This window comes from Humulus lupulus, chromosome 3 (assembly GCF_963169125.1).
Source record: "Humulus lupulus chromosome 3, drHumLupu1.1, whole genome shotgun sequence".
Taxonomy (NCBI): Eukaryota; Viridiplantae; Streptophyta; class Magnoliopsida; order Rosales; family Cannabaceae; genus Humulus; species Humulus lupulus.
Genome location: NC_084795.1, coordinates 3,741,627 through 3,813,715, shown reverse-complemented (window position 1 = coordinate 3,813,715; position 72,089 = coordinate 3,741,627). Strand labels below are relative to the sequence as shown.

General features: G+C 34.3%; 1 long non-coding RNA gene and 1 other non-coding gene across 2 annotated transcripts; one reads left to right on the top strand and one right to left on the bottom strand.

Moving 5' to 3' along the window:
* The first annotated feature begins 35,175 nt into the window (after positions 1–35,175).
* Positions 35,176–36,210, top strand: LOC133820889 (uncharacterized). The gene is made up of 3 exons (XR_009887214.1): positions 35,176–35,313; positions 35,490–35,630; positions 35,897–36,210. It is a non-coding gene; the product is annotated as an uncharacterized LOC133820889 (long non-coding RNA).
* Positions 36,211–67,378: 31,168 nt separating this feature from the next.
* Positions 67,379–67,460, bottom strand: TRNAS-CGA (transfer RNA serine (anticodon CGA)). Its single transcript has one exon. It is a non-coding gene; the product is annotated as a tRNA-Ser (tRNA).
* Between the last annotated feature and the right edge of the window lie 4,629 nt (positions 67,461–72,089).

Below are 72,089 nucleotides of genomic sequence, written 5' to 3'. Positions count from 1 at the left end.
TAATTTAAATTGATTATTTTAATAATCTCATTTTGGCTATAAATATGATATTTCAAGACCATTTAGTGTGGCATATTTTAGAGAGGTTACTATACCAAATTCTACACATTTCAAAACCTCTCTATTATCTTCTTCTTCTTCTTCTTTTTGGTTATTTTCTATGTATTTTTAGAGAAAATTTTGGGGGTTTCTCCTCCAAATTTTCCTATTTATGTTTGTAATTTTTAGTTTGTATTTGCTATTCTAGTTATGTGTTTCTAATCTTTTTAAGATTATTAAGGTGATGATGAAACAATTTGTAACTAGATAGTGTTTATTTTGTATCTTGATTTCCCATTTTGTGTAACAAAGTTTATGGAATTTTCTTCTTCAAATATCTTCTTTCATCTTAAATATCATGTATTTTGGATTGTTAGCACATATTTACACTTTGTTCTTCATTAGTGCATAAACATAATATTCTTTGTGTAAGATGTGTCATTAAATTGTACATATCCATGCTTAGAACAAAAATATTATGTTTTGCCTTATAAATAATGTTCATTGATTTATTTGTAATTTCATTAGATTGATTTACACTAAATGCTTTGAAATTATAACTTTGAAAAGTGAAGAAAAATCCTATTTTTTTAGAATTAATTTGTGCTTAAAATTATAAATCTATTTTGAAAATGATAGTTTGATTTATTTTAACTATCACTAAAACTTGGGAATCAATGTATTTATAAATATTATTGAACTTATATTTTGTGGATTCTATTATCTTAATAATCTTATTTTACTATCTTGATTTTTACTTTTAATTTATATTTATATATATTGTTTTTAATTTCTATATTATTGTCTTTTATTTTATTTTTATTATACAAAAATCCCATCAATCTTTGGAACTAGGTTAGAATTTATTAATTTTGATTTAAAATAGTTTTCTTTTTTATTTTAGACAACTCCTTTGGGTTCGATCTCGTGCTTACACGAACACTATTCTATAAATACGATTCGTGCGCTTGCGAGTATAAATATTTAAAACATACCAGTTTTGGGTCCATCAAGTTTTTGGCTAACACAAAGAACGAGTGTGGGCTCGCTATACAAATAATAGGCAATAAACTATTTATCAAATGTTCTCAACAAATGAGATCTGATAAAGTTTTGGACCTAGGTTTTGTGAAGAACAATGACTTTTGTTTTTGTCACTGTTCTCTTTCTCTGAGAGAGATTTCTAGATATTTTTCTATCCCTGAAAAATTACTTTTCGTAAAAAAACTGATATCCAATATTTAATAATATCCAATATATTAAAATATTTGTTATTTTAAACAAATTCAAAATAACTTATCAGTTATCAGATTTTTGTTTAAATAATAATATTTTAATCAAATTAAAATATCTCATTATTTATTTAATATTTAAATAACTAAAATTGTGGAATCAAGAGACTGAGTAAACTCTCTTATGCGTGTAGCACAGTGCATGTGCAGTGTGCCGCACGTGTACCACATGCCTGTGATGGCATATGATTTTTCCCAATTTTTATTATTATTTAAATACCAAAAATCCCAAAAATAAATTAATTCAAAATTAATTATATTTTTGTTAAATCAAATAATTAATTAATTAATTACACATAATTAAACAATAATTATGTTTGATACATAGACAAATATTTTACTTATCACATAAGTCCTTTTTGCCCATTTTTTGTATTTGCCTTTGACAGTGATTGTTTGAGCCATTTTGGGGATCATGGACCTATAACATTAAGCTCCAATAAATTGAAACTAAATAATTAAACTCTTTAATTATAATAGTTAATTTATTAATTCTGATATTACTCCACTATAAATTCAGAATTGCACTCTTTATGTTATAGATATACTTTTACAGAAATCTTTTTCTTAAGTCGTCCATTGATATAACCATCTTACAATAGTTCAACCCTCTAATTAATTAGTTCATAGATTAGAATGGAAGAATTACCATTTAACCTTTCTAATTTACTTCTTATTCCTTAAGTACCATTAATTCACTAGTGAATAATTAATCTATAATCTAATTATAGATTTGAGCTCAAAATCATTCAGTTCCAGAATTAACCCTTAAGGGAACTAATATACGATCCGTTAGGAAAGATTAGATTCCGTATTGTTGATACATGTTCCCAGCCATCCATGATATTAAATCTCCAAAACAAAAGTCATTAGCCTCATTCTTTGAAGAGACCTTAACGAATAAATCAAAAGATTTAATAAACATGAACAGGAGTTCATGAACACTCAGGATTTAGGTTGATCTATAAATGATCATCAGTTATGATATGAATTACAAGTCTTTATTGTTAAATGGTTTTTGGATAAAGACTTTAATTCATATCGGTCCATGTCATATATAATCATATTATACAAAGCACCTTTACCGAGATGTCTTTCCACATCAATAATCTGAATCTAGATTATTTGTATCATTATGATACTCAGTAAACCGTACTTACAATTCCAATTAAAGAATTCCATAACTTTAATTTGTTGTTGTTGACTATTTTTTATTCATTCATGTGATCTTAATTCTCTCGTACTAATACAAGATCACATCATCAATAATGAATATGGAATTTTTCTGATATTTACAAAATTATTCAAACAATAATTTAACAATCTAAATATGACAATAATAATAAATCATTGTATTTATTTATTCATAGAAAAAACAAATGTCTTTACATGCTTTTAGGACACACTCCTAACAATCTCCCACTTGTACTTAAAGCAAGTGAGGCATTTCTCTTAATCCCATATTACATACATAACCCTCGAATTGCTTTGCAGGAAGCGTCTTCGTAAACAGGTCTGCAAGGTTGTGTTCTGATACGACTTCAGAATGGACACATCTCCTCTATGTACGATTTCTCTGAGTTAGTGGTATTTGCACTCTATATGCTTTCCCCTCTTGTGGCTTCTTGGTTCTTTTAGAATTGGCCACTGCTCCACTGTTGTCACAGTAAAGAACAAGTGGTCTCTCCACTTCTGGAACAACTTTCAGATCGGAGTAGAACCTTTTGAGCCACTCATCCTCCTTAGCTGCTTCACAAGCCGCTACATACTCACCTTCTATGGTGGAGTCTGCAATGCTGGTTTGCTTAATGCTTTTCCAGACTAATGCTCCTCCTCCAAGAATAAACACTGATCCAGAAGTCAATTTCTGACTATCTCTTTCTGATTGAAAATCAGAATCAGTGTAACTAGTGGGATTCAGGTCTCCACCTGAATATACTAGCATATAGTTTCTCTAGTATTTCTAAGATACTTAAGAATATTCTTCACTGCAATCCAATGACTCAATCCAGGATTGGATTGATAATGGCTGACTATCCCTACTACATAACAAATGTCAGGTCTTGTACACAACATGGTGTACATCAGACTGCCTTCTGCTGAGGCATAGGGATACTGTCTCATGTCTTCCTTTTCCTGAGGTGTTTTGGGACGCTGCTCCTTGGAAAGGAATACTCCAGAACGGGTTGGCATATCACCCTTTTTGAAGTTTTGCTTATTAAAGCGTTCTAGCATCTTATCAATATAAGTTGCTTGAGACAGTGCCAAAGTTTTGTTCTGTCTATCTCTAAGAATCTTAATGCCCAGAACATACTTGGCTTCTCCCAAATCTTTCATTTGGAATTGTTCAGCTAACCAGTTCTTTACATTTGATAATTTCTCTACATCATACCCAATGAGTAGGATATCATCAACATAAAGAACGAGGAATATTACTATACCATCTTTGATTTGTTTATTGAATCAAGGATCATCAACATTTTGTTCAACAACCAAATGTTTTTCTTGTGTCATCAAATCTAAGATTCCAAGATCTAGAAGTTTGTTTGAGTCCATAAATGGACCTAAGAAGCTTTGCAAACCTTTTGCTCTTAACCTTTTAATTCGAACCCTTCTAGTCGAGACATGTAAATGGTTTCGTCAAGGTAGCTATTCAGAAAAGCTGTTTTGACATCCATTTGCCAAATCTCATAATCCATGCACGCAGCTATGGACAAAAGTATACGAATGGATTTTAGCATGGCTAATGGAGAAAATTTTTCTTCATACTCAACCCCTTCTTACAGGAGAAAAGGTTTCTTCATAGTCAACCCCTTCTTTCTGTGTATAACCTTTGGCTACTGGCCTTGCTTTGAAAGTCTCTACTTTCCCATCCGCTCCTCTTTTCTTCTTGAATATCCACTTGCAACCAATGGGTTTGATATTGTAGAGTCCAAGAACTTTACTTAGCTAATTATTTAGTAGTATTATAGTATGTTTAGTATTATCTTTGTAATTGTGGATTTTTGGTTCAGACCGGGAATTATTTGGACACTCATAGTAGTACTTATAGATTTTCTAAGTTTAATCTATAGTTTAAGAATATTAAGTTAACGTAAGGTTTGATTAATGTGACTGATATTAAGGATTATATTTATTATACTATAAGGTTTAGATATCAACCAATAGGATTTTGAGCACATGTTATGAATGGTGATTAAGGATTAAGTATTTTTGAGGATTAAATTTAATAAGGAGTAAAGTTTGAATGTTATAGGGTCAGTCAGCAGCTTTGAATACGTTGAGGGCTTAGTCAAGGCTGTTTAATCCATTCAAACTTAGCTAAAAATGTGTAATTTCGTGTTTAATTATTCAGCGTGTGCCGATATATCGCAGCTATAGGGGGCGATATATCGCAGCACGTAGATACGGAAAACACGAGACGATGCACGGCAGCCTCGGGCATACTGGCCCAGGCGATATATCGCCTACAGGGGGCGATATATCGCCTCCTTCAGTGTAATTTCAAATGTTTTTGAATTCATTTCCTTTCAGCCATTCAAACTCCTTCGTAAGTCCAGCATCTTTTGAACGAGTCTTCAGCCTCTGCTGAACGATTATTCAAATTATTTTCACCTAAAAAGCCATTATTTTTATTCAAGTAAAATCAAGATACTTTCATTCCCAAACTCTATAAATAGGACCTAGTACCCAGCCATTATTCACCTTTTACTCTAAGTTCAGAAGCTGCAAGTGCTAGGAGAGTGTGAGAGTTAAACACTTGGGTGGGAAAGTCATAAGCTTAATCATCTTTAGCTTATCAAACACTTTGGGAAGTAAGGTTCTTTAGTATTTCGGTTGTGGTTAGATTGGTCTTGCAAGTCTTTGAGGTAAACCCGAAACTCTATTTCATTTGTTTCATGTTATTTTCTTTCTCAAAGCCTTCTACTCAGTCCCCTAACCTCATTCTTATTTTGGTTAGGGAATCCAAGTTCTTAAGCACATAAGTGGTGGTAAGCATATTTCTCAATGGTTTAGTCTTCCTATTCATTTTCATTTCTTCTTCTTCATAAGACTCACTCTTTCTCATATGGTTTTAGGAGTGTTCCAAAAGTCCCAACTCAGTCCATCATATCCCGGTAACTTTGGTAAGGAAAATAGGATAGAATCTATATGTGTATTGCTTATGTTATCTTATGTGTTATGTTATGAAATATAATATGTTATGAATATGTTATGAATGTGTATGTTTGTAGGCTTGGGCTTATGCCCTATTTGACTAACAAGACCCCAAAAAGATTATGGGCATATGCCTACTTAGCTAGTAGGACCCCACTAATCTCATGGGCATAAGCTTGTTTAGTCTATGGGACCCCAAGTAATAATGACCATTATAATAAGTGTATGTATTAAGTGTTATGATATGTCTTTATGTTTCTTATGAAATTATGTTTATAACTATGTGTTAGATTTTCCTTGCTGGGCATTAGGCTCATTCCTTTCTGTTTTATGTGCAGGAAAATAAGCTTTAGAGGCAGTAAGATTCGTGACGCTTAGAGGATGTGTATCGATGGTGAATGGAGTCAAGGGGCCGAGCGTTATTCGATTCGAGGATGTAGTTTCATTTTACTTTTTTATGGTTTTATATGTATTTTCCGCATTCCTTATGCAATTCTTTTCATTTAAATCATGTTTTGTTTTTAAAGACAATGGGATCCCATATCCTTCTTAGTATTTATTTGTAAGTAACTCTTATTTTACAAGTTACTCAATAAAATTATGGCATTTTCGTAAAAATGTAAGTTTATGTATAGTTTCGTTAATGGTCCAAAAAGTCTAGATTAGTGGGTCATTACAGATATTCTCAGGTGGATCTTCAAGAACCCAGACAGAATTGGAATACATCGATTCCATTTCTTGGTTCATGGTTTCTTGCCATTTTTCTTCGTCAGAATGATTCATTGCATCTTCCAATGTCAATGGATCGTCATTGTTTGTGTCGGATACAAGCATTTGACCTTCGTGTTCATAGCATGTGGGTTACTTACTAACCCTCCCACTACGATGAAGTTCTCTACTATTCTGACTAAAACTAGCAGTTTCCTCTTGCCGTTTTTCATTGGTTATTGCTGGTGACTTTGCAACTTCATTCGAGACCATCTCCTCCAGTACAACCTTACTGCGAGGTTTGTGGTTATTAACATAGTCATATTCAAGAAAAGTTGCATTTGTCAATACACATGTTTTATTTTCTTTTGGACTATAGAAAACTCCACCTCTAGTCTCTTTGGAATATCCCACAAACATACACACTTCAGAGCGCGTTTTCAACTTCCCGGTCTTCCCTTTTAAGCACTTATGCAGGACACCCCCAAATTCGAAAATGGTGTAGACTAGGTTTACAACCATTCTATAATTCTATGGATGTCTTTTGGATAGACTTAGGTGGAACATCATTCAATGTGTATAGAACACATTGAATCGTATAGCCCCAGAATGATAGTGGTAATGATGAGACACTCATCATTAATCTAACTGTATCTAATAACGTTCTATTTCGACTTTCTGAAACATCATTTTACTGTGTTGTTTCAGGTGTAGTGAGTTGGAATTGAATGCCATGCTCATGTAAATGGTTCTTGAATTCACAATCCAAGTACTCTCTTCCTCGATCAGATCGAAGTTCTTTTTAGTGAATTACCTAATTGCTTTTTAGCCTCTACTTGAAATTCTTTGAACTCTCCAAAAGTCTCAGATTTTCTTTGCATTAAGTATAGGTAACCATATCTTGAATAATCGTCAATGAAAGTGACGAAATATTCATAACCTCCTCTTGCTTGTACATTAAGTGGACCGCAAACATCCGTATGTACTAGCTGAAGTGGTTCTGTGGCTCTTGAACCTTTAGCAGAGAAAGGTCTCTTGGTCATTTTGTCTTCTAGACAAGATTTACAAATAGGGAGAGATCCAATAAATGGTTCTCTTAAAGGATTATCCTTTACAAGCCTATTTATTCTGTCTAGACCAATATGGCCAATCTCAAGTGTCACATATATGTTTCACTATCGGAATCAGTTTAATAGATCTAGGATTAGTTGTTTTTAAATAATTAAAAAATTATAAAAATTTGTCATTCCTTATAAGTATGTAAACTTTGTTTATCCCAAAGCATTTACATAACAAGTAAATAGATAAATTCTTTAAATAATAACTACTTTATTAATAAAAGAAATAGATGTTATGCAAAAATAGAAATAAGTTTCCAATCATTGATAATCAAGATTACTAACAATAAACTAAATTTCTAGACTGTAGTTTTCTTTGTTTAAAGAAATCTAAAATTTCTAAAACAAAATAAAGAAATTTAAATTGTTCAACTAACAATAAAATTACTAAATAAAAACTACTGCTCTCCAACTTCTCCAGCTCCTTACTTGCTACCAAAATCCTCATCAGTCTCTTCCTCCTTTTCAGGGTTCTGATTCTGCAAAAGGAAAGACAAAAGAAAAATAGTTTAGTGGCATATATTTTTGAATCTACTATCCAAAAATTTGAATATGATATTCATTGTATTTGAATCTATTATTCAAAGTTGAAAAAATATATGTGAATCTTATTCACCTTTTTCGTTTGATATAAACGATGACACTCAGCATAGACTTCCTCAGTCATTGCTCGCCACATCTCATGTCCTGAGTCATAGTGTATATATTTTTCCTTTGTTTCGTCGGGCATGGTTGAAAGCATGCAATAACGTGCCAACCGATCGGATTTCATCCAATCTGCATATTTTTCTTCTGCTTTATAGCTAGTAGCCAGAGGTGGTTCTGTTGGAGGTTTTTCACAGACAGTTGACATCAATTTCTTATAAGAAAAAATAGTCAACATGCCTCGAAACCAGTATTTCATATTTCCAGGTTCAAAAACCAAGGATTTGAGAAAGGCATCAGTGTGTGATTCACCAATAGACATTTTGCTGGTAATAAATAAGTACAAATAAATATTATTATTACATTTAGAAAAATAAATATCAAAGTTTCGGAAATTAAACGTGATGCATGAGCACAATTAAAACACATAAAATAAAGATTAATTTCCACGATAAAATTTTCTAACAATTAAAGTGCCGCCTTAGGGTCGGTCAAATTAATTTTAGAGAATTTATAAGACATTCTTATCTTTATTGTTTAATACTTAAAATAACTCTTTATTTTCTCTTTTAAACATTAAAGTACCGCTTAGTTTGGTCAAGTTATGATTATCCACTGCACGAGCTTAATCATAACTTTGTGAGTGTAACCCATTATTTCGGAGTTCATGACTTAACTTAGGACATGCCGCCTTAGGGTCGGTCAAGCCTAAAATACATCATTAGTTCCTATCTATGTAAGAAATACAACCTTGCTATTGATATGTCCAGACACCTTCCTTAGGGGGACGAAAACAAAATCGTCGCGAGGCGCTATTCATATCTCACGGTGTTATATTAATAATGGAGACCATAGGTTATGTTTGAGATATCAACCCTCTCACACTCACTATTTTGAAATAAGTGTTTTTAACCTAATTAATTCCAAATTAATTACAGTTTCTTTAAACTTTATGAACATAATTAAAATTGGAAAGAAAACGAGTTTCTAGGTACATATCCAATTTTAAATTACCAAGCATGTTCATCTAAACTTTACTAAAAAAACAATTTTTAAAATAAAGTTGGTTTAAAGAAATTAAGTCATAAAGACTTAAAAATTGGTGTGATATTTTACCAAGTTTTCAAAATAAAACTAAGTAATTTACATGCAATTGATTTCATAAAACAATTCATATAAACATATAGGACAATCCTAATAATCATGTTTCTACTAATGAGATGCATGATTATGACTGTGTGGGTTTTCATGTATGGCATACAATGCATGAACATGTTATCAATCACATTAATCACATGAAAATAATTATTTAAATAAATAAACAATAAATGTTGAACCGGGTGCTTTTGGGTATTTCTAATTTTACAACCACTTTATAAAATTAAAATAAATAAAATAAAACTGCCTTGATCTCCATCGGGCTTCTTTACTTTATTGTCAGTAGGATATGTGGCATTATTGGTCCAGAACAATAATAAGAAAACAATTTTCAAATTATTTTTGATTAATTAAAACAAAGTTTTAAATAATCATTATTTTTATTTTTCTTTTAATTTAAAACAAATTTTAATTAAAACTGAAATGAATTTAAATTAAAATCTGTTATTTTGAAAAAATAAATTTTAAATAAGATATTCAAAAAAGTTTGTTAAGACAACAAAAATATCTCATTATTTAAATATCAAATTTCAAAAATAGGATATTTAAACATTTTAAAAAATAACAGATTAATTTCAGAAAAAAATAAAAAAAATTATGGACCAGTCAGGCGGGGACACGTGGCGTTAAACGGGGTCGCCGGGCTGGACTGTACGGACCCGTCCGTACGATGTCCGGCAGTGACTCGGAGGTTGGCCTCGGAGGTGCGGTGGCTGAGTTCTGAATTCCGGGCTCCGTTCTGACTTTTGTGTGATCGGAATTACAATTTTATGGTGTCGAAAACTAAATAAAATTACATAAATCCTATGCCCTTTAATGGCTTACACAATGATCTAATCATAAACAAATTCTAACCCAAAAACACCATACAATTAACGATTCAACATTCTCACACATTCAATCACATTAAGCCATTCATTCATTCATCAAAATAAATAAATGCATAACATTAAACCCACACAGATTCAATACATATATATGTGAAGATGGCTCTGGTACCATTTGTTGGTCTTAATCAGAGATTATGCGCAGCGGAACAACAATCAAATTGTTAGGTTAATCCCATAAGATTTCTAGATTTACTTCTTCACATGCATATATATATTGAATCAATGACATGAATAGAAAAATTACCTCAGGTCCTTCCTTGCTGCTATCTTTTCATATGGCTAAATCCTCGAGATCTCACACCAAGATCTTCCAAAATGTTCTCAGGCACACAAAGAACGAGTGTGGGCTCGATATACAAATAATAGGCAATAAACTATTTATCAGATGTTCCCAACACATGAGATCTGATAAAGTTTTGGACCTAGGTTTTGTGAAGAACAATGACTTTTGTTTTTGTCACTGTTCTCTTTCTCTGAGAGAGATTCCTAGATATTTTTCTATCCCTGAAAAATTACGTTTTGTGAAAAAACTGATATCTAATATATTAAAATATTTGTTATTTTAAACAAATTCAAAATAACTTATCAGTTATCAGATTTTTGTTTAAATAATAATATTTTTGTTGACGCGGTTCTTCGCCAACAGGTAATTAAGAGAAGAAGAGAAAGGGATTAGTGCTAAAGGTGAACCAAAATAGATATATGATCTTAGAGGATGAAAGGGGTGACTCAAGACACGTTTTTTAAGTGGTTCAAAGGTTAAAATCCTTCTACTCCACTAGTCAATATTATTGATCTATACTGAGTATTTGATTACAGAGTACTTCTTACAAGAGATTATTTTTTCCAACCCTTATCAACTCCCAGGGTCTCCATATTTATAGGAGAAGGCACCTGGAAGTTGGTAAGAAGGTCATCCCGTGACCTTCTTACTTGTCGTATCAATTCTGTGACATTCATGATTAATTCCTAAACCTGACACATAAGTGTGGTCAAATCAATAGGTAAAGAGGTAATGGGCCGCACGGCCCAACCCAGTCGTGGGTGTCTGAACACGCATGTTCCTGCTGCGTGTCCGAGAAGTCAGGGGGATATCAGACACGTGATGTCTGATATATGCATGTTTACCTTGCGTGTGTTGACTTCACAAAGGGTCACGGCCTCCATATCAAGCTCGTACCATGAGCTTCATACTTAGCTCGGTCTTCGGCCTTCGGAATCCCTGCTCCGGCCTTGGGCGGTGAAGGCGAGCTCTTGGGGCTTCCTCGAGCTAAGAAGGCACGCTATAACAACAGAAGCTCCAGCCCTGGGGATGATCATGAGGTAATCATGGTTAGGCCGCAGCTCGTCTTGCTAATCAGCCCGTGGGAAAATCAGGGCGTACATCTGCCCCCCAAGCTCCTGCTCGTGGTCTATTACGTCGTATAAAAGACCACAGTAGGGGCTTTTAGACTTCCCCATGAACTCTTCGTATTCCACTTTTTACGCAGGCGCCTGATACGTGGAACATCGTGGGTGGTGACGGTACGTCTTACGAGAACCGCATTTAATGGCCTAGCCTATGCCCAGCCGTCGTTTCGTATTTCGAGTGGAGGGCCTCGGATCCCTCATCAGGGCCATCCAACAGCCCTCTACACGTGATCTTTTACGCATACAAAAAGGGGTGGCCACCCTACGCATGGGCCACCCTTTCATTCGAAAATTTTCAAACTTTTCTTCTTCTTCTCTCTTCATTTCAGAAGAACAAACCCTCTACCCTGTTACTGCTACTTTCAGCGTTCAAGAAGCTTAGGCGCACGGACTTCTTCAAAGTTTTGGAAGCCAATACATCGACGAAGCTTTTACCAAGGCGACACCTCCATCCACTCCCCAGCCACACACTGTAAGTTTCCTGACCATGTGCGTTTTGAAAATGTATGCCACTGTAGCATAGGTAAAAATTTTACTGTAGCCGCATGCAAGGGTTTACTGGGTTTTGTGGATACGGAGGGGGAAAGCCCTTTTAGGTTAGGGTATCTTTGCTGTAGGAAATCATTTAAGAGTATGGGTTTCAGGATGCTTTCTCTGGGGAAAATTTTCTGGGTAGGAGTTTTGGGAACTTTTGGTGCAAAACCGGGTAGCTTAGGGAACACGCCTCACAGGCGGTTTTGCAATTTTCTGCCTACCGAAACTTTCCCCCCAAGGCAAATTCTATCCTGACCCTCCTGACACACGAATCCCGAGTGATCGGGGATCTATTGGGAGCACAGGCGCGTGTTCATCGAACCGCGTGGTCCCACTCTCCACGGGCTGGGCTTACCTCAGCTCGTGCAAATAATAATTGCTTTTTCCTCACGCTTGGGTCACCTTTTCTAAAATGTTTTCTTTTGTTCGTTAGGTGACCAGATGGCTCCAAAGAGGAATCTCCCCCAGAAGAACGCCAGCAGCTCGGCCTCCCAGCAGGACAGAGGAAAGGCGGTGATGCCTAGCTCCCCGATCCCCCGTTTCGGGCCGGCCGTGGAGAAAGAGGTCGAGGTGGCTCCTGATGCATTCTTTGAGGCGGAGAGGATCGTATCAAAGATCACCGACCAGGTGAAGATTAACAAAATCTTCCTTTCCCACAACATCGCCCTGGGGAAAGCATCCGTAGTGGCCCGACTTGCTTTAGATGGCGAGCGGAGCTGTGCGCCGCTCGACGAGTCGTTCGCGGCCTGGAGCGGTTTAAGGCAGGGGCCTTCCTTCCACTGGATCAGTATTTTGCTGATTTCCTCAACTACGTGGGGTTGGCCCCATTTCAGCTCCCCCCCAACTCCTACCGTCTGCTGGCAGGGTTGAGGTATCTATTCCAGAAGCACGAGTGGGAGGTCCCCACTCCTGCAGACATTTTATATTTCTTCTGCCTCAAAGCCAGCCCGGACCAGCGGGGGCGAGGTGACGGGTTTTACTATCTAACCCGGTTTCCCAATACGGCGGCGGTCATCGAGCTGCCCAGCCACCCTAATGACTTTAAGGACCAGTTCTTCATGTCAACTGGGTTCCGGAATTGCGAGCACCACTTCTTCAATCGTCCTCGTAAGTCTTTTCCGACCTTAGCTCATATTTTAAGTGTCATTTTAGCTCCTCCCGTACCCCGTTCTGACTCAGACTAATCTTGCAGCCATCTTCGCGAGGACAGAGAAATCTGTGACCCTCGGGGCCCAATATGAAACGCTGGCGGGCTTGTCCCCCAGTGAGAAGGATTATCGCGTGCTCGTGACGGACGAGACGATGGTGGCCTGCAAGCTGATTTTTCCAAATCAGACCTTGAACCTAAAGAGGCCCCGGGGGCTGCCCCCAGCTCGTGACACCAGACCTATCAACGTGGAGGAGGTCGCAGGAGATGAAGGTGAGGAGGACGAGGGCGAAGAAGTTCCACTCGTGAGGAACAGGAAGAGGACCTTGGAAGTCGCCCAGAGGATGGGCGAGGAGAGGACCCAATCCGGAGCAGCCGTGGGTCCTTCTGGCCATGGTAACCCTTACATGTTTAGGAATCTAGATAGGGCCACTGCAGACCCCCGGCTGGCTAGGTTCAATCCTAGGCAGCTCGTCCATCGTCACCGAAGCGATCCGAACCTGAACACAACCCTGCTCCATTGCGTCGACCGGCTTGTGCTGGACCACCAGGATAGCCAACCTAGGGGTACCGTAGTAGTAAATAACACCCTAGCCTTTAGGTCGATCCTATTCGAGGAGTATGGGACCAACCTTCGCACATGGCCTTCACTTCGGAGGGGTATCTTAGCTCCGGGGCTTAGGCAGTATGTAGGAGAATCTAGCCCTGAGTCAGACCCGGACCCAGAACTTGCGCCAGTTCAGGAAGTAATCATCTTAGGTTCTTCCAGCTCGGGGGGTAGGGCTCCCTTAGTATTCGCATACTTTTTACCTTTAACCCTTTGTCTTTGTCTCTGTATGGTTGCTAACTTGTACTAACCATGTTTTTGTTTTGACAGAAGAGATGTCTCAGCCCGAGGAGAGCTTGCGAGGCGCAGTCTTCGGGGGGAACCCCCCAGCCGGGCCAAGACTGAAAAGGCTCCGGGCGTCCAAGAGCGCCGCTGGGGTCTCCACCAAGTCTCCGACAAAGAAGAAGAAGAAAACCCCGGCAGCCTAGGTCGTGGGAGCGATTCTTCCTGCTGCAGGAGCAGGCCAAATGCCTCCACCACCTCCGCGAGCTCCAGCCGCCACCCAGGACAGAGGAACGGAGCTCGGGACTCCGGCCGTGGCGGCCTCTGATGTACGCATCCCAGTCAATCCCCAGGACCTGGAGAAGATCCCAGAGGCCTTCCGGGGAACGGTGTACGAGTCGGCGAACTACGCCGTCAGCCATATATACAAGTTCACAGAGAAGGAACTCCGGGCCATTGAGACAATGAGCCCGGTTGGCGTAATGGAGTCTTCAATGGGCATGACCCTAACGGTAAGCTGCCCTGTTCTTTTAAAGCTTTTACCATTACACTTTGCCCTATTTTTCCTCTAAGGCAATTTATCTTTCATTTCTCGCAGGGCGTCGTCGCTCTTCACCGGAGCATCGTCAGGGCCAAAACTCAGCTCGAGGATATGAGGACCGAGCACCAGGCCTCTCTTTAGGCGGCTAAGGCGACCGAAGATGCCTTGGCGACCTCGAGGGCCGAGTTGGAGAAGACCCTCTCGAAGGTGAAAGAGCTCGAGACCTCCCTTGCCACCTCGCGGACAGACCTCGATGCCGCGAAGACTGAGATCTAGGCCGCCCAGGCTGCCCTGGAGGCCGAACGGACCACTTCGGAGCAGTCCATGGAAGATCTGTTCTATCACTGTTGGGTCTACAATCCGGAGGCTGACTTTTCCTTCATGTCACCGAGTCTCTGGGCGCGCTTGCTGGTGAAGTTCCAAGCTTGCCTTGACAAAGAGGCGCCGCCCTCGGAGACTGGGGAAGGCTCTGGCGCGGCGGAGCAGGGTGAGACAGCGACCTCCAAGGGGCCATCTGATGGAGCTTAGGGAATTTTTTCTCTTTTGCCCTTGAATATTTTTAAGTATTTTTGATGTAACCTTTGCATGAGGTGTTTTCACCTCGAGACAATTTGCTTTGACGTTTTTAACTTACGCTTTTTCATGCCTTTTCACGCTTTGGTTACAATAATTTTTTTTTTGAAACTTAGTTCGCGTTAACTTTTACCTATATCTCGGGCTCTTTAGGAAGAACATCGATCCATAGATTTAAATTAACTTCTAAGTTCTATGACCCGGTTAAAACCAGGAACTTAATTTGAAAACTTAGTTCGCGTTAACTTTTACCTATATCTCGAGCTCTTTAGGAAGAACATCGATCAATATATTTAAATTAACCTGTAAGTTTTATGACCCGGTTAAAACCAGGTAATTTGAAAACTTAGTTCATGTTGACTTTTATCCATATCTCGAGTTCTTTAAGAAGAACAACAATCAATAGATTTAAATCAACTTCTAAGTTTTATGACCCGGTTAAAACCAGGAACTTAATTTGAAAACTTAGTTCGTGTTAACTTTTATCCATATCTCGAGCTCTTTAAGAAGAACAACGATCAATAGACTTAAATTAACTTCTAAGTTTTATGACCCGGTTAAAACCAGGAACTTAATTTGAAAACTTAGTTTGTGTTAACTTTTATCCATATCTCGAGCTCTTTAAGAAGAACAACGATCAATAGACTTAAATTAACTTCTAAGTTCTATGACCCGGTTAAAACCAGGAACTTAATTTGAAAACTTAGTTCGCGTTAACTTTTACCTATATCTCGAGCTCTTTAGGAAGAACATCGATCAATAGATTTAAATTAACTTCTAAGTTTTATGACCCGGTTAAAACCAGGAACTTAATTTGAAAACTTAGTTCGTGTTGACTTTTATCCATATCTCGAGTTCTTTAAGAAGAACAACGATCAATAGATTTAAATCAACTTCTAAGTTTTATGACCCGGTTAAAACCAGGATAGGACTTAGTTAGCGTTAACCCTTATCAATATCTCGCGTTTTTAAGAAAACAACGGTCAATCGATAAGAATCAACATTTAAGTCGTTAAGGAGACCTGGTTATATCCAGGTACCATATGCCCCCCAAGTAACTGGGAAAGGGTCTTTCGTGGTTACTTTAAGATTACACTTGCAAATATGTGTAAAAAGCTGATTTTCATTAATACATAAAAAGTGGCCTTCCAGGCCTTACAAGTGGATCATTGATAATATCTCTTTAAGTGGATGGCGTTCCAAGTTCGCGGGACCGCCCCTCCATCAAGTCGAGCTAACTTATAAGTTCCCTCCTTGATGACTTCGATGACCTGGTATGGTCCTTCCCAGTTCGGTCCCAAAAATCCATCTTTGGGATCTTTACCGGCGAGGAAAACTCTCCTCAGGACCAAGTCGCCCATGCTAAAGGTGCGTTTTTTGACCTTGGTGTTGAAGTAGCGGGTGATTTTCTGTTGATAATGGGCGAGCTGGAGTTGCGAATCCTCTCGCCTTTCCTCAACCAGATCGAGGGAATGGCACAGGAGCTCATGGTTTCGATCTTGGTCGTAAGACTGGACTCTATGCGAAAGAACCTTTATCTCCACGGGGAGGACTGCCTCACTCCCAAAGGTTAGGGAAAAGGGAGTATGACCCGTAGGAGTCCGATGTGAGGTCCGGTATGCCCATAGGACCTGGGGGAGCTGTTCTGGCCAGACCCCCTTCGCTTCATCTAATCTTTTCTTGAGGCTCGCCTTTAGGGTCTTGTTGACAGCTTCGACCTGGCCATTAGCCTGAGGATAGGCCACGGAGGAGAAACTTTTTACAATCCCATGTCTTTCACAGAACTCAGTGAACAGGTCGCTATCAAACTGAGTGCCGTTATCGGAGACGATCTTCTTGGGCAGGCCGAAGCAACAGATGATGCTTTTAACCACGAAGTCAAGCACCTTTTTGGACGTTATCGTTGCCAACGGCTCTGCCTCCGCCCACTTAGTAAAGTAGTCGACGGCTACCACGGCGTAATGGACCCCGCCTTTTCCAGTGGGGAGGGCGCCAACCAAGTCTATCCCCCAAACGGCAAACGGCCATGGGGACGAGATCATCTTCAGTTCGACTGGAGGAGCTCGAGCAACTGCAGCGAATCGCTGGCACTTGTCGCACTTCTTCACATACGAGATCGAGTCTTTGGACAGAGTTGGCCAGTAATACCCTTGCCTGAGAACCTTTAAGGCCAAGCTCTGCCCCCCGGTGTGGTCTCCGCAGAATCCTTCGTGAACTTCCTGCAGGATGGCCTTCGCTTCACTTGGAAGAACGCACCGGAGGAGAGGTAGGGAGTGCCCATGTCGGTACAACACCCCATTGACCATCGTATATCTCGGGACCTGATACAGGACTCGCCGTGCATCGTTACGTCCTTGAGGTAGCTTGCCCTCGACGAGATATTCAAGAATGGGGGTCATCCAGGTCGGCCTGGCGTCGACCATCTCGACCTCAGCCTGTTCTCCTTCTATACTTGGTTTTTCCAAGAATTCTATTGGCACCAACCCCAAGGTCTCCGTCTCTCCCGAGGTGGCGAGCTTGGCAAGAGCATCTGCATTAACGTTTTGTTCCCGAGGTATCTGTTCGATCGATCCTCGCTCAAATGCGGACAGCTCAGCTTTTACCTTTGCCAGATAGGCGGCCATCTTAGGTCCCCGCGCCTGATATTCGCCCAGAACCTAGTTTACCACGAGTTGGGAGTCACTGAAGCACTGGACGGAGCTCACCTTTAACTCCTTGGCTATCCTCAGCCCGGCCAACAAAGCTTCGTACTCTGCCTCGTTGTTGGAGGCCTTGAATCCGAACCTTAGCGCCGAGTGGAATCTATGTCCCTTGGGGGATATCAGAATGATTCCGGCCCCGGAGACGTTCTCGTTGGATGAACCATCCACAAAGATCCTCCACAACGATTGGGGCGAGGTGACCTGGGGTGAGATCTCTGCTGGATTCTCCTAGAATCCCGTGCATTCTGCCACAAAATCGGCGAGGGCCTGACTTTTTATAGCAGTTCGTGGAGTGTAGAAAATCTCGAACTGACTGAGTTCGACCGCCCATTTTAACAAACGTCCTGATGCTTCAGGTTTTTGCAAAACCTGCCTTAGAGGCTGATCGGTCATGACGTGTACTGAGTGAGATTGGAAGTATGGCCTGAGCTTTCGCGAGGCCGTGATTAGGCAGAACGCCAGTTTTTCCATCAGTGGGTATCGTGATTCTGCCCCGAGAAGTCTCTTGCTGATGTAGTAGACTGGCTTCTGAACTTGGTCCTCTTCTCGTACCAGTACGACACTAGCTGCATCCTCAGTGACAGCCAGGTAGAGAAAAAGAGGCTCTCCTACCTTGGGTTTGGATAGCACGGGTGGTTCAGCTAGATGTGCCTTCAGGTCGAGGAATGCGCTTTCGCATTCTACTGTCCATTCAAACTTCTTGTTTCCTCGGAGCAGGTTGTAGAAGGGCAAACACTTATCAGTTGACTTGGAAATAAACCGGTTGAGTGCTGCCACTCTTCCTGTTAAGCCTTGGACATCTTTCCGCGACCTGGGCGAAGGAAGCTCGAGCAGTGACCGGATCTTACCGGGGTTTGCCTCGATTCCTCGGGTATTGACTATGAACCCCAGGAATTTCCCTGACGCGACTCCAAAAGTGCATTTCTGGGGATTGAGCCTCATGCCATATTCGCGTAGTATTTTAAAACATTCTTCCAGGTCGGAAACATGGTTATCGGCAGTCTTTGACTTGACCAACATGTCGTCAACGTACACTTCCATGTTATTTCCGATCTAGTCCGCGAACATTCTATTTACTAGTCTTTGGTAGGTAGCTCCGGCGTTCTTCAGACCGAACGGCATGACCTTATAGCAATAGACGTTAGTTGGGGTCATGAAGCTGGTATGTTCCTGGTCCGCCGGATTCATCGCGATCTGATTGTAGCCTGAGTACGTGTCCATAAAGGACATGAGCTCGTGCCCCTCCGTGGCATCCACCAGCTGGTCAATCCGCGGCAACGGAAAACAATCCTTGGGGCAGGCTTTATTCAGGTTGGAGAAGTCGATGCAGGTTCGCCATTTCCCGTTGGGCTTTGGAACTAGCACGGGGTTGGCGACCCAAATTGGAAACTTGGCTTCACGGATGAAGCCACATTTTTTTAGCCGGGCTACTTCTTCTTCTAGGGCTTCAGCCCGGGTTGTTCCTAAACGTCTTTGCTTCTGAGACTTGGCAGGAATGCTTTTATCCAGATGAAGAGTGTGCACGATGACACTCGGGCTAATCCCCACCATGTCCTCGTGGGACCAGGCAAATACGTCTAAGTTAGCTCGCAGAAACGTAGTCAGCTCCGCCTTCCTCTTGCCGCAGAGGTTTTTTCCGAGCCTGACCGTCCGTGACGGATTCTGTGGATCAAGGTTCACCTTCTCGAGCTCCTCAATAGCCTGGAGCTCGGATCTGTCTTCGCCTATTCGAGGGTCAATATCCTCGCTTAAGGCGACATTTCCCCCTTTGGCGCTTTGAGGTTTTTCAATCTCAGGATCCGCTGAGGGTTCTTGAGATTCCTCTTCACTCAGAATGGCTATAGCCAGCTGCCCGGGTTTAGATTTTCCCTTCATGGAAATGCTGTAGCATTCCCTGGCAGCGAGCTGATCGCGCTGGATAGTGCAGATTCCTGTTGAAGTAGGGTACTTCATGGCGAGGTGTCGAATGGAAGTGATAGCCTCGAAAGCTATGAGAGTGGGCTGTCCCAAAATGGCATTGTAAGCAGCGAAGCAGTCTATGACCACGAACTCGAGTAGTTTGGATACTGTCCGAGATTCTTCTCCTAGGGTGATCACCAGCTCGATCGTCCCTATCGCTGCTGATCCTTCTCCCGGAAAACCATACAGCGTCATGGAGGTTGCCTTTAGATCGGTGACTGTCAAACCCATCTTCTCTAAGGTGGATCGGAATAGGAGGTTCACCGAACTCCCGTTGTCTATTAGTACCCTCCTCACTCTCCGGTTAGCGAGCTGGACTGCTACAACCAAGGGGTCATTGTGAGGGAACTGGACATGGCCTGCATCTTCCTCCGTAAAAATGATTGGTTGCCTCTCCAATTGCTGCTGCTTTGACTGACGTTGCTCCGGGACGAACTTCACTCCGTTATGAGCCTTTAGTTCATTCACGTATCTCTTCTGGGCACCTCTGCTTGTACCAGCCATGTGCGGTCCTCCAGAGATGGTGGATATTTCTCCTCCGACCACGGGAGGAGGGACATCATGATCTACCTGAGACCCGGGCTGACTGGCTGGGGCTTCTGGAGCAGGTCGACTCGCTGGAACCCTGTTCCGCGAGTATTGAGCCAAGGGGCCGACTCGGATGAGAGTCTCGATCTCATCTTTTAAATGCCTACAGTCGTCGGTATTGTGGCCCACATCGTTATGAAAATGGAAAAATTTGGAAGTGTCTCTCTTTCCCTTGTGGTGCTTCAATGGCTCCGGCCTCTTCCAGGGGACCCGAGTAGAGTTGGCCAAGAAGATACTCTCTCTGGACTGGGTGAGCTCGGTATACGTCGTGAAAACGGGCTTAAACTTATCTACGGACTTATTCTTCTTTTGGCCGTGCTGACTGTTTTCGCCATTGCCCTTTCTTTTGCCTCCACCGGGCTGGTTCTTCTGTGTGACGTTTGGGGTTGCTGCCACGACCTCCGTCCCTACTCCCGCGGGCTGATCGGGAACCTGGCTGGTTCCCACAGCTGAGGCTTCGACTTCTTCCAAGTTTACCGATTCTTGGGCCCTGTTAAGGAATTCGTTGACCGAGCTGACTCCCTTCCTCTGTATATCCTTCCATAGGTCTCCTCCGACAAGGATTCCGGTTCTCATGGCCATGAGCTTGGAACTATCATCTGCATCTCTAGCCCGAGCGGCGACGTTCGCGAATCTGCTCAGGTAGGCCTTCAGAGTCTCACCACGCTGCTGTCTGACGTTAGCCAGGGAGTCGGCCTGAACACGGGCGGCCTGGGAGGCTCGGAATGCCCTTTTGAAGTCGGCTGAGAAGGTCTTCCAGGAACTGATTGACTGTCTTTTACTTTGCTTGAACCACTGCCTGGCAGGTCCGGTCAGTGTGGAGGGGAAGATACAGCATCTCAGCTCGGGGCCAATGTTATGGGCCATCATTAGGGTGTTGAACATCCCTAAATGGTCCGACGGGTCCCCGTCCCCGTTGAATTTTGACAAGTGAGGCATACGGAAACCAGATGGGTATGCCGTCGCTGCTATATTGGGGGTGAAGAGTTCCATCTCGTCCCCTGAATCATATTCGTCTTTTTCTTTTTCAGATAGGAGCTTCTTCATCAGCTCCTCCATCTGAGTCAGGTGCTCGAGGGTTTGGCCCTAACGTCCTTGGTTATTCCGGGGCTGTTCAACAGCTCCGGATCCATTGTACACATTTGGTGGGTTATTGCCCCTTCTATCTTGAGATAGGTTATTTGGGGCATTCCCTCCGTTGCGTACTTCGGATAGGGCCCCCCCTGAACGAGCCTGGCCATCTCCTCCTGCTCTGTCCCCTCTATGAGAGTTGAGGCGATCTCGCAGGTCACCTCCCTGGGTGGTCTGGTGACTTTGTGCCGAACTTAAACGCTGATGAAGGTCTCCCCCAGAGAGAGCACTCCGACGACTACCGGTCCAGCGGCTCCTACTGGATAGGCTGGGAGTCCGCCTTTGGTGGTGACGACCTGAGCTTTCCCCTGGCGCCCTGCTATGCCGGGAAGGTCCAGCTGATGGCGGGTTTCTCCTACTACTCCCATAGGCTGGGATGTCCCAGACGGGCCGAGGAGGAGACTGATATCTGATCGGAGATGGAGGATGCCTGATTGGGGAGGCGATCCTAGTTCCGTCTGGACGGATCAAGTTTGGTGGGGGCCTTTCGGCCCTGCCAACCTGCTGGTCCCGCGCCGAGCGATCTGGACGAGGCGCAGGATGGTCGTCGGGGACGGGCTGACGTCGCGAGCCCTTCCCGGGTCTCCTTCGGGAATTTCCTCGAGCTCCCCTGGGCGTTCTCGAGGATGGTTGGGAGCTAGGAGTCGACGTCCTGACCGAACGGCTGTATTGCTGTTGTCCGGTCCTAGGCATTTCCTAGAAGTTTGCCTCTCGATGGTGTGATGAAGGGGTGGAGTTGGCTGCCGGAAGTCTATCCGAACGGCTATGCCTGGACTGGTTACCTCGGTGAGACTTAGGAGCCTCGCCTTGCCTCTCTCCGACGTTAACGCCGGTTGTGAGAGGGGGTAATCGGGCCAGGATATCCTAGATTTTCTGGCTAGCTGTTGCTAACTGGCTCCTCAGTTGAGCGTTCTCCATCTCCACCGCAGTATAATAACATGGGTTCAGATTAGGTGGCCGAGGCGCCGAACTACCGGTATCATCTTGGCCCACTGGCTGTTTTCCTGGCCGCTGCTGGACTTCAGGAACTTGTTCATCAGGGATGGTAGCATGATGAGCCTCCTGCCCATCATGTTGTTCTGTCTCGTTACCATGCCTGGACCGAGTAGTCACCATAGTTGGATGTTTGCAGCAGCACTAATCGAACTTGCTCTCAATGAAAAGCACCAAACTGTTGACGCGGTTCTTCACCAACAGGTAATTAAGAGAAGAAGAGAAAGGGATTAGTGCTAAAGGTGAACCGAAATAGATATATGATCTTAGAGGATGAAAGGGGTGACTCAAGACACGTTTTTTAAGTGGTTCAAAGGTTAAAATCCTTCTACTCCACTAGTCAATATTATTGATCTATACTGAGTATTTGATTACAGAGTACTTCTTACAAGGGATTATTTTTTCCAACCCCTATCAACTCCCAGGGTCTCCATATTTATAGGAGAAGGCACCTGGAAGTTGGTAAGAAGGTCATCCCGTGACCTTCTTACTTGTCGTATCAATTCTGTGACATTCATGATTAATTCCTAAACCTGACACATAAGTGTGGTCAAATCAATAGGTAAAGAGGTAATGGGCCGCACGGCCCAACCCAGTCGTGGGTGTCTGAACACGCACGTTCCTGCTGCGTGTCCGAGAAGTCAGGGGGATATCAGACACGTGATGTCTGATATATGCACGTTTACCTTGCGTGTGTTGACTTCACAAAGGGTCACGGCCTCCATATCAAGCTCGTACCACGAGCTTCATACTTAGCTCGGTCTTCGGCCTTCGGAATCCCTGCTCCAGCCTTGGGTGGTGAAGGCGAGCTCTTGGGGCTTCCTCGAGCTAAGAAGGCACGCTATAACGACAGAAGCTCCAGCCCTGGGGATGATCATGAGGTAATCATGGTTAGGCCGCAGCTCGTCTTGCTAATCAGCCCGTGGGAAAATCAGGGCGTACAATTTTAATCAAATTAAAATATCTCATTATTTATTTAATATTTAAATAACTAAAATTGTGGAATCAAGAGACTTAGTAAACTCTCTTATGCGTGTAGCACAGTGCCTGTGCACTGTGTCACACGTGTACCACATGCCTGTGATGGCATATGATTTTTCCCAATTTTATTATTATTTAAATACCAAAAATCCCAAAAATAAATTAATTCAAAATTAATTATATTTTTGTTAAATCAAATAATTAATTAATTAATTACACATAATTAAACAATAATTATGTTTGATACATAGAAAAATATTTTACTTATCACATAAGTCCTTTTTGCCCATTTTTTGTATTTGTCTTTGACAGTGATTGTTTGAGCCATTTCGGGGACCATGGACCTATAACATTAAGCTCCAATAAATTGAAACTAAATAATTAAAATCTTTAATTATAATAGTTAATTTATTAATTCTGATATTACTCCACTATAAATTCAGAATTGCACTCTTTATGTTATAGATATACTTTTACATAAATCTTTTTCTTAAGTCGTCCATTGATATAACCATCTTACAATAGTTCAACCCTCTAATTAATTAGTTCATAGACTAGAATGGAAGAATTACCATTTAACCTTTCTAATTTACTTCTTATTCCTTAAGTACCATTAATTCACTAGTGAATAATTAATCTATAATCTAATTATAGATTTGAGCTCAAAATCATTCAGTTCCAGAATTAACCCTTAAAGGAACTAATGTAATAACCCGGAAATTTTTTATTTATTTATTTGTTTATTGTGTTTTATGTAAACATTGTTCTGTGAATTTTTTTTAAGAGTAGGATTAATAATTAAAATAATATATGGGGAATATTATTTTAATTAATGAAGTGTGAGTTGATCGCTTTAGACCATAATGTGGGAACTTAGATGTGAAATAAATCTAAGATGGACATTTTGTTCAAAGAGTTTAAGTATAAACACATAAAATCTTATAATTATTTTAGACTATGATTTTGTGATGTATTCACTAAGAGTCTATGAATAATTCAAGAGGAATTTTATGGGATTAAAATTATGATTTTATGTTGAAAGAACTCACATAAAATCATAGACATAAGTTTATACCAAAGTTGCATTATTTAGTGCTTAGACCATAGTTGATTTTAATTATTTTAAGCTATGGTTTAATGCATTATTTTGGATAAATATATGTAACTTTCAGCATATATGCATTGTGCTTCTTCATTAAGTCTCGGCCAAGCACTCTAAATGGGAGGGAAATTTTTGAATATCTAAGGGTGGTTATTAAAGGTTGAGAGGAAGTTAGAGACATTATCCCTCATTTGCATCAGCCATTGGCGATATTGGAAAGGACCGAGAGAGAGGAAGAAGAAGAAGTGCACAGTGCTTGTGGTGTTGTACGTTCGGGTCCAAGGGGATAAGAACAAGGTGAGTTATTTTCTTTGGGTTTTTCATTGAAGTTACAGACCCTCAACACGTTCATAGAACCTCTTAATCCATTGTAGAAGAAAGCAATGGAAAGGAGAGTATTCTTGAAGGTTTCAGTACAAGAACAGTTCGAAGGAAAAACTGTTTTGGACTAAGTTGAGGAGAAGAAAGAACACACCAAGAACCGGCCATAGTAAGAGGTATATATTCATAAATTTCCTTCGAAGTTTTAAGTTTCCGATTTTTCATTTTCGTTTCTTAGGATGGTGATGAATTTATGGGCTGTTATGTATGGTTTTAATCAACATTTTAGGACTAGAGAACATCCTTAAGGTGCTAGGGATAGTTTAATATATGTGTTCTTGAAGTTTGAGATGATTTGGTGGTGGTTGAAGATGGGTGGTGATGGCTGGCCGTGCGTAGGGGATACCACTTTGGGTGGCCACGCATGGAGGCCGGTGGTGGTGATGGTGGTGGCCGAAGTGATGAGCATGGTGGTCTAGGGAGTGAGATCGTGGCTGCCATGGTGAGAAACCTTGGTTCGGATGGCAATGGCTGAATATGTGATGAGGTTGATGAGAATGGGGTCACGTGCATGCATGTGTGCATATGACCCATCTGGTTACAAATAGTTATGTAACCAAAAGGACAAAAAGCGGTATTTGGTCCCGAAACTTTAGGAAGTTACTGCAAGGCTTGGCATTAGGTATTCTAAGATCAAAATCTGATTATTGAGAATTAAGGATAAAAATTCTCTAGGTAATTGTCCAAGTATAATAATTTACAAGCTAGGCTCGGAATTATTATGTAAGCTTCAATAAAAATTCTAAGTTTGGGAGTTAGTTTCAAAGTTTAGATTTGATGACTTAGAACCTATGAAATATTTTCAAGGACTTAGAGAATATTTTAGGAAGTACAATATTACCAATTTTAAGTCTCAAGATCAAGAAGTGGGCTCGAGGCTTGTGAATTGGATTTGAGCATCAGAAAATGGAATTTTAAGAAATAATTGGAGTTTTGACTTGAAATTTTGGACATAGTTTATGATAAAATTATTATCGGAAATAATAATTTTCTAATTTGAGTTCAGGATATTGGGAGGGGTATTATGGTCATTTTACCCCAAGGGCTCGGGTTGGGCCAGGGTCGAGAATTTCAGTTTTGATTTTAAATTCCCTTATTTATATTTTAGAATCTTAGTAAGCATAAACTAAGACATATTGTCCCAATATTATTATAGGGTCTAAACACGATCGGAAATACTCACAAAGACATAATTCACGAAAGCTAAGGACAAGAGGTAAGGAAGTATACACCAAGAGTAACTTAGCTTGTTGTGATTCTAGTGAATTGCTTGCATGTTTGTTTACTGCTGGTTAAATTCTAGTTGCTATATATATGTGTGATTATATGGCTGGATGCGCATCATAGTACCATCTATCGGGTTTGAATGTGCTTAGTATATCATGAATGCATGTGCAATGTTTGTGACTGTCAAGGGAAACCTTGTGAGGGTGGACCCCATGCAGCCGTGTAGTGGGGTTAGCCGTCCAGTCCGTAAAGTCATCGGGTTTTAGCGGAGTATACCCCTTTGGCACGGGAGGTGAGTATTCTCTGGGCCGCGGAGGCCACCCGGGGATCATGACCCCACAGATAACTCGATGGCTCAGTACAAGGCCTTGTGAAGGCGGATTCCCCATGCAGCCGTACAGTGGGGTTATCCGCCAAGTCAGTAAAGTCATCGTGTTTTAGCGGAGTGTACCCCTTTGGTACGGGAGGTGAGTATTCTCTGGGCCGTGGAGGCCACATTGGGATTAAAACCCCACAGATAACACGATGGCTCAGTTATATGTTTTCAGTATGTTACGCAACACTTTGACTTATGTGAATATGCTAGACATGTTGCTCAGTTTGCAGTTTCTAGATATGAATTTCTGTTGTGCAAAGTTTGTTTTGGATAGTAGAGTCATAAGTTGTAGCTAGCTTCCTTACTGAGCGTTATAGCTCATCAGTTACTCTGTGTGTGTAGGTAAGGGCAAAACTTAAGGAGCAGTGCAATAAGCTGGAGGGGATTCTGTCTGAAGTATGCATACTGTGAAACAACCGACCTGCAGGGTCGTTAGGGTTCTCTTAAGTTTTCCGCTGAGTCCAGTAATAGTTTTATCAATTTCATGTGTACTAGTTTATCTAAAGAAAGCCATGTGGCTACAGACTATTTCTTAAGTTACGTTTAACTACATTTTGTTTTTAAAACTATGGGATCCCATCCAAATACTATTTTATTTCAAAGTACTCCAATGTAAAATCTTCCAAAGTTTACTTTAAAGTTTATTTAGTTTCTAACGTCCGATTTTTACCATAGATTTGACCGTAAGGGTCCAGTTGACCTCGGATAGTCATAGTCGTGTTCGGTGGGTCTAGTTAAGAAAAGTCGGGTCGTTACAACTAATATACGATCCGTTAGGAAAAAATAGATTCCGTATTGTTGATACATGTTCCCAGCCATCCATGATATTAAATCTCCAAAACAAAAGTCAGTAGCCTCATTCTTTGAAGAGACCTTAACGAATGAATCAAAAGATTTAATAAACATGAACAGGAGTTCATGAACACTCAGGATTTAGGTTGATCTATAAATGATCATCAGTTATGATATGAATTACAAGTCTTTATTGTTAAATGGTTTTTAGATAAAGACTTTAATTCATATCGATCCATGTCATATATAATCATATTATACAAAGCACCTTTACCGAGATGTCTTTCTACATCAATAATCTGAATCTATATTATTTGTATCATTATGATACTCAGTAAACCGTACTTACAACTCCAATTAAAGAATTCCATAACTTTAATTTGTTGTTGTTGACTATTTTTTATTCATTCATGTGATCTTAATTCTCTCGTACTAATACAAGATTACATCCTCAATAATGAGTATGGAATTTTTCTGATATTTACAAAATTATTCAAACAATAATTTAACAATCTAAATATGACAATAATAATAAACCATTGTATTTATTTATTCATAGAAAAAACAAATGTCTTTACATGCTTTTAGGACACACTTCTAACATAGTACCCGGTGAATAGTAAAAAAAATGAAAATTTCCCAATCTTCTTATATTACTTAGTCCAGCATTTTTGACTCACAAACTTTTCTGAAAAAGTTTCTCTAACACCCATAAATTAATTATTCCCACTTATTGGTTACTTCAACAACTTAGAATTGTTAAAATCCCATAATAGAATACAACTATATCCCCAACGGTCAGGTTATTATTTCTAACGGTCGGATCACTATTCACCAACGGTCATAACGGCTAGTTTTTGTCCTATAAATACTTGTTCCTTCAACCATTTACTTCCACAACTTCTTCATCTCTTAACCTTCTAGATAAAATTCATCATCAAATCATGAATTTCTCTTTATTGTTCATAACTTTAGTGATTGTTTGCTTGTATTTAGCATCATTCTATGGGTATTATACTAATGAAATGCCCATGAATGTTATAGTTGCATATTCATTAGTTATTCTTCCACTTTTACTTAATAGCTCTAGCATTCGATTAATATTGTAATGCACTCAAAAGTATGAATACAAATATCTTCTCTTATTTTTCATAATTGTAATAATGCATTTGTAGAAAGAAGTGGGAGTTACATTCCTGGTCTGGAGGTAGCGCTATAGTGTCCACCTTAGGGTGCTACAGCGCTACTCAGGGGGCATTTGGGCGTGTTGGAGGTTCTGAGAATAGCGCTGGGGCGCTAGGGATCAGCGCTGTAGCGCTACTCTGTTCCTTCAAAGTCCCGTTTTGAGTGTTTTTAAGGGTTTTTGACTTGGGGTTTCAATCCTTAAGGCCCGGGATCGAATCTACTCACCGTGTGGGCATGTTTCGAGGTCCCGAGAGTGGTGCTTAGGTTAAGACCCTATGCATGTTGATTCTCATTAATGGAGGTTATAATTGGTTGTGATTAGGTAACCGCTAAGGAACCAAAAGATCGATCGTTCTCATGAGTCGTTCTAATAATATTTCTCGCTCGAACCTGAGGTAAGAAAACTGCACCCTGTGTATATATGACATGCATATTTGTTATTGAGGCATGTTGATTGATAAATGTGGACATGGATTGCATATTAAATGCTAGTGAATATCGTTTATTGTATGCGACACTGACTAGTCAGGGGCACTGACCTAAGAGTCAGAAACGGCATAAGTGTCCTGAACGCAGGGACGAATGATGATTAGATCTAATCGATATCAGTGTTGAATGGCTCTAAGGCATTAACACTGGACCGACCCTAAGGTCGATGAACTTATAAGCGCTTGGCTAGTCTAAGACTAGTTACTGAGAGCCAGGGCATAAGGCCCAGGTGACTGCTTGTCACATGGCTAGGGAACGATGTTCCAGGGTTATGACTCTACGGTCATGAGGAAGGTTATGTTGGTGACCAGTCACCATGCACCTAACTTTAAGCTAATGAAAGGTCCACTTACTTGTTAAGCCCTGGTGACTCTATCGACACAAGGCTGAAGGGAGTTATTCCCAATTTAGTGACTTTTGCAACTGTCACCTATCTGTTTTGGACTGATAGTCCTGAATGATTATTATGATCATTGTTGATATTATATCATGCTATATTGTGTTTTCTTGCCGGGCCTTGGCTCATGGGTGCTATGTGGTGCAGGTAAAGGGAAAGAAAAGCTCACCTAGCCTTGAGTGGAGAGCTTAGGTGGTGATGTGTACATATGCGGCCGCTTGACCACCACGGCCAAGAAGTTCTCAGAGGGACTAGGAGGTTTACCCTATTTTTGCCGCTTAGGCCGGCGGGGTTGTAAATTTGAAACAGTAGTGGCCATTTTGGAGTTGTAAATAACTTGTAAATGTTTTAAATAGCTCATGAGCGGTTTGTATACTTAATGAAAAATATCCTTTCCTCTTTATTGTTTTTTCCACCTTAAATTGTTAATAACACTTAGAACACATTTTTAACCAAAGGACTCGGGTAGCGGGTCAAATTTCCGGTTCACCGATCACCATAACTGTTCTGGGGTAACCAGGGCGTTACAACTTGGTATCAGAGCATGCCAAGGTTAGGGTTCCTGTAGACTGGCTTGGCATGTACACACATCACTGAAGTCAAGCTCGACTCATGGTTTGGTAACTATTTATGTAGTTATATGTATAACTGCTTAAATGTGGTATATATGCTTTACCTATATGCATGAGACACCATGTTAAACCTGTGCCCTGAAATATTAGATCCTCAGCAACTGTGTGCTTATTAGTACTGAGATTTTTGGAACATACTTATAAGTATGATTGATTGTGAACTATTATGTGATACATGCTAAGTGCTAAATGCTATAAACATGTATATGCCTGTGTATATTGTAAGAAATAAAAAGAACGTTCATTACATTCTCTCTCCCTCAAAGTTCCATTTTCGACACCCAATCACATTTTCGAAGGAAACATGAGTTCTAGGACTCGGATTCAAGCGAGGATCGAGGCATAACGATTCTAGGGAAGATTAGAAGCTTATTAGCTGGAGGATTTAGCTAGGAAACAACTCAATCAGAGGTAATCCAAGTTTTAAGTTCTGAGTTTTTAAAGTTTTTAAGCTTGAATTGGATTCTGTGTTTTGATGAGTTTTTGAAAGAATTGAAGCTTGGGTTTTAGTGGTTTTGGTTAATTAGGATGTTTGGGAACTTTGATTTTGGAATTTGGGGATGTTTGGATATGTTTTTGGAAGGTTTTTAAATGGAGAAAATGAGGTTTTTGGGCTGGTTCGTGGTTGGGTCGCATCCCTGTTCTAGGGCCCCGCGGCCTAGGCTTGAAAAAGGAGGCTGCTGGCTCTGTCTGGAGGCGGGCCGCGGCATGGTGTTTGGAGGGTCGCGATGCTTAAGGGAAAATTTTGTCATATTTGGAGGCTTGGGTTGGGTCTAGAAGTATTTATTTACTCATTTTGATGATGTTTTATATTATGGTTGTGACTAGGTTATCGCTAGGGGTTTAGAAACAGGATCGTGCTTATGGAGTTACAAGTGTATGCCATATTAATTAAAAAATATTATTCAATTTAATAATAAAAAAATAGATTTTTTCGTTAGAAACACTATAGATTGATTGTAAAGGAGCAAGTAGAAGACCTAGAAATTCGATTCATAATCCCTTTTATTGATTGTAAAAATTAATTTTCATATCAAATAAAAGTTAAATTTATTTTCTTGGATACTAAACATAAATTTCAATAAAAATATTCAAACTTACAATAGAAAGAGGGAATATGAGAAAAAAAAACTTAAATATAAAATTCTAGATATTCAAACATGTGAATGTGAATCTTACCTTAACAAAATCATAAATGAGGGATTGAGCATTCAAACCTCTAGAATCTTGGACTGGAGATGGATATGGAGTATAGAGATAATGTTTTTCGTTATCTCCATAAGCAAAAAGCAACATAGATTTGACTTTTTTTTCTTCTATAGAAGATCATCTCCATAAGCAAAAAGAAGATTTTTATGGACTATAGAGTAATGTTTTTCATTATCTCCATAAGCAAAAGACAAAAGTTTGTCTTTCTTTTTCTATAGAAGAGAGAGAAAATCAAATTTAATAAAGTAATCAGAGTAAAAAAATCAAATGAATAAGTGCCACGTGAATATTTTTATAGCATACATATTGTCCGTGATTTATTTCAATCGGGATCGGGATGTGCAGCATCTCTCAATGTATATTGATACCGGTTTGTAGAAAAAAATGTAAAATTTTCAATTTAATATAATTCTTCAATAAACCATTAAATATTTGACCAGTATTTAATTCCCTCACAAAATATATATAAGAAGCTTGGTCTTTATTTTTTTCTTTTAAAAAAAATTAAACATATTCTAGCTTAGTATTGCTACTGGTTTTTCAACACTGAAGCTCTCTTTTTATATCAAAATAGAAAAGACTTATACTCAGTGAGAGGAAGAAAGAACCCACTGTTCAATAACAGGAAAGAAAAGAAACATAAAAGAAAGAAAGTGATTTTTTTTTTTATATATAATAATAATAATAATAATTGTAATAATAAATAGCAACTTGTTTCCTTCCTTTATGTTAAAATGGAGAAAGAATATTTTCCATCTGAATCTAACACAAATGGACATCCTACGTAAATAAATCACTTTTCAAGGGCCCAGCTAATGACTAGTTCTTTTCAAAAAAAAAACAAAAATCACTTTTCAAGGGCCCAGCTAATGACTAGTTGGTGCCTAGGCTTGTATTATTGGGATTCACTCACTCATCAATTATGTATGTGTAATTATATAAAAAGATAATGATCTTAAAAAAATTGTGGTAGAAGTCAATCACTTGTAGGTATGTATATGTAATTATATAAAAATAAAATTGTTTCTCTAGATTTATTTGATATTTTTATCAATATAAATGTGTATTTATGAATACAAATTATGTAAAAAAATGTATGTGTGATTGTTCATAAAAAAATTGTTCTATAATTATTTGCTATTTTCATCAATATAAATGTGTAATTTATAAATACAAATTATATAAAAAAAATTATTCTATATTTACTTGATAATTTTATTGATATAAATGTGTAATTATAAGAATACAAATTATATATAAAAATTTGTGCTATATTTATTTGATATTTTTAATTAATATAAATGTGTACTTGCATATATATATATATCTCTTCTATATAATAAGCGTGTAGATAACGGAAATTCTTGGTTTTAACAGTTTTTTTTTAATGTTAACTTTAACAGAATATTCTTATATTTAGCAAAATATTCTTATACTTAACGGTAGTTTGTAAACACTTAAACTTAAATAAAATAAAATAAATAATTAGAAAAATTAAAATAAGATATTTTTGAGATATTTTACAATGATAATTATTTAAAAATAATAAATAATTACACAAATTAAAATTTGACATTTTTCAAATATTTTATAATGATAATTATTTTAAAATAATAAATAATTAAATAAATTAAAATATGATATTTTTTAGATATTTTACAATAATAATTATTTAAAAATAATAAAATCATACGTTTTATAATTTAAATAAAATTTAATTAAACTTAAAATCACTTAATAAACTAATATCATAGTAAAGGTGTAATATAATCTGCTATCAATTAGCAACAAATTACTTTTTAAAAAAAACTAGCAAAAAACTTAAATTTAAAATACACGTATAATATTTAATATTACATTAAACATATAATATATAATTTTTTGTTGTCACTCCTAAATTCAAAAACTAGAACAAATATAAATTTAAACAAAAATAAATAAATTATTTAATTAAAATAAGATATTTATTTAAAATTTATATGACATTAATATAAATTTAATAAAAATAATTAATAAATTCTATAAATAAAACTAATTAAACTTACCTTGCAAATTAATTATATGTAGTATATATATATATAGCATACGCATGCATACATACAAATTATATAAACGTGATATTTTATAGATATAATTGATACAGATAAGGAAAAATATAAATAAAATACATATTTCAACAGGGGACAGAAGACTCTTTGGGGACATCAGATTATTTTTTCTTGGGCTGATGTGGAAGAGTCTGATTTAGAAGAAAACTAGCAATGTTTGTCACTGCTGGATAACGTGATAACGTTGCTTTCTTTTTTTTTTCTTTTTTTTCTTTATTTTATTAGTTAAACTTAATAAAAAAATATTGATTTGACCATTACACCTGGGATCCATACACGGCATTTACATCCTACGTGGCCAAGGAAGTTTCCTTGAAGTTGAAGGTCCTCCTAAAATCTTTAAATTCAAAAGACTACAACACACGACTCATTCTGTTCTACTAGCATTCATCTCTAAAAACACAAGCATTTCTCTAGTCTTCCGACTGTACCTCATTCATTCATTCATTCATATATATATATATATATATAAATGACATCGAAGGGGTCAACTTCTTCATCTGCCAAGCCCGGCGCTGCTCCGCTGGACCTGGAGGCAGGCCTGAATAATGCCCCTCCAGAAGCTGCTCCTGCTGCTGCTGCTGCAGATCGACCAGGGCGACCCGTTGAGTTGATGTGGACAGAGCTTATTATGGGGTTCTGCTTTGCATCGGCAATACAGATAGCAGCACTGTGGTGCCAGATTCAATCCAAGTTGGTTCCAAACATGGAAGTGGTATCAATGGCTATCGTACTCTCCTTCTCTTCAATCTTTGTTAGCAGAAACATTGCCACCAAGTTCCCTCAAACAGCTTTAGTGCTTCGACAATTTGGAGTGTTGTTTACGGTGACTGCCTTCTTCGCCGCCATTACTGTTCCGCTTAACAAGCCTCTTCTCATACTCGCTTGGCTTCTCTATGCTGTTTCCTTCATCACCATCGCAGTTTGCAGATGCTTCTTCTAGCTTTATATATATAAATATATAGGGGAAGCCAGTAGGACTCTCAATGTGTAGTTTTGGATACCATTTTTTTTTTTTTTTTTTTTTTTGATGATTGTGTATATTGTAGCTATTTAGAGCACTATGCAAATTTTTAGAAAATTTTGAATAGTTTATAGTATCGAAAACTAGGTTTAAACTAATTTTTTTTTATGTGCGTGGAAAACAATATGTTTAAACCTAGTTTTCGGTACCGTAAACTATTCGGAATTTTTTGAAAATTTGCAAATACTTTAAATAGCTACAATATACACGGTCATAAAAAAAATTGCGTCAAAAATAGTCGAGAAACACTAAAAACCCTACTAATAGGGTTTAAAATGAAACTCCTATAAAAAAATTCTCATATATATTTTATGTTGCTTGTTGTCTTTATTTGTGAAAGTTTTTTGTGAAAGTTTTTTTTCCTTAAAAAAAAGTCTGTTTTTTGTGGATCTAGTGGGATTCGAACTTGAACTTCCTACTTGGAGTCTTTTGTAAGTTCGAACAAATAAACATAGTGAACCCTTTGTCCTAGCGGATCTCAATTTCACTTTTGCGGTCCAATTTATTTTCAGAAAATTAAGAATTGAGAATTTTGGCTTCATATTAAAGAGAACAAGGAGATTCCTTCAACATACGTGCCTCTATAATTTAATGTCTTAAAGAATGTTATGAATAAATTATTAATTAAGAAAGTTATTAGCTGCTATTTTTTTTTCCAAAGTGTAGCAATTAACACTACAACAATTATTAGTTTCCATAATGCATGATTATAATCCAATTAAAAATGTATTATAATAACACACAATAATTATAATGTATATACGTACTATGTACTGAAGATTTTGGTTTTTACAAAATGGGCCTAAAATTATAAAGTCAATAAAAGCCCAATCAAAAATTTCACTCTTCACCGATGGCCCAATCACAAATTCACCTATATTGTTTCTTCACTCTTTGACAAAATCAGGAGCAATGGTGACCTGCTCCAGTGACTTGCTCCGGTGTAAACGTGCTCAGGTGACTTGCTCCAGTGATCTGATCATTGATCTGCTCAGGTACTTGGTTTGACGGTCACTCCTCACTCCTCAATCCTCACTCCTTAATCCCAAACCACCACCATTAGCTCCATTGTTTCCGATGATTGTTTTTTTTTTTCTGTTTATATATTCTTTTATTTCAGATTAGTTTTCAAATTTGTTCTTACTTCAGTAATCTTACTCGTTATTTTCAGTACTTGATCGAAAATTGAGGTGTTTGCTTTGAGCAAAAAAAGCAGTATTGGTTGTGCCCTTTCAAAATCGATTTCGGCGAAGTCAATCTCATTGGTGAACGGAAATCAACGTTACCAATTCCGGTGACGTCAAGCCTCCAGGTATTTTGCTCCTCGGTTTAGGAATAGAAATCGACAATTATTTTCATTTTACTTTGTCAATATAAAACCATCAATTTGGGACATTATCTATTACATTTTTGAAAATTTAATTATATGTCTCTCTGTTTAGGTGTTTTCTAATGTGAATCTTGTGACTGTGAGTGTTGTTCTTATAAAAATGATGAAAAATAGTTTAAAGTTCAACTTCTCCAACCACCTTCATTGTAAATTTGATTAGTTTTCTTACCATTTTAATGTTGCTGCAGAGCTATCATATATAATCTATGCTGAAAGTGGAGATGTAAACTTTATGCATAATTGTTTGGATACCTTGGAGATGTAAACTTTATGAAGTTGAATTTATCTGTAATTTGGATACCTTGGTTCTTATTCTGGTAACTGTTTGATAAATTGTTATTTAAGATATATTTTATTTGGAATCATATACATACACATTTATGTATATGTATATATAATTAATATAATTCAAGATCAGATGATATAATATGTGTATGTACCTAGCCGTTTGTTTTTGTTGGTTTGGACCTTGTTTTGCCAGTAACATTCCCAGTTTGTAACTTTTGTTATAGCTTAAATTAAGTATTGCTATACGATTTTTGTGTTAGGTGATAGTTAGAGAGACATGTGACTAACTTTCTGTAAGTGGTTGATGGTTCTTTCCAAATCTGAAGGACTAAAGATCATCATGATCATGATCTTCTGTCAACACTAAATGTATATATATATATATATATATGACTATACGTACTTTATTAACTAGTTAACAAGTGATCATTATTCTAAATAAAACCATATATGTGTAATCCAAGCATTTAGGTATATATTTATTACACCAAAAGTAAGTCACAAATAATAAAGATGTTGATTGTGATATTTAATGCTTCTATTTTTATAAAGGAAATAAATAAAATTATTAAAGCTGGTGGAATAATTAATAATTAATAATTAATGTTTGTTGAGACACTGCAGAAACCCAATGCTTGTTCTTGTTCAAATAGCCATATACTGCCTTTCACAGCCTAAGGACATGTGGAGTGAATCCAAAAGTGAATTGTAATTTGTAAGAAAGCAGAACTTCTAGATTCATATAAATACATTTATAATTACTTTTAAGCCTTCGGAATTAGAATTTCTATGCTCCATTGCCAGGGCTATCTCTTTACTTGAAATTTCGAAATTACCCGAGGTTTCACTCAAGCGGATAAGCAGTTTATGAATTATAGTTTCTCCTTTTTAAGCCAATAGAGCTAAGAGAGAAATAGTATTAGGCTAGTTCAGTCACTCAGAGGATATGTATGAATCAATCAAGCAGCAGCAGTTACAGTAGTACAAAAAAAAAATCACCAAACAAAGTTTCAGAAAAGATAAAGTTTCAGAAATGTATTATTGTAGAGTATTCAATAATACTCTTAATATAAGTGTAATAAAGACTTATGAAAACTATTAAGGATAATGATAATTTAAGCATATTAAAACAATACCAAAAAAGTCTTATGATAGAGTTTTCAATAATACTTTAGTATAAGTGGAAAAATGTATTATGAAAAGTGTCATAACTTGCGATAACACAGTTTTCCTTAATGCTTCAAAAAGTATCATGATAACTGTTTTATAATACTTTTTTGGTATTATAATAAGTATTTTTCTTGTAGTGTAAGTATCCTATCTTTTTTTTTAGTTAAATAATTAAGACAAAATAATTTTATTTAACAATATATCTGTTTCTTTATTTTTTTCTTTATATTATTTAAATGTTATATTTTTAAATATTTTTATTAATTAAAATAATAGAAAAAATTAAAAATAATAAATTTGGATTATACAATTTTATTTCTTTCTCCCTCCAAAATTATTAGTTTTTATTTATTTATTTCTATTATTTTAAATAAAAATGTTTAAAAATATAATATTTAAATAATGTAAAAAAAATAGAGAAACTGGTATATTGTAAACAAAATATTGTCTATACAGTAGTAGAACCACAATTTATCAAGGGTAGTCAATAGCCTCTTAAAAAATCTAAGGAATAATTTTTTTATATGTTAATTATAAAGTATTTGATCTTCTTGAAAAAAAATTATATTGAAATTGGTTGTTAAAGTCTCAATTCTTTCAAAATTGAAGCATTTAAGTCGTTGATCTTTTATTTTGTAGCGGCAATAGTCTCTAACATTCACATTTAATTCTCAATTTAATAGAGGGATAACGCTTTGGAGAAAATGTGCAACAATTATGTAACGTTACATACAATGGTAGAACACAACAAAACTATATACATAAATAAAAACCTCACTGTACATAATTCTTACCAACAAGAAAGAAAATAATGCCCAACAACTTTTTAGCCTACAATACAAAATAAACACCATTAAAGTCAAACCAAAACAAAAATAAATTCCAAAACTCATCAGAACTTCCAAGGCATAATCAATATGATATATCTGTTTTGAATATTCGATAAATGAGGAAAGAGTTTTTGGGCCGAGCATTTTGGGCCCAACAATTAGGTATGGTGTCCGATATGGAATAAGTGTAAAAATATTGAGTCATTAATAAGAACATGAGTAACTCCACTAATCACTAATTGGTTTTTAGAAGGAGCCTCATGATTCTTGTCATGATATCATGACTCAGGTTCCCTAGAAATAAGCTGCACGAATTCCGAATAGTGCAAAAAGACATTTGAGTTCCAAAAAAAATAAGCGTCCTGAAAAAGGTCAGGTCACTTGTGATCATATGATTCAAGATTGAGTCATTAATATTGGAGATGGTATCTTGTATGGAATAAGTGTAAGAAAATTGAGTCATTAATAAGAATGAACATAGGTAACTCTACCAATTCCCGAATTAACATGGGTAACCCTACTAATTACGAATTGGTTTTTAGATGGAATTTCATTATTCTTGTAAAAAACTATTGGAAAAAATTCATTTTTTGAATTATTGATTTATACCTTTGTGATTATTATGAAAACATAAATTTATTAATTACTGACTGAGAGGTTATATGGGTAAGTGGTTAATGATCTAACCCCACTTACAGTTATATGCTGAAATTATATTATAAAAGGGAAAGTATCTATATAACTTTTACACCTAGATCTAGTGCTACAAATGTGTAATATTTATTTTTACGTTTTGTCCTCGTTTATAAAGAAAATAATAAATCGATAGTGATTTATTACTCTTTTTTTAAGGATAACACAAACTTTAATATAACAAGTGGGTATTTTTTTGTAAATATATCGAACTACCAAAAAGAAATTTCTAGGCTGGAGATCGAGTTGCCCAAGCCAGAGTACAATAATTTAAAATCGAGTATATGTGGTGTGGGCTGGTCCAAATTCCAAGTCAAATCAGGGATGACATCCGCCGCATTTACAAATTACAAATCTTAATACACATCAGATGTGACATCAGATGTGACATCGAAAATTCGCACTTCAAAAGCACATCTGATGTCATCTGCCCGGCCCAATTTCCGAAACCTTATAAATATCTCCGAAACCTTGTAAATTCAAAAGCACTACAACACACGACTCAATCTGTTCTACTAGCTAGAACCGCATTCATCTCTAAAAAGACAAGCATTTCTCGTCTTTCGACTGTACTACAAGAGGCTAGTCGTACCTCATTCATTCATATATAAATATATCTATATATCTACAAGAGGCTAGATAAAATGTTTAAGAGTAAATTCGTATTAAAAGAAGTAGTTAGGGGTAAAAGAATACTAATATTGCTATTTAGGGAATATTTGAAGACAATGTTAAGAGGACAAAAGTGGAAAGAAAAAATGACTAATTGTTCTACTATATGGGAAAGAAAAGAAAAATCTATTTTATTTACTTTAATATTTGAAGAGACCATTATATTTACCAAATTGATGAACAATGAAATCAGAAACATGATATTTACGAAAACAAGTTGGAATTTATTTGATAATTAGTATATATTTGTAACTTAATCTGTACCTTCATGATTACGATGATGACAACAAGGATGATTTTCTTGATTTTTAGGAAGAGATGAAATCTTTTAATTTCATTGTTTGGAAGAGTAGTGGTGTATAGCGGCGAGCCAGCTACAAAGTACAATGGAGCAAAAAAAAAAATTACGAGAAATTCTCCCTAAAATGGTTATTGGTTTATTATTTGTATTTTTAGTATGTAAATAATTAGAATATTAATTGCTTTAATATGATTGTGTACATTTTAGTTATACACAAGCATCACACCAATTTTTGAATTTTTTTTAATATTTAAAGTACCGAAAACAAAGTTCAAATATTTATGTTGCACACAATGCAACAAAATATTTGAACTTTGATTTAAATAATTCAAAATTTAAAAAATAGTAATATATATAAATTTAAAAATAAGTATAATTATTTCCTAAAAAATATAAATCATTAGAAATTAGATAAATATAAATAATTATTAAAAAAGAATAAGCACTAAATAAAAAAAAACAAAATTAGGTGAGATATTTTTTATTTAGAACTCTCCAATAATTTAACTTTATACCAATATATAATAATATTAGTTTATAAAATTTTTTGTTTTTTACTTATATATTTATTGTACATATATATATAATATTTTTTTTCCTTACTTATATACGAAGTAAACAGAATTATTTATTTGACTTGACTATAACTTATGTATGTGTGTTTAGATGAGTTCAAACATTTTTTTTTTTTAAAATTCTAAATATTGAGCTTGTCCCCCCACCCACCCCCACCTATGGTATATTTATAGACGAGAGTAAAAAGTAGAGTCAAATCAAAGAGCTCTTGAGTTTGGTCTTTGTGTATGAAAAGTTTTGTGTGGCCAGATATGTTCCACGTTAAATCCTCCTCTCTTTTTCCAGAAGCTACCAAGACTGTAGATAACATTGCCACATTCTAAAAAAAGTTTTAAAATTATTTTTTCTATTAATTATTATTTTTTAACATGTCACCTTTATTTTAATTGTCACTTAACTTATAATATTTCACCTAAAATAAGTAATTTGCAACAAACTTATTTTGTCGCAACTTTTGACATCAAATTTTTTGATTGAAGGTTTGTGGCAACTTTTGTAAAACTATACAGAATTTTGTCGCAAATATTCCTTCTTCCGCATCAAGTCTTGATTGAGTATCAATATGTTTTTAGTTGGAAAGTTTGTATTGTTATTTTTTTTAATGAATATTTTATCTTATTAACATCTTGTATGTCTATGTTAGTTATATTGTAAAATTTTCATTTTTTAAATTCTGTCAATTTTTAAATATATTAGTATTTTTTATTAGTTGGAAATACAATTAATTATGATAAAAAAATTAACTAAATTCGAATTAATATAAAAAATATTTGCCTATTAGTAATTTATTATATTAAATTATTATATTGCTATATTATCATAATTATATTAGTACTTATTTATGAACCATTAAAAATTCTTCGTATATATATATATGGAAGAATTCTCTTATAGATGCTTCACTTTAGGCCCTATCGGTAGAGTTATTAGTGTTCTCGATCCGTAAATTGTTTTCGGCGCGAATTTTTTCTATGACCGTGTATATTGTAGCTATTTAGAGTATCATGCAAATTTTTAGAATATTCCGAATAGTTTACAGTACTGAAAATTAGGTTCAAACATATTGTTTTCCACGCACGTAAAAAAATTAGTCACGCGTACAACTAACATGTTTGAACTCAGTTTTTAGTATTGTAAACTATTCGAAATATTCTGAAAATTTGCAGGATACTCTAAATAGTTACAATATACACGGTCATAAAAAAATTTACACCGAAAATTGTTAACTGATCGAGAACATTAAAAGTCCTACCGATAAAATTTAAAGTGAAATTCATGTAGAAAAATTATCCTAGGAACGCGTATCGAATGCGTGTGAATTTCTGTACTATATATATGTACGAACGAATGAGACCGAAGAAAGGATCCAAATTTTCTTTCACAGTGTTCTGATAGCTGAATGGTGAGCTGGTCTCAGCACTGACTTTAAAGATTCTCATTCCATTCCCTCCACAAGTTACTATTTTTTCTTCACAAAGTAGTTTAAGTCAATTACCCATGAAACTATAGTAGTTTCAGACGAGAAACTTTAGTAAGATAGATGTAGTGAGCAAGATGAGTTTTGTTGGAAAAAAACAAAAAATATTTTTCTTATTTAAAAGGGTTTATATTTTGTGTTCGACTTTGTATTATGTCTCTGTTGACGCGGTTCTTCGGCAACAGGTAATTAAGAGAAGAAGAGAAAGAGATTAGTACTAAAAGTATAACCGTCACAGATATGAAATCTTAAGGAAAGAACTAGGTGACTCAAGACACTTTTTAAGTGGTTCGAAGGTTAAAATCATTCTACTCCACTAGTCAATATTATTGATATTGACTGGGTATTTGGTTTACAAAATATATAGTTCTTCAAAGACTATTTTTTCCAACCCCTATCAACTCCCGGGGTCTCCATATTTATAGGAGAAGGCACCTGGAAGTTGGTAGGGAGGTCATCCCGTGACCTTACCATTTGTCCTATCAACTCTGTGACATTCATGATTAATTCCTAAACCTGACACATAAGTGTGGTCTAATCAGCATGGAATGAGATAATGGGCCGCACGGCCCAACCCGTCCGTGGGTGTCTGAATACGCACGTTCCTGCTGCGTGTCCGAGAAGTCAGGGGGATATCGGACACGTGATGACAGGTATATGCACGTTTATCTTGCGTGTTTTGACTTCCCATAGGGTCAGAGCTTCTTGAGAAGCTCGTGACATGAGCAGTTCGTAACCCGAGCTGCTCCCATGGCGTGGCCTTCGGATGTCACTCTCGGCCTCTGGGGCAACAAATGCGAGCTGGAAACAGGACCCCCTCGAGCTGAGAAGGTCCGTCCTGGAAATAGGACCTTCGGCCTGCGGGAGCCTCGGACTAAACCTGATTAGTCCGAGGCTCGTCCTGCTATACAGCCCGTGGGAAAACCAGGGCGTACAGTCTCATTATTTGTTTGGACCTTATGTTTTGAAAAATTATTTTTTGAACCTTATGTTTTCAGGTGCGTGCTCTGCACAATATAATGGTTAAGCTGTTTACACGTGGTGCAAAACACTTAACAATTTTTTTATTTGGTTTTGCATTATTTAGTAAAAATGTCATTAATCCTTTAATTATTTTCATTTTTTTTCTCTTCTTTCCTTATTTCAACAACACAAAAATGCATTTAATTCTTGCAAAATAAAAATAAATTAAATTAAAATCATTTTTTTTCATTTATAAAATATATCACATTAATTAAATGAAAATACAAATTAAAACTTAATTTAATTAAACATTTAAGCTTACTAAAATAACATTTATGCGCATTAATCACCTATTCTTTTCAATTATTCAACTTTACACCAATATATTCTTTACTCAAATTAAATTAAGAGAAATTTGCGGCAAAACCCTAAATTCTTTTCGAGTTCACGCACCAGTAACCCCAATAAAAAAATTGACGGCAATACCCCCGACTATTACATTTTTCTTGTAGTCGTCCACTTTTGATCGTTAAGTGCCAACAAGGATGAACGAGGGTCCATGTGGCATGAATTTATTTGTCTACGTGAATGATGAATTGGTAATTTTTTAATGACATGGACTTTTTAAAATACCATAATTAAAACAAAAGCAAAAAAAAATATTATTAAAACTATTTCAAATACATAAACGTAGAAACGTAAATGTAAATAAAATCTAAAATAATTAAAAACCTAACCAGACTTAGATATTTAATTAAAACTTAAACTTTAATTTTAATTTTGTTGAGAATACTTATAGCAAGATCTTGTTTATTTTCATGTAAATCATATAGTAAACAAATTAATATAAGAAAATCTAGTACATGTTTCTAAAATTGAATTCAAACAAAGATAATGATAAGAATACTTACATTATTGTGTAGCGGAATTAATGAGTTATTCCTTCAGTTTATCTAACCCTTGTATCATTTCTGTCGTAGGGTATCACCAAGAAACTGAACCAATCTTCAAATTTCTTTGCAGCCTTCCAAAGTATCCTTAGAATCAACTAGACTAGAGTGGGTAATTCTCAACACATGAGATATATACAATGAGAAGAAGAGAATTGAATATTGAGGCTTAGAAAATAACTTTTGTTGTAGAGAGAGTTTAAAACCGTAAAACATGAAAAATAGATTTTCAGATCAACAACTGATTAGAGGTGAAAAGTGCAACTTTATTGATCTTAAATGTCAAAATAAATTAAGTTTTGATAATTATTTTCATTTAACTAATATGATATATTTTATGAATAAAAATATTTGATTATGATTTAATTTATTGTTGTTTTGTAGGAATTAAAGTTGTATTTTGACACTTTGAAATGGAAAGAGAAAGAAAGAATTAAATCTGAAACAAATGAAAGAAAATTGACAAAACTAAAAAGAAAAGGCCCAATCCGAAGGCCCAAGCCCAGCAACATCTGCCATTTTTCTCCTTGCCTAGCCGCCAGATGTCATCGCCAGAGGCCGCCTGTAACACCCTAAGTTGCTAATAAGGTTTAGGACCTTGATTAGCGTGCCTGGAGGGCAATAAGTGAATTAGTATGATAATATGTGAATTTAAATGAATATGTGATTAGAATGCATGTTTAGGTAGTATAAATATGTATGTGGGCCCCGTTTGCATGATAGGGGTAAATTGGTAACTTTAGCCCGTTGAGGGCACAAATGTGATAATTATATTATGTGATTTGTACCATATAGATGTGGTGATATTAATGTGATGCACATGTCGAGACGGTCCTAGAGAGCTAGATAACTTAAAAGTCACAACGAGATTTTATACCCGGCTCGGGATGAGCTTAGGGGTACTTTGGGGATTTTGTAATTTAGTTCTTGAAGAGATAATGGTAACTGGTAATTTGGTAACTTGTGTAACTGTTAGTAACCATAGAGAGTAACATGTTTAGATGGAGAAATGGTAGAATTGTAATGGATAGGAAATGACAAAAGAGCCTTTGAGGTTTAGTTAGGAAAAGGATATTAAAGGAAGGGTAGAATGGTCAATCGGTTGAGGATAGATAAGCTTCAGGTGAAGGGAAAAGGTGGTCACGTATAATACTTAGTTGGAAGTTGGTTTATGATGAAATTTGAGGAGAATCTAGAAGAAAAGAGAAGAAGAGGAAAGCTGAAGTTGGGAGACCTAAGAGGAGTTGAGCTGTGTTCTTTGAGGCTAGCAAAGGGCTTAAGGGTGTGGAATCAAACACAGATCAAGGTCTACACTGAGGTAAGGATTTAGTCCCTGATTTGTTAAGTTTTGAACTTGATTTTGGAAGGAATTGAAAGATAGCCATGGCTTGTTTTGCATGGGAATTCAGCTGGTTTGTCAAGGGGGAGTTCAGTTTAAAGCTTGGATTGGAGGGAGCTCAAGTTGAATTTTTGATTGAGGTAAGGGTATTTAACATGTTTGAAATCTCATAACTGTTATGGTTTAAGAATCTAGAGGTCTAGTTTGCACTTTTCTCAAGTTTTGGTTTAAGTGTTTGAATCTGAAACTTAAGTATGAATTTTGGGAGTGGTTGTGTAATTGAGCTAGATTATGATGTTTATAGGTTGTTGAATGGTCTATTTAGGGTTTTGAATTGGTTTTGGGGCTTAGGTATGTGTTTGGGATGATTTGGAGTGGTTTGGGTTCGGGAAAAACGCAAGGAAAAACCCAGATTTCTGGGCTCGCGAAGGAGCGCCGCGGCGCAAGGCTGATTCTGGGCAGGGCAAGCTCTCTGACTTGTTGGGCGCCGCGGCGCTAGCCCATTTTCAGAGCATGGGATTTTTCAATTTGGAGCCTTTGCTCCGGGGGTTCGGGGGCTGTCTTTGATGTATTGTTTTAGGGATTTGGGAGTTCCGAGAGTATGGGATTGGCCCAGAAAGTGGTTTTGGATTGGCTAGCATTGAAGAGTGTTTTATATGTGTTGTGACTAGGATTTTGGAGAGGCTCCTGCTAGAGGATCATGCTTGTGATCGTGGTGCATCGGAAAGCTCGGGATACAGGTAAGAAAACTGTAGCACCCGTAGAGCAGGGCTTGGGCCCTTAGTTTTGTTGCAGGGCGCGGCCCTAGATTGTATTATTGCTAGGATGTAGCATTGCATGAATGATTATATATTTGATTGGTATTTGAGAATGCTAAATGTGGAAATAGCTGAATGAACGACGAAGGGCCGGGAACGGCGAAAGGCCGAGAACGGCGAAGGCCGAGAACGGCGAAGGCCGAGAACGATAGTGGGGCCGGGAATACCACCTAGCACATGGAGTGCTCGTGGTTAGGGTGAGACCCCAGTGGATACATGGGATATCCCTACGGTGTAGACCGAGATCCCAGGCTTTGGTAACGCTTCTGGGACAGCATGGTCGTGTATGTGTTAGATTATATGGACTGTCTGACTAGATTTGAGATATCTGCTGCAATGATTGTATATTATGCATATGCTATGTACTGTTGAGTTTTCTTGCTGGGCTTCGGCTCACAGGTGCTCTGTGTTGCAGGTAAGGGCAAAGAGAAAGTCAACCAGCCATGAGTACGGAGAGCGTGGGGGCGGCGCATACATGTTTGGCCTACCCGACTGCTTTGGTTGGGGACATTTTTTAGAATGGTTGTACAAACCCTAGTTTTTTATGGTTATTTACTTGTAAACTTGCTTTAGGTTGTAAATATTTTATAAACTGAGTTATGGGATCCCGTATGTTAAACTTTTGAACTTTTAATGAAATAGAGTACATTTTTAAAGATTACAGCCAAGACTTTCACCTAATCACACTTTTGCTTTAAAAACCTCGTTTAGCGAGTTGATTGCACATTTTAACTTCACATAGTAACGACTCTGAGGTAGTAGGGCGTTACACCGCCACATTAATTTCTGTCGCAGGGTATCAACATGCAAATAAAGTACAACTCATGATAGAGTTTAAAACATCTCGATTTTTAACTCTGTCACAGTGTTGGGACACTAGAATCATTCGCAGATTACAATCCACCACAAGGGTAGACTACAATACAACCATAAACATGGGCTACAACCTCCCATGTAATCACCAAATAAAACTAAAATAAAATTAAACAAATCACCAAATGCTAAAATTAAAAGATAAGAGACTTTTGCCAGCAATTATGTAACGTTAGAGACTTTTGTCAAAAAAAAAAGATAAAAGACTTAATTGCTACACTAAAAAAAATAAGAATTTTAGCAGCTAATAAACTTTCTTAATTAATAATTTATTCATAACATTCTTTAAGACATTAAATGTTATAGGCATGTATGTTGAAAGAATCTCCTTGTTCTCTATGATTTGAAGCCAAAATTCTCAATTCTTAATTTTCTGAAAAATAAATTTGATGGCAAAAGTGAAATTGAGATCCGCTTCATAGCCTCAACAGGAGAGGACACCTGGGTGTTGGTAAAGGGGGTCATCCCGTGACCTTCTTACCTATTATGTCACTTTTGTGACACTTATGATTAATTCCTAAAATCTGACAATGAAGTTTTGTCTAATCAATAGGTAAGGGGGATAATGGGCCGCATGGCCCAAACCAGTCGTGGGGTGCCTGAACACGCACGTTTATGCTATGTGTCCGAGAATTCAGGAATAGGGTAAACACATGATGTCTGATATGCACACGTTTAAATTGCATGGTTGACTTCATAAATGGTCGGGGGTGTCAGCTCTATGTCGTACTTCGAGCTTGATGTAGTTCCAGCTCGTGGTGTCCACACTGCCGACCCGATGCCTTCGAGTATTCTTACTAAACCTTTGACTACCTCGAGCTAAAGAGGTGGAGACTCGTAATAGCAGCTCCGGGTAGGTGGCTTCCACGTGGCGGATAGAATTATGCTATTTTCCAGCTCGCTAATAACCCGTGGATGTTTAGGGCGTATAATAATAATATATAATACATAATCTTAATTTTTATTAAAAAAATTAAGATCAAAAATGTTTTTATATTATATATAATTTTAAAAATATCATAAACAATATTTTGGTTTAATTTTTCATTTTATATGTTTATGTCATTCTTTTATATATAATATTGTATATTTATTTGAAATTTATATAGCAATGATACAAATTTAGTAAAAATAATTCATAAATTCTATAAATAAAACTAAACAAACATGTATTGCACATTATTTGTATCTAATATCTATTCTATATAATATGTGTGTAGATAACAGAAATTATTGGTTTTAACGGTTTTTTATTTTTTTTTATGTTAACTTTAACGGAATATTATTATATTTAACAGAATATTCTTATATTTAACGGTAGTTTGTAAACATTTAAACTTAAATAAAATAAATTAAAAAATTAAAAAAATTAAAGTATGATATTTTTGAGATATTTTATAATGATAATTATTTAAAAATAATAAATAATTAAACAAAATAAAATATGATATTTTTGAGATATTTTACAATGATAATTATTTTAAAATAATTAAACAAATTAAAAATATGATAATTTTGAGATATTTTACAATGATAATTATTTAAAAATAATAAAGCCATACGTTTTATAACTTAAATAAAATTTAATTAAACTTAAACTCACTTATTAGAATAATATCATATTAAACATATAATATAATTTACTGTCAATTAGCAATAAATTATTTAAAAAAAAAAAGCTAACAAGAAATTTAAATTTAAAATCCACATATAATATGTAATATTACATTAAACATATAATATACACTACAACAAAAAATGTCATTTGCGTCAGTTTATAACTGGCACAATTGATTTTTTGCGTCAGTTTGATATGTAACGCAACAAATGCCAGTTTGTGACAGTGCCCCACTGACGCAAATGACAATCTGATTTGCGTCTGTTGGGCACTGCCACAAATGTTAAATATGAGTATTTTTTGCGTCAGTTGGGCACTGTCACATAAAGTATTAACCAGGGAAATTGCAAATGTTTATGACAATTTCCCTGGCATATCTTGATAAAAAAAATCAGCACCAGAAATAGAAAAATAGCAGCAGAAACAGAAAAACAGCAGTATGAACAGAAAAACAACAGTATAATTTTTTTTAAACATTTATCTAGAGTTAACATTTGTGATCAAAACTATTAAAGTAATTCAGATATCAAAGTTAATATATGTACTCTTGTGTGTTCTAAATTTCTAAGTATTAAACCTACTTAAACTAAAATTTCCTCACCAACTTGCTCAAATTACTAAATCTTACAAAAAATTGGGCAGTATTTTCTTTATTTCTATCATATTTCCTAAAATTTAAATAAACATATATTCTTCACATAAATACAACAAATCAAGTAATCAATCAAACATGCACAATTACAACCTTATATCACCGCAGCACACAGTCTCAGATCCTGTCTCCACTATTTTATAATTTGTACATTTTACTAAGTTCAATATCTTAATTATACATTAAGGTTTAAAATATTACCTCTAATATAAAATCCTCCAAAACTTGATCTCACCAACAAAGTTGTCAACAAAATACCTACTCAAATATAACAATAAACAAAAAAATAATAAAAAAGTTAACAAAATATAAAGAAAAATATATTAAAGTTATATTGTAACTAAATAAACAATAAAGTGCTTAAAGAAAACAAATAATTTGTTATATGTACTCATTTATATACTTAAACCCAAAATACATTTTTTTTAAAACTTAACAAATCACATAAAGAAAAATTGACTATAAATATCCTAACTAAATCAATAATAAAATATAACTTAAAAAACAAATAATTTTAATACATACATATTTAACCAATTAAAACCCGAAATTTAAAAAGTTAACAAAATATAAACAAAAATTTACTAATAATAATCAAACTAAACAATTAATAAAATGAAAGTTATACAAAATATATCCGTTAATATATATATATACACTCATTTATATAAGTAAATTCGAAATTAAATTAAATTAAAAAAAATTAATAAAATAAAATAAATTATAATAAAAAATTATAAAAAAATCAAATATTAAAATGCAAAGTTTAAACCTAAAACAATTATATAATCATTAATATAAAACTATCTAAAAATTAAAAAATCCGAAATTATGTCAACTTAAAAAAAAATTATAAAAATTAATAAAATTGCACTTACTTTTGATAATTGAGCAATGTGGGTTCTTGATGTAGAAAAACAAAAAAAACTAAGAAAATTTATGGATTTTCAAACTAAAATCTTCAAAAATACAAAATCTATATAAAAAATTAAAAAAAACTATATATAAATTACATAAACATATATAAATCATTATTTTTACATTAAAATTAAAAAAAAAATTATAAAAATGTACCTAAGTAAGCATATGTGAAAGGAAACGCCACATGTTTATCTGGTTTTTCGTTACGTGGCTAAGGAAGTTTCTTAAGTTTCTTTGATTCTTTGGGAAAAACAGATTCTTTTTCCTTACGGATCCCTACGCGGTTACATCCTACGTGGCCAAGGAAGTTTCTTAAGCTTCTTTGAAGTTAAGAATAAAAAAGAAACTACAACACACGACTCATTCTGTTCTACATGTATCCTATGATACGTTGAAAAAGTAAATTATCAGAATATTGCAATAGAATTATTTTATATTTATTTAAAAAAAAAAAAGTCACTGGCTTATACATAATTAAATAAATTATTTTAATATTTTATTAAAATGTATGGTTGATTTTTGCCTGTCCGGAAAAAGTATATTTATTTTTTGTATATGCAACTTATAATATTTTTTTGTTTTAATTTTATAATAATATATATTTTGGATAACCTGCTTTCTTTCCTTTTTATTTGTAAAAATAATAATTTGCTTTCTTAGTAAAACGTATTGAAGAAAACATTATGTTATATAATTTGTTGTCAAGATTTTAATTTTAATTTTTTATACCAATAATAAAAAGAAAGCGTGAGTCTAAATTATTTTCAATTTTAATAATTTTTTTTTTAATAAAATCTAATTAAAATCTTATAATAGAACATACCAATTATTGGAAGAAAAATAAAACTTAAAAATTTGAAACAAAATTAACATTATTTTCTACAGTCTTTGTAAATAAAGAAACAAACAAAAGTTAGAGTAATATAATTTTAATAAAAAATATATTTAAATAGTTTTATTTTAGGGAATAGTATGTTTAAATTGTTACTGACATTATAAGAAATATAAAATAATAATTCCCAAAAAAGAGGAATTATTTTGTTGAAAAAATTACAATAAAAACAAATTAAATTTTTTTAAATCGTTTAATAAAATAATTTATTTAAATATGACATGACCATTTAAAAAAACATAAACATTCAATATTTCTACTACTATATAATGAAAATTTACTTTTTACAAGTCAGTAGCAAGCTAACAGATTCATACAAAAAGAAATAGCTACTAACGTGGAATAAATAAAATAGACAAGTGTCTATTGTTTACTGGTGCGATACTGAAGGGGCAAGCAATTTAGGACAGGTGATTTTTATTCTCCCTATGAAGCGGATCTCAATTTCACTTTTGCCATCAAATTTATTTTTCAGAAAATTAAGAATTGAGAATTTTGGCTTCAAATCATAGAGAACTCTTTCAACATACATGCCTATATCATTTAATGTCTTAAAGAATGTTATGAATAAATTATTAATTAAGAAAGTTTATTAGCTGCTAAAATTCATATATTCTTTTAGTGTAGCAATTAAGTCTTTTATCTTTTTTTTTTTTTTTTTGCAAAAGTCTCTAACGTTACATAATTGCTAGCAAAAGTCTCTTATCTTTTAATTTTATCATTTGGTGATTTGTTTAATTTTATTTTAGTTTTATTTGGTGATTACATGGGAGGTTGTAGCCCATGTTTATGGTTGTATTGTAGTCTACCCTTGTGGTGGATTGTAATCTGCGAATGATTCTAGTGTCCCAACACTGTGACAAAGTTAAAAATCGAGATGCTTTAAATTCTATCATGAGCTGTACTTTATTTGCATGTTGATATCTTGCGACAGAAATTAATGTGGCGGCCTCTGGCGATGACATCTGGTGGCTAAGCAAGGGGAAAAATGGCAAATGTTGCTGGGCTTGGGCCTTCGGATTGGACCTTTTCTTTTTAGTTTTGTCAATTTTTTTTCATTTGTTTCAGATTTAATTCTTTCTTTCTCTTTCAATTTCAAAATGTCAAAATACAACTTTAATTCCTACAAAACAACAATAAATTAAATCATAATCAAATATTTTTATTCATAAAATATATCATATTAGTTAAATGAAAATAATAATTAAAACTTAATTTATTTTGACATTTAAGATCAATAAAGTTGCACTTTTCACCTCTAATCAGTTGTTGATCTGAAAATCTATTTTTCATGTTTTAGGGTTTTAGACTCTCTCTACAACAAAAGTTATTTTCTAAGCCTCAAAATTCAATTCTCTTCTTCTCATTGTATATATCTCACGTGTTGAGAATTGTCCACTCTAGTCTAGTTGATTCTAATGATACTTTGAAAGGCTGCGAAGAAATTTGAAGATTGGTTCAGTTTCTTGGTGATACCCTGCGACAGAAATGATACAAGGGTTAAAGAAACTGAAGGAATGACTCATTAATTCCGCTACACAATAATGTAAGTATTCTTATCATTATCTCTGTTTGAATTCAATTTTAGAAACACGTACTAGATTTTCTTATATTCATTTGTTTAATATATGATTTACATGAAAATAAACAATATCCTGCTATAAGTATTCTCAACAAAATTAAAGTTTAAGTTTTAATTAAATATCTAAGTCTGGTTAGGTTATTAATTATTTTAGATTTTATTTACATTTAAGTTTCTACGTTTATGTATTTGACATAGTTTTAATATTTTTTTTTGCTTTTGTTTTAATTATGGTATTTTAAAAAATCCATGTCATTAAAAAATTACCAATTTATCATCCACGTAGACAAATAAATTCATGCCACATGGACCCTCGTTCATCCTTTTTGGCACTTAACGATCAAAAGTGGACGACTACAAGGAAAATGTAATAGTCGGGAGTATTGCCGTCAATTTTTTTTATTGGGGTTATTGGTGCATGAACTCGAAAAGAATTGAGGGTTTTGCTGCAAATTTCCCTTAATTTAATTTGAGTAAAGAATATATTGGTGTAAAGTTGAATAATTGAAAGAATAAGTGATTCATGCGCATAAATGTTATTTTAGTAAGCTTAAATGTTTAATTAAATTAAGTTTTAATTTGTATTTTCATTTAATTAATGTGATATATTTTATAAATGAAAAAAATGATTTTAATTTAATTTATTTTTATTTTGCAAGAATTAAATGCATTTTTGTGTTGTTGAAATAAGGAAAGAAGAGAAAAAAAATGAAAATAATTAAAGGTTTAATGACATTTTTACTAAATAATGCAAAACCAAATAAAAAAATTGTTAAGTGTTTTGCACCACGTGTAAACAGATTAACCATTGTATTGTGCAGAGCACGCACTTGAAAACATAAAGTCCAAAAAATAATTTTTCAAAACATAAGGTCCAAACAAGTAATGAGACATAATACAAGGTTGAACACAAAATATAAACCCTTTTAAATAAGAAAAATATATTTTTGTTTTTTTTCCAACAAAACTCATCTTGCTCACTACATCTATCTTACTAAAGTTTCTCGTCTGAAACTACTAGCGATCACCATGTATGTCTGGACAAATTACTTGCTCCATAAATCCAATAGAGACAACCTTGATCGTGTCTTTGTGATATTCAATTTGAGAGACGATACAAGAATCAACGAATTTGAGGTACTGAAGCTCGATTTGGAAAGCATGGAAGGAAGGTTGAGATAGTCTTTTTTTCTTTTGAGATTGTTGGGGTCCTTCTCAGCACTGCCATTGTTAACCAATGTTTGGCAACAAATGCCAAGGTGGGGAGCATGCTGAGGGGGACTGTTCGAAGAAGACTTCTTCGATGAGAAAAACCTGCCTTCAACACTACTATAAATATGAACCCAGTATATATATATATTTATATTTATATGTATATGAGAATTTTTCTATAGGGCTTTATTTTAAACCCTACTGGTAAGACTTTCAGTGTTCTTGATCCGTTAATAGTTTTCGACACGATTTTTTTTTGACTGTGTATATTATAGCTATTTAGAGCATATTGCAAAATTTCATAAAATTCTGAATAGTTTACCGTACAAAAATGTTGTTACACGCGTGACTAATTTTTTTTTTATGTGCGTAGAAAGCAACATGTTTGAATCTAGTTTTCGGTACTGTAAACTATTCAGAATTTTCTAAAAATTTGCAGGATGCTCTAAATAGCTACAATATACACGGTTATAAAAAAAATTCACGCAAAAAACTATTTACGGGTCGAAAACTCTGAAAGTCATACTAGGAAGCTTAAAATGAAGCCCTATAAAAAAAAATTCATATACATATCCATATCACTTCAAGATTCAAAAACTTATTATTGGCTCACGCATCTCTTCATCTCAAAACTCAAATTAAATCTATAGTGTTTCTATTTTTGCTCAAGAAAATTTCTTTTTCGTTAGAATCTTTGTTTGATTTCTTTATAAAATCAAAATATTGATGCCGTTTGATCTGAATTCTCAGTAATGGATCTGCTCATTTTCTTGGTAAAATGGCAGATAGGCCACTCAGTTACTAGAATTTTAAAGATTTAATTAAAGTATATACAAAGCCAGCCAAAGGTTACTAACTTGGGCTGAAAAAATAATGATGCAAGAATATAACAGTATATCACACCGTACTCTTCATTCACTTCAACTTGTGTCATGGAAACCATTTTTATAACTAAGGTGAGTTTTTTCTTCTATTTTTGTTAGAAACCAGGGAATGGTTTTCTAGAAACCTGTGTGAGTGGTTTCTCATTTGTAAAAATGAACAGTATGATGTATCGTCCTATCAAAACAAGGTATAATTGTGTTTATTTTTTTATTAAATAAATAAATAAAATATGACAACTCTGAGCCACGTGGAATGATAGTTACCCGAGCCACATGACATGACAGTTGGCATATTTATTTATTTATTTATACTGACCGGACAACTTTTTACGAAGTAGTCACTATCACAACTCTACTAGAAAATTGTGCAAAATAGTCACTATCACAACTATTTTCCTAACCTAGAGAGAGAAAGAAGAATAGGTGTGAAGTAAGACGAATGAAAGAAAAATACTAGCCAGTATAAATAAATAAATTGTGCGTAATTGTTTGAATTTTGGTTTAAAAGTTGTGCAGTCAGCATAAATAAATTACAAAGATTGATTTGTATTTCATAGTCGTCGAAACCAAAGTCCACAAGTCATGACGAGTAGACAAATCTTTGTACAAATTACAATGTCGGCCGCATTTACATCCTACGTGTCATATAAAAATTTAAGCATCGATGACATCAGTTGTGCTAATGGCCAAGGAAGTTTCTTTGAAGTTTCTACGACTACTGGTGCGGATCCTCCTAAAACCTATAAATTCACACATGACTCATTCTGTTCTACAAGAGTTTTCTCTAGTCTTTCGACTGTACTACAAGAGGCTAGTACCTCATTCATTCAGAAATATATATATATATATATATAAATGACATCGAAGGGGTTAACTTCATCATCTACCAAGCCCGGCGCTGCTCCGCTGGACCTGGAGGCAGGCCTGAATAATGCCCCTCCAGAAGCTGCTGCTGCAGATCGACCAGGGCGACCCGTTGAGTTGGTGTGGACAGAGCTTATTATGGGGTTCTGCTTTGCATCGGCACTACAGATATCAACACTGTGGTGCCAGATTCAATCCAAGTTGGTTCCAAACATGGAAGTGGTATCAATGGCTATCGTACTCTCCTTCTCTTCAATCTTTGTTAGCAAATACATTGCCACCAAGCTCCCTCAAACAGCTCGAGTGCTTCGACAATTTGGAGTGTTGTTTACGGTGACTGCCTTCTTCGCCGCCATTACTGTTCCGCTGAACAAGCCTCTTCTCATACTCGCTTGGCTTCTCTATGCTGTTTCCTTCATCACCATCGCAGTTTGCAATGCTTCTTCTAGCTTTATATATATATATAAATATATAGGGGACCGTAGGCTCTAATGTTATAACTCGTGAACAGTTTTCGGTGTAATTTTTTTTTAATGACCGTATATTGTAGCTATTTAGAGAATCATGTAAATTTTTAAAAAATTTCAAATAGTATACTGTACCGAAAACTAGTTTCAAATGTATTATTGCACGCATGACTAATTCTTTTTATGCGCGTGGAAATCAACATGTTTGAATCTAGTTTTCGGTAATGTAAACTATTCGCAATTTTTTGAAAATTTACAAATACTTTAAATAGCTACAATATACACGGTTATAAAAAAAAATTACGTCGAAAACGGTCGAGAAACACTGAAAACCCTACCAATAGGACTTAAAATGAAATCGCTATAGAAAAATTATCTTATATATTTATAGAGGCGCTGCAGTTTAATCAACAAAAAATAAACCCTCTTTTCTGTTGCTTGTTGTGTTTATTTGTGGGAGTTTTTTGTTTTGTTTTTTTTCCTTAAAAAAAAGTCTGTTTTTTTGTGGTTCTAGTGGGATTCGAACTTGAACTTCCTACTTGGAGTCTTTTGTATGTTCGAACAAATAAACATAGTGAACCCTTTGTCCTAGCGGATCTCAATTTCACTTTTGCGGTCAAATTTATTTTCAGAAAATTAAGAATTGAGAATTTTGGCTTCATATTAAAGAGAACAAGGAGATTCCTTCAACATACGTGCCTCTATCATTTAATGTCTTAAAGAATGTTATGAATAAATTATTAATTAAGAAACTTATAAGCTGCTATTTTTTTTTCCAAAGTGTAGCAATTAACACTACAACAATTATTAGTTTCTATAATGCATGATTATAATCCAATTAAAAAAGTATTATAATAACACACAATAATTATAATGTATATACGTACTATGTACATGTACTGAAGCTTTTGGTTTTTACAAAATGGGCCTAAAATTATAAAGTCAATAAAGGCCCAATCAAATTAAGTATTGCCATACGATTTTTGTGTTACGTGATAGTTAGAGAGAGACATGTGACTAACTTTCTGTAAGTGGTTGATGATTCTTTCCAAATCTGAAGGACTAAAGATCATCATGATCAACACTAAATGTATATATATATGACTATATGTACTTTATTAACTAGTCTATAAGTGATCATTATTCTAAATAATATCATATATATGTGTAATCCAATCATTTAGGTATATATTTATTACACCAAAAAGTAAGTCACAAATAATAAAGATGTTGATTGTGGTATTTAATGCTTCCATTTTTATAAAGGAAACAAATAAAATTATTAAAGGTGGTGGAATAATTAATAATTAATGTTTGTTGAGAGAGACACTGCAGAAACCCAATGCTTGCTCTTGTTGAAATAGCCATATACTGCCTTTCACAGCCTAAGGACATGTGGAGTGAATCCAAAAGTGATTGTAATTTGTAAGAAAGCAGAACTTCTAGATTCATATAAATACATTTATAATTACTTTTAAGCCTTCAGAATTAGAATTTCTATGCTCCAATGCCAGGACTATCTCTTTACTTGAAATTTCGAAATTACCAGAGGTTTCACTCAAGCAGATAAGCAGTTTATGAATTATAGTTTCTCCTTTTTAAGCCAATAGAGCTAAGAGAGAAATAGTATTAGGCTAGTTCAGTCACTCAGAGGATATATATGAATCAATCAAGCAGCAGCAGTTACAGTAGTGCAAAAAAAAATCACCAAACAAAGTTTCAGAAATGTATTATTGTAGTATTCAATAATACTCTCAATATAAGTGTAATAAAGTCTTATGAAAACTATTAAGGATAATGATAATTTAAACATATTAAAATATTAAAATAATACCAAAAAAGTCTTATGATGGAGTTTTCAATAATACTTCAGTATAAGTGGAAAAATGTATTATGAAAAGTGTCGTGACTTGCGATAACACAGTTTTCCTTAATGCTTCAAAAAGTATTTTGATAACTGTTTTATAATACTTTTTTGGTATTATAATAAGCATTTTTTCTTGTACTGTAAGTATCTTATCTTTTTTTAAGTTAAATAATTAAGACAAAATAATTTTATTTAACAATATATCCGTTTCTTTATTTTTTTCTTTATATTATATAATGTTATATTTTTATTAATTAAAATAATAGAAAAAATTAAAAATAATAAATTTGGATTATACAATTTTATTTCTTTCTCCCTCCAAAATTATTAGTTTTTATTTATTTATTTCTATTATTTTAAATAAAAATGTTTAAAAATATAATATTTAAATGATGTAAAAAAAATAGAGAAATTGATATATTGTCAAAAAAATATTGTCTATACAGTAGTAGAACCACAATTTGTCAAGGGTAGTCAATAGCCTCTTAAAAAATCTAAGGAGTAATTTTTTTATATGTTAATTATAAAGTATTTGATCAACTTGAAAAAAAATTATATTGAAATTGGTCGTTAAAGTCTCAATTCTTTCAAAATTGAAGCATTTAAGTCGCTGATCTTTTATTTTGTAGCGGCAATAGTCTCTAACATTCACGTTTAATTCTCAATTTAATAGAGGGATAACGTTTTGGAGAAAATGTGCAACAATTATGTAACGTTACATACAATGGTAGAACACAACAAAACTATATACATAAATAAAAATCTCACTGTATATAATTCTTACAAACAAGAAAGAAAATAATACCCAACAACTTGAAGAAGAATTTCTTGTTGCCTTGGTTCTCTTATATAATTGTCTTGGTTCTCTTAAATATCCAAGTAGAGTTTTAGCCTACAATACAAAATAAACACCATTAAAGTCAAACCAAAACTAAAATAAATTCCAAAACTCATCAGAACTTCCAAGGCATAATCAATATGATATATCTGTTCTTGTGATTTTAAACAATAATCACTACAACAGAAAAGAGTATTAGAGGCGGAGGCTTCCGCCAGTAATAATAGGGCACTCCGCCGGTAATACTCGGTCGGTGATTAGGGGTATTACAGGCGGACTGACACCCCGCCGGTATTCTATTAATACCGGCGGATTAATTGGGGCGGGACTCCTGGTGTAAAAGAATAGTCAACCTCGTTTGACTTATTTAATACTAGCGGATCCCGCTCCTATTATTCTGCCGCTAATAAATTAATATTATTAAAATATAATAATTCGTTTGATTTTATTTAATAATAAATATACATATAATACTTATATAAAGATACTAAAATTAAACATAAATTAAATTTAATTATTAATAACACAATTAATATTCATCAAACAAAATTACATATAAACTAATAATAAAATTAACATAATAAAAATATCAATTGTCTTAATTTAATTACATATAAACTAATCATAAAATAAACATAATTAAATATCAATTGTCTTAATTTAATTAAAAAATATAAATTAATTATTATTGTTTGGATCGGGCCAACCAGCCGAGAAATATTCATTAACATTCAGGTCAATATCTTGATCACCAATGTTAGGGCGCGACAATGGTGGTGAAGCAAACTATGGTGCTCGTGGTGAAGGGTAATAAGTTTGTGGAGACTGCTACTGCGAAGATATCTCTATAATTGATGGAACCATCAATCATAAACATACCGGGACAGAAAAAATAAATTAACTTCTAATTAAATACTAATTAATTTTTTTTAATAATTTTCAATTAATTATAATAATACTAATTAACTAAATCAAATAATATTTATTACAATTCTCATTCTGTTGACATAACATATAACAAAAAAAAAAATTAAAACTACTTTACTTAATAAAATTTCACAAAAAATTTGATAGCATAACAATTTAAAACGATCATTTCAAAAATTTTAAAATCCTCCACTCAGAAAATCCCATAACATTTATTATAAGATATATAATTTTTTTTTTTTAAATTTTGAAAACATAATAACTTAAATTTTTCATATCCCAAAAATTAAAATCTCCAAACAACAAACCTAGAATAACTAGAACAACAAAATATTTATTAAAATAATATTACAACACAAATCAACATAAACCATATTATGATTAATACAAAAAAACAATAAAAAATAATCTGATTTTTTTTCTTTCAAAAGTTTGATGCTCTGCTAAAAAAATAAAGCAACATACTAATTTTTTTAATAATCAAATCTCATTATTTTAACAATAAATTAAATACAATATAATACAACACAGAAATCTATTTTTTTAATAAGACCAAAGCAATTTTTTTAATAATTATTATGAAACCAATATCATTAAAAAAAATACATACACTGTTGGTGGTCCAAAAAAATAAACATAATTTAAGAAACAAAAAAATAAAATAATAACATCATTAAAGTAGGAAATAACTTATAAAAACACAAACAAAATTTAAAAAATATGAAATCCAGAAACAAATCCTATTAAAATAATTTATTAAACAACACAATAAACTTAAGTTATACTGATTGCTTTTGGTGCCATGGTGTTTCTTTATTTGTTGCATATAGAGAAGCATAGAGTATTATGCAGATCACATGATTATGTTGCGATGGGAAGGCAATACCGTATTGGTGACTTAAGAGATGAGTTGGGTTATGAAAAAAATGACTCATCAGTGGTTTTGACAAAGCTGGTTATGACTGGCTCAGTATGATTCTGGATTTGGATTTGTTAAGTAATTATGGGGCAATGCTAAATGGTAAGGAAAATATAGTAACTCTTGGGCTTGAGAGTGGAAATCCTTGTGATAGTTGGCACTGTGCATGGTTCTGTATGCTTAGGGTAACTGTATTGAGAGCTAGAGTTTTATTGCAGGGAGCTGCATGGAACTCTTAGCTAGTGTGGTGGATACCACTTAGATTGTGCCAGTGGAGTCAGGACAGACTGGATTAATCTATGAGTTCTGGATGTGTTTCCAGGAGGTTTGCCAGAGTTTCTTTTATATGGAGAGATAGTATGGCTCAACAGAGTTGTTATAATTAAAAGCTTAGCAGTGAGTAAGATGGTGTTCTCCAAGGTGGATCTTGGATCTAGTTAGGACCAGTCAGAGACCAGAGAGGAAGTTATATAAAAGACTGTGTTTGTATCAGATAAGAGTACTGTCAGTGCTGAGTTATGATTTGGGAATTTGTTAATGCCAAGTGTTTATGAATCAGATGAACACAGCATTCAAAGGATTATTTGAATGAGATTTGTGATCGTCTTGGACAATGATGTTATGGTATTTTCTCTGCGGAGATTTGCCAAAGTTAAAGAATGCCTTAGGGGCAGGAATGTCCTTGGGTAGTAAAGATATTTCAATGAATGTCCTTGAGCAGGAATGTCCTTGAGTTGACCAAAACATACAAAGTTTCTAGTGAACACCCATAATCATTTATTCAATGAATCAGATTACAAAAACAAATGGAGACCAATCTTACCCGATACTTGTTGCATGTTCTGAATCTTAGTTTTTTTTTTGTTTTAAATTAGAAATCAGAAACATTAATTGTTTTTATTTTAAATTTTAATAATTTAACCCAATCGGGTCGTGCCACGTGTTTCCTGTATACCCTAACGGCTCAGGGACCAACGGCTGCACCAAAACATTAACAGTAGACATTATTGCCGCCAAAATTTTTACATAAGCATTTAAGTGCAACAAACTTAACTACAAAGGCATTATTGCCGCAAATATCATTTTCTTTTTTAAAAAAATGAAAAATAACTTTTTCTATTCTTGTGGATTTTTTATTAAAACAATATTATTAAATAGAGTTTATATCTTTTTGGTTCCTGTATTTTTTGAGACTACCTCTTTGGACTTTGTATTTTAAAAAAATTATTTTTGGACTCTATATTTTGTAAAATAATTCAAATAGACTCCTAAACTTAATTTTGATGAAGAAAAAATTGAATATAACAACACAATTTTTAAGCAGAATGATTTTATTTTTGTACTGAATTGTTGGTTTGGTTAATTATTTGTGATTTCAGTTGAGAAAACTTTGACGAAAATCGGGTTTAGGGTTCTATTTGAACCATTTTACAAAACATAAGGTCCAAAAAGTAATTTTTCAAAACACATGGTTCAAATAGGTAATGAGACAGAACACATGATCCAACAAAAAATATAAACCCTTTTAAATAAGCAAAATATTTTTTTTGCTTTTTTCCAACAAAACTCATCTTGCTCACTACATTTATCTTACTAAAGTTTCTCGTCTGAAACTACTAGCCATCACCATGTATGTCTGGACAAATTACTTGTTTCATAAATCCAAAAAGCTTCCAATGGAGACAACCTTGATCGTGTCTTTGTGATATTCAATTTGAGAGACGATACAAGAATCAACGAATTGGAGGTTTTGAAGCTCGATTTGGAAGGCATGGAAGGAAGGTTGAGATAGTCTTTTTTTCTCTTGAGATCCTTGGGATCCTTCTCAGCACTGCCATTGTTAACAAAGGTTTGGCAACAAATGCTGAGGTGGGGAGTATGCTGAGGGGGACTTGTATTTCTTCTTATTGGATATGAGATGAATTATTTCGAGTCGATCTATCAAGGATTTTTAGTGGAGGCGTCGTGACTGTTCGAAGAAGACTTCTTCGATGAGAAAAACTTGCCTTCAACACTACTATAAATACGAACCCAGTATATATATAAGACAATTCTTCTATAGGGGCTTCACTTTAAGCCCTACCGGTAGGGCTCTCAGTGTTTCTCGACCCGTGAACAGTTTTCGGCGCGACTTTTTTTATGACCGTGTTTATTGTAGCTATTTAGAGCATCCTGCAAATTTTCAGAAAATTTCAAATAATTTACAGTACCGAAAACTAGGTTCAAACATGTTGTTTTCCACGCGCATAAAAAAAATTAGTCATGCGTGCAACAACATGTTTGAACTTAGTTTTTGATATTGTAAACTAATTGAAATTTTCTAAAAATTTGCAAAATGCTTTAAATAGCTACATTACACACGGTCATAAAAAAAATCGCGCCGAAAACTATTCATGGGTCGAGAACACTGAGAGTCTTACCGATAAGGCTTAAAGTGAAGCCCCTATAGTAAAATTCCCCTAAATATATATATATATTTATTTCATGAAATTTTTAACTTATATACATAAACACAGACTTATTATTTATTAAAAAAATTAAAAATTAAAAATTAAAGAGCTTAATTATTAAAATCTAAACTTTACATACGTATGTAAGTAATTTAGTTAATGTATTAATTAATAAAATTACCTGTATTTCTATATTATTATATATTATATAACCTTGAACCAACGTACACGTAAGACTTATATATTATGGGACCATTCAATATTTAATGTACTGTTATGTTTTAATTTTTTATTTAACAAAAAAACAAACAAACAAAAAAATTATAACTCGATCGTATTATTCTCACCCTTTATTATTATTTTGTGAAATATATCATCATATATCATGCTTTCATTGCTGGACGGTGCAGATCGGTTGGCTAGTGCTTGATGTAGAATATTGTTAAAACTAGATGAGATTATTAACATAAAATAGGAGCAAATATAGTGGAGTTATGTACATAAATACATATACATATACATATACAGTGTTATACACAACGTGATGAGAGTAATGTTTTTTTTAAAGGAATGGTGAGAGTGATATGGAGGACTAGTATATATACATCCAAAGCCAATTTGTATATACACCATTCTAAGGATTGTGGTATATACTCTCTCACAAATATCCACATATATACAAGACAATCCCAAAATTATGGTGTCCATCACTTTATTTTTTTAGACTAACTATTATTATTATTATAGAAGATATCATTTTGGTCCATGTATTTTTCCATAATGTACGATTTGCCCTATGTTTTGTTAAATCACAGTTTGGATCATGTGTGTTTACAAAATGGATTAAAATATATAGTATCTTAGACCTGATTTTAGTCAAAATATTTCCAGTTATAAGATTAATTCTTAAATCGTTGGCGATGTGATGGGTTCAGAGAAACAAAAAAAGTAATCGAAGAGCTGAGAATGAAAGATAATATTTGAAAATATTTTGATCGAAATCGGGTTTATGATACTATTTTGATTCATTTTGTAAATTATAAAGTCTGAATTTTCATTTAACAAAACATAATGGTCAATCGCGTATTCAGAAAATATACAGGGGCCAAACGAGTACTTTCCCAGTTTATTTAATTATAATATCCCATTTATTTATTTATTTTAATAGGAATAAAATCCCATTTCAAAAAAATAAAATAAAAACAAGTTGGGACTGGCTTCAAAAAATAAAAATGTAATTTTACCTTTACTTTAGTACTTTTGTAAATTTCTTAGTGAATAAATTTTTTGGAAAAGATGGACTTGATTATTAGATTAATGTAACATATATAATCACCTACCCAATTGGCAATAGAAGAGCAACTACATCCACAAATGAAGACTCAAAAGTATCACACAAATTAATCTTTATCAATGTATCAGCCACTTGGTTCCTACTACGAGGGACAAAGTGATAAGAATCAACATAACAAAAAGAAAAGATAATATCAAATATATATATATATATATGCACATCACTTCAAGATTCAAAAACTTATTTTTGGCTCACGCATCTCTTCATCTCAAAACTCAAATTAAATCTATAGTGTTTCTATTTTTGCTTAAGAAAATTTCTTTTTCGTTAGAATCTTTTGTTTGATTTCTTTATAAAATCTAAATATTGATGTCGTTTGATCTGAATACTCAATAATAGCTCTGCTCATTTTCTTGGTAAAATGGCCGATAGGCCACTCAGTTACTAGATTTTTAAAAATTTAATTAAAGTATATACAAAGGGAGCCAAAGGTTACTAACTTGGGCTGAAAAAAAAAACAAGAATATAACAGTATATCACACCATACTCTTCATACACTTCAACTTGTGTCATAGAAACCCATTTTCATAACTAAGGTGAGTTTTTTATTCTATTTTTGTTAGAAACCAGGGAATGGTTTTCTAGAAACCTATGAGTGGTTTCTTATTTGTAAAAATAAACAGTGTAATGTATTGTCCTATCAAAACACGGTATAATTGTGTTTATTCAAATTGCACGAAATAGTCACTATCACAACTCTACTAGAAAATTGTGCGAAATAGTCACTATTACAACTAGTCACATCATACGCGGATTGGATCACGTACTTGAACTAGTCACATCGTATATATGTTTGGCCGGATCGGACCATAGCCGCATCATATATTTGGACTAGTCACATTAAAAATTTATTTATCAAGACACAAAATTCAAACAAATAATATAATAAAACAAATATAAAAAAATTATAAACTATTTATTTGGGTTGATTTTTATTTATTTGTATGAATGCGTTTATTCAGACAAACAAAGCCTTATTTCTGTGTGAGTCGATTGACATGTGTCGTCCTGCTATTTGGTGCACAGAGAATAAGACAGCAATTTGGACAGACGATCCGCGTCCGAAGAGAATAGTTGTGAAGTAAGGCGAATGAAAGAAAAATACTAGCCAGTTTAAATAAATAAATAAATTACAAAGATTGATTTGTATTTCATAGTCGTCGAAACCAAAGTCAACGGAGCCATGGTGAGTAGACAAATCTTAGTACAAATTACGAAGTCGGCGGCATTTACATCCTACGTGTCATATAAAAATTTAAGCATCGATGACTTCAGTTGTGCGTGACTTCAGTTGTGCGTGTTCAGTTGTGCGTGACTTCAGTTTCCCCAGGGGAGCAAACTTGGATGGCCAAGGAAGTTTCTTTGAAGTTTCTCGACATCGATGACATCAGTTGTGCAGATCCTCCTAAAACCTATAAATTCAACACATGACTCATTCTGTTCTACAAGAGTTTTCTCTGGTCTTTCGACTGTACTACAAGAGGCTAGTACCTCATTCATTCATTCATTCATACATATATATATATAAATGACATCGAAGGGGTCAACTTCATCACCTACCAAGCCCGGTGCTGCTCCGCTGGACCTGGAGGCAGTCCTGAATAATGCCCCTCCAGAAGCTGCTCCTGCTGCAGATCGACCAGGGCGACCCGTTGAGTTGGTGTGGACAGAGCTTATTATGGGGTTCTGCTTTGCATCGGCACTACAGATAGCAGCACTGTGGTGCCAGATTCAATCCAAGTTGGTTCCAAACATGGAAGTGGTATCAATGGCTATCGTACTCTCCTTCTCTTCAATCTTTGTCAGCAAATACATTGCCACCAAGCTCCCTCAAACAGCTCGAGTGCTTCGACAATTTGGAGTGTTGTTTACGGTGACTGCCTTCTTCGCCGCCATTACTGTTTCGCTTAACACGCCTCTTCTCATACTCGCTTGGTTTCTCTATGCTGTTTCCTTCATCACCATCGCAGCTTGCAGATGCTTCTTATAGCTTTATATATACATATACATAGCTCAGTGAACATTCACTTTCTTTATTTTCTTATAATAATATATATAAATCAATTTGTTAGCTTTGCATGTTATACAGTTAATATATATAAATAAATTTTCCAGCCTTGCATACAGTTCGAGGATGTTAGAATATAGTTAGCTATTAGTCAGCTATTGTAATTAAATCAATACTCTTCACTGTTATAACTTTTTGATTTAGTATCAATATCATTTAATACTAATTACATTTGCCAAGAATATGTGTAGATGTCTGTCATTATTATTATTATTGTGTAGATGTCTGCATCATTATTATTATTATTATTATTATACTCCACGCCTGCCCCTATAAAGTATTAGATATAGTTTCTTCCAAATATGGATTTCCTCGGTCTAGGGAAAACATCAACAAAAAAATCAAAAAACAAAATTAAGTCCTTCCGCACGAAGTCATTGCCTTCCTTTATTTTTTAATATAATAATAATATATGTAAATATATTTGTCAGATAATATATATATATATATAAATATATACATCACCACCAAGTATTAAATGATATTTCAGTTGGTGTTTTCTTTCCTATATATATTATTAAGAAGTTCTCCTAATGTACATAGTAGGCTTTTGTTTAGTGTTAGTTTCTTTTTGATGTTTTACTTGATGTTTCTTTCCCTATTATATTATTATGAAGTTTTTCCGTATAGTTAGTTTTTTTTTTCGTGTTTAAAACAAACAACTTAATGTAATAAATGTATTCGTTATCTTTTTTTATTAATTGTCCTTGTTTTAATTTTTCTTTACACCTGATTAGACTTATTGAGACTAACTGTTTATTTATAATTCATTTATTTCTAACGTAATTATTACTATTTTTTAAATGGGAGAATGAATTTTTTTTATTTCTTCCAAATTAATAAACTATTTATGAAGTTATAGATATAATTTAATTAGATATTTACAAAATATTAGTTTACAATTAAGTTATTTTTTCACAAACTATCAATTTATTAAATAAAGAAAAATTACCATGAAATCAGCACAAAAATACAAAATAATAACAACTTAAATTCAATAAGTAACACAATTAATTTAATTTTGAAGTCCCAAAAAAATAAATTATTAATTGTGAACTACTTATTGATATTATTATTTAATTTCTTCACAAATTCAAAACAAAAATATATTATTTTTATAAAGAGTAAAACGTAACAGTGTCACTAGTATATATATATATTAGAAAATGTATTTTCATGATTCCAAAATAATTAAAAAAATAAATCGTCGACAGCAGGATTCGAACCTGCGCAGGCAATGCCCAACAGATTTCGAGTCTGTCTCCTTAACCACTCGGACATATCGACAGCTATGAATATGCTCTTACAATTAAAACTTATATTAATGTTTCTAATTATACGCATAAGAAAATATACTAAAATTAAAACAACTAATTATTTCTTTTGATTTTTATTTTAAACCAATTATTTATCTACTTTGTTTTGTTATGCTCAGCTTAATACTTCTTACAAAAATGATGATTTACAAACTAAGTTTTTTTTTCAATATGTAATATAGCTATTTAGCTATATTTTTTGAAGAACATCAATTAAGAACACTCTCAATGAGTGATTTACTCTATCTATTAAAATACCTCATCAAATCCTCACTTTTTGTATTTTACCTCACAATTTTACATTACACCTTACATTAGCTTCTATATTTTTTTATATCATTTAAATATTATAATTACAATTATTATTTAATAGTTAAAGTTAAATAATAAAATTAAAAATGAAAAAAAATTAGCTAATAATGGGAGAAAGAAAGGAAAAAAATATTAAAAAAATATTTACATATTGATTGAAGTTTACCTACATTTAGTGTAAAAATTATTAGTTTTAGTGCAAAGCTATTATAGATAAATATTTAAAGGAGTCAATGGAGACAATAATTAGTCTTATTTAGCTATATTTTTTACCATTGGATTAATTTAGAGTAACCATTGGGACTGCTATTAGCACCCTCCATTTCACCAAATTTCTTTAGCTAAATGTAGAGAGATTTTTCTAGTTTTTAGTCCTACTTCAAATATTATTTTTTTAACTTTTTATTCCTTTTTCTTTCTTTATCTCTCCATTATTTGTTTTTTTTTTATTATTTTCTCTTTCTTACTTTTTCACATTTTTTTTCTTATTTTAATTAATAAAAAGTATTAAAAAAATATAATATATAAATGATGTATAGAAAATTTAGAGTAATTGATATATGATGATAAGTAAAAGTTATAGGTAAAATAAATAAAAAAAAATAGTGTTTTCGTGAGGTATTTTAAATGATAAAGTAGAATGCATAATAAATTTGTTAACGAATAAAAACTTCAGTTAACGAGTAATTTGAGAAACCATACCACTGTTATATATGGAAAGCATGTAATTATATGAAGACTCAAATTTGCAAAATACTATTAATTAAGAAACTGGCAGTTTAATAATGAAAACAACAAGAGAATTAATAATGAACACCAAGACTTGTATTGGGCTGTAACCCTAAAACCCAGATTGAGAATCATGCACAAACAATCTACTATATGAAATTACATACATTTGAAGATCAAAGTCTCTCCAATTACACACACCAAAACACTTACCATTTAGTATTTGTAAAACCCAAGTACACCTTCACTTTTTGAGCTCTCTAATCTCTCTCTCTCTTGATATGATCTTCTTTCTCTAGAATGTAAATTGCTAATCTAAACTACAAGGTAAATTAATAAACCAACCTAGTTTTATATACAAAGGAGACTTATTAGTTAGGGTTTATACTTTTTTGGATTTTCTGATTACTTGTTTGGACTCGAGTTTTAAAAATTTATTTTTGGACCCTATATTTTGTAAAATTGTTCAAATAGACTCCTAAACTCAATTTTGATGAAGAAAAAATTAAATATAACAGCATAACTTTTAAGCATAAATAATTTTATTTTTGTTCTGAATTGTTAGTTTGATAAATTATTTGTGATTTCAGTTAGAAAACTTTGACCAAAATCGGGTTTAGGGTTCTATTTGAACCATTTTACAAAACATAGAGGCCAAAAATAATTTGTTAAAATACATGATCCAAACAAGTAATAAAACAAAATACATGGTCCAAAAAAATATAAACCCTATTACTTATTAATTTAAATGAATAAACAACCGTCCAAAATAAAATTTCTTGAGTGAATCTTGCCAACTAAATTAGGTGTGAAATAATCCTATAATAGGGGTCAAGATTTGGAGAGTTATCTTATCTCTCCAATTAAAAAATAAATTAAGAAAATTAATATGATATACTATTTTTTATTTTTGTGGCAATGAAAATTTCATTGAAATAATAAATATAACGTCATACGACCTAAAATGAATAAAAATCTTGAAGAAAGTCGGGAAAAACTTCTAACAAAACAAATTGTTTATCTATTCTAAAAGTATGTTTAGCTAATTCATGACCAGCTGCATTAGTCGAACGACAAACATGGATTAGTAACACTCTTAGAAATTTTTTAATAACATACGATATATTATTAATTTACTTAATTTTTATAAAATATAAATAACTAGCTCAAATTCATTTTAAAATTGAATTGGCCATCTCACTCATGAAAGCTGTCCACTTTGGTGCAGGTGAATCACAAATTATAATAATTTACATTGTCACTATAATTGACGTTCTCAATAAGGTTATTTATTACTATTTATGATTTAACAGCACGAAAGTAGACAACTTTTCTTAGTAAGAACCTTATTTCAATTTAAAAAGTGAATTTGAGCTATTAATTTATATTTTTTTAGAGCAGGTAAGTGAGAACGTTCATATGTTTTCACAATATTCTATAAACAAGGCCTATTATAAATCTAACACCAAATTGCATGTATAATTCACATCCTTAATTAATGCCTTTAGCTATGTTTTTTGATTATTCTTGCTTTCTCTCCATACACAAGTGAAATATTAGGAGAAATGAATATATTTAACAACACTACTAGTCGTTTTCCCCATATTCAAAAACTAGTAGCAGCATTTGTTTCTAAGCTTAGCCATATTATTCTCCTCTCAAATGATCAAGCCGAAGCACGCGTAGTAGATGCAGATGAACCAGGGCTAGGGCGGCCCATTCAGTGGGCGTGGCCGGAGATTATTATGGGCTTTTGCTTGGCATCGGCCATACAGATAGCAACTCTACAGTCCCAATTTCAATCCAAGTTGCCTCCAAACTTGGTTGTCGTCTCTTTTGCCACCTTACTCTCCTTCACTTCAATCTTCCTCAGCAAATACATTGCCTCCAAGTTCCCTCGACTAGCTCTAGTTCTTGAACAGTTCGGAGTGTTGTTTACAGTCACAACCTTCTTCGCCGCCATTACCGTTTCGCTTCCCAAGCTTCTTGTCGTTTTTGCTTGGCTTCTCTACGCTATTTCTTTCGCTACAATCATAGTTTGCAATTGCTTCTTTTAGCTTATTTATTCTCACTTTGTTCTCTCTTTTATTGCTTGTTGTCTCTTTTCCACGCTCTGACATAATATTGTTGGAAATATAAAAAAATGTAGTATTGACATCTTTGGTTAGTGATAATCCATAATACTTATTAAATTAAAATGTGTGAGACCCAATATTAAATTACACCAGATGCTAACACGTTAGCAATTCTAAAAAATATATGTACTATTTTTGTTAGTTTTATATATATATATATATATTTGGCAAAAGAAGATAATGAAGTTTAATTAAGCAAGAGTTCTAACTTTTTTTTGTTAGTTCTAACATGTTGCCTTTTCTAGAAATAACAACACAAATCATTAAAAAAAAAGAATTGCTAAGGGGCATTACTGGTGCTCAACACCACAAGTAGGTAACATACCGTTATTGATGCAATTCAATATCGAGTCTCATTTATTTGAATTTAATAAGTATTATGATGTATTACTAATCAATCATGGGGAGTCACATCATGTGGTGTTGCACACCTTAAGTTGCCAAATAACAACACTCATTAAAAAAAATGAAAAATATGACATAAGCCCGGTGATGTCAGAAGAAAGCGATAAGAAACCACTAAACCCTAAAAAGGCTTTGGATGAAAAATTTAATGGCATGAACTTAAGCACACAAATAGTTAGAATACAAACAAGTGAAAACCAACAACTGCAAGACCAACCTTATTACCATTAAACTTGAGAAGTTCAAAGGTTGAAGATGAAGAGCCCAACAGGGAGTGCCTTGTTCAAAATTCCATTAGGTTATTAGGAAAATGATTTCAGAGATCATAATTAAGTTAGAATAACAGTGACAATTAATCTTCACTACCATACTCCATAATCAAAACCACATATAATTTTCACACGTTGTTATATTCTTGTTTTTGTTGTCGTGCCATAGTTTTGGTTTTCTTTTTTGCCTTCATTAGTCAAATTGGAAGGAGTATATTGGAAGTATATATCTATTTCAACAAAACGACATCAGGTCTGAAACGGAGGAAAACAAGAACAAAATTTCAGAAATATGACATAATTATTGAAAACGACATTAGTATTAGAAAACGACACTAATACTATAGAACGACATAGTTCTCAAAAACAACATATAAGGTGCAACGACATAATTCTAAAAAACTACACAAATACGATGAAACGAAATTATTTCTAGAAAACGACATTGTTCTGGAAAAACGACATAATTTCAAGAGAACATATCATTCTGAAGAACGATGATGACAGATGACTCGTGACTAGGGATGCACATTTTCCCCATGGGGACGGGGCCCCGCGGGGACCCGCCCCTAATGGGGCGGGAAATCCTCGTCTAAATGGGAAACGGGGCGGGGACGGGGATAATTTTCAATCCCCGAATGTTAAGTGGGGCACGAACGGGGATAACACTCCCCGCCCCGATGGGGCCCCGTTTAAATTTTTATATTTTTTTGTAATATTTATATCTTTTTTATGTATTATTGTAATATA